The 72,089-nt window shown below is 38.3% G+C and overlaps 2 protein-coding genes across 2 annotated transcripts; both read right to left on the minus strand.

The window, feature by feature from the left end:
* Nucleotides 1-15,387: 15,387 nt before the first annotated feature.
* Nucleotides 15,388-17,452, minus strand: LOC128540397 (receptor-type tyrosine-protein phosphatase eta-like). The gene is made up of 5 exons (XM_053510718.1): nucleotides 17,434-17,452; nucleotides 17,052-17,312; nucleotides 16,576-16,839; nucleotides 16,215-16,481; nucleotides 15,388-15,738 (listed from the first exon to the last, which is right to left on the minus strand). Exons 1-5 carry the CDS (start codon nucleotides 17,450-17,452, stop codon nucleotides 15,422-15,424), a joined length of 1,128 nt encoding a protein of 375 aa, XP_053366693.1. The 3' UTR covers nucleotides 15,388-15,421.
* A 369-nt stretch (nucleotides 17,453-17,821) lies between these two features.
* On the minus strand, nucleotides 17,822-32,298 carry LOC128540413 (receptor-type tyrosine-protein phosphatase eta-like). The gene is made up of 4 exons (XM_053510719.1): nucleotides 32,087-32,298; nucleotides 29,677-29,934; nucleotides 29,115-29,375; nucleotides 17,822-17,982 (listed from the first exon to the last, which is right to left on the minus strand). Exons 1-4 carry the CDS (start codon nucleotides 32,211-32,213, stop codon nucleotides 17,822-17,824), a joined length of 807 nt encoding a protein of 268 aa, XP_053366694.1. The 5' UTR covers nucleotides 32,214-32,298.
* Nucleotides 32,299-72,089: the final 39,791 nt, after the last annotated feature.

Below are 72,089 nucleotides of genomic sequence, written 5' to 3' on the forward strand. Positions count from 1 at the left end.
ATATCGTATGGAGAAAATTTATTCGTTTTTTTCATTCTATTTGAAACTTCTGAACGTCTTGGATGGAGCAGGAGCAGCGATTTAGTTCTAAACTAGCTTCCGTGAAATTATCGCTAAAACAATATTGTGTTTGAATAAATTAGATCTACCACAGCAGAAAAAAAACTATGCTATGTCATAACCGAAGCAAACACCACGATTATGCCTCGTTTCGTTCGACAGGAACGTGGTTCACTTGGCCGCGGTGTATTATAAACCTGCGGAATGTTTCACTGTTTATGCGCACATAAGATTCATGTAATAAAAGCGAGTGAAATGTGGAAGTGATGTGTGGCCACTCAATGAGAACTAAACCAAAGATTTCGGTAACTACACTGAGTGTATAGTGACACTAAACAGCTGAACAACTTTATCGTTTACCTCTGAGAAAAAAAAGCTGTATTTTGTTTGTTTATATTTAGAATTTTTATAACAGTACAAGCAGACACACACACATACACACACCTCCCCTGAGCCCATGGTAAATATGAAGGTAAAACAGTAGCAAAACCCGAGAGCTTGCAAAATCTAATGTGAGAACTTGTAAAATTAATATTTGTATTTGTAAGTTGAAATTTATACTCACAGCTCTGATGTGAAAATAATGAATTTTCTCGAAACGTTATAAAATAAAGTAAAGCTAAATCCTCTAAATCTACTTATAAAATATCGCTGATTATCAACGCCAGAATGAATGGCGAATTGTCAATATTTCACGGATATATATATATATATATATATCTATAAACTGCATATATGGAATGAAACCTGAGACAGTTACATATACACACTGAATGACGCATAGATATTATGCGCGATTCCTAGCGCCATCTGCTGAGAGAAATGAGAATCGCAAGTTGGAAAAGGCAGGAAACGGCATGACCGGGGCGCAGCTGTCAGCGATTTTACGTAAATAAGAGCAAAATAGCTTTATATTGGCTTTTACTGGTGCGATTTTGAAAATGTAAGCATATAGGGTGATTAAGCTTACAGATCTAGGAAAAGTCATGGAAGGAGGGTCCTGGAATTTGATCGAGTGTAAAGTTTTTTTTTTTTTTTACCCCCTTGCGGTCAAATGACCGCTGCTCGGCGTTTCTACTGCTAACTGTTTAGTATAATAAATTGTGTGATTAAAGGTACTATGGTAAACAATGCATAAGTTTAACATGTGTGAAATGCCTAAAATAATAGCATTACCTTTGAGAATTTATATCCTGACTAACATTAAAAAAATAGTCAATTGAAACATAAACTTAATACTAAAGAACTATGAAAATGAAGAAACTTCTACCCACTTTCTACCAACCCATCCATGATCTGGTTATGTTATGTTATTACTCATGGCATAAATGGGCTTCAAGGTCATATTTATACACTAAACTAGTCAGAGGCGATTAAAAACAGCTAAAAACAATTTTTTTAGTCATCTTCAATAAGCATGTTATGTTTAGAGTCGTGGTGGCGCCAAAGTCTTTGCTTAGAAAAACGAGTACAGCATGGAAATACACTCAACTGTAGATGGGATGACAGTAAATTGTTGGGCATCATGCACACACATTCACAGAAGCAATTAAGTTTAGCCAGTCACCCCACACAAATGGTTTGTGAAGATTGGAAAAAACAGGGAAACCTGGATATAACCATGCAGATACACGGAGAACATGCATACAGTAGAAACTTCACAAAGACAGTAAGCTGAAGACAGCTACCTGCTGCACCATTATGCAGCCATAACAGCAAATTACTTACGATATTCAGCTTTTACTTATTAACTTATGTCTTACTTGTGTAGGCAGATGTGCAGCTGTAATTTCCTTCTGTTTTATAATCTCCAGCAACTGCAAACACTCTAAACGCGTACTGCACTCCAGGAGTCAGATCAGTTATGTTAATTATAGTGCTTACAGCAGTTGTATTAATTATTGTACTGTTTTTCTCATATTGGATTACATAATAAGAGATTTTCCCCGTTGACTGAAGCCAGGACAGTAATATAGAGGAGGTTGTAACATTAACTGCTGTAAGATTGCTAACAGTGTCAGGCTCTGTGAAGGCAAAAGAAATCCATTAACGTTAACTTTGTTCAAAAATTCCTTTTGTTATCCAGTGAGAAGACAAAACATATTCTCTGAAACATACTTGTATAAGCTGAATGATCAATCACTTCTCCTTCTGTAGTATTATCTGCAGCAACAGCAGATATGAGGAAGGTGTAACTGACTCCAGGATTGAGATCAGTAAAGTTAAAATAAGTGTTTGAGGTTATTAAATTCAAAGTGATGCTCTCATTGCTCCACTGTACTTTAAAGAAAGATCTTTTTCCTTTTGGTTCAGTCCAGTTTAGAAACACTGAGCTTGTTGTAATTTCAGTCACATTGAGGTCGCGTGCAACATCAGGCTCTGTGAGTACAGGTTAGAGACCATTACAAACAGCAAATAACAAATATCATGCATTCAGTCATCTTCAGTAAGCCCCTTATTATGTTTAGGGTCATGGTGGATCTGAAGCCTATGCTTAGAAAAACGAGTACAAAAAAAAAACACTCTAGGTGGGGTACCAGCACATTTTATGGCACTACGCATATACAATACATTAAACACACAGGTGTGTGCACACACACAGAGGCAATAAATAATAGCCAGTCAAGCTACAAGCATGACGTTGGGAGGAAGGATGAAACATAGAAACCTTGGAATAACTATGCATAGAGAACATGCATAGAGTGGAAACTCCATAAAGACAGTAAACTGAACACAGCATGTAACTGTGAACATCACATAACACTACCTGCTACACATCCATGTGTGAGGGTTCACCATTAAAGGGCAATGTTTTGTGTTTGTAGTTTTTGTTGGTAGACTCAGTTTCCCAGAAGGCACCTCGGTCAGGTGATGCGGGTGCTCACCTGAATGAGGTAGCTCATTAGTTACGGTATAAATAGCTGATTGTTCTGGGAAACTGGGTCGAGCATTAATTTCAGTTCTGGTAAGTGGGTATTTGTTTTGTCTGGTTATGTTCTGTTTTTAGTTTGTTTAGTTTTAGTTGGCATTTGGTTTCTGAAGCTCTTTAAGTTAAGTTTGCATCTGTCTTAATTTATGTCTTAAAATGTCTCTTTGTCTCTGTGTCTCCTAGCAGAATTAGCCTTTAGGAGAATTAGCCTCTTGTATATTTACCCCCATGTGTAAGTAACCTCCTTTGCATGTTTAGTTCTTAGTCTGTATGAATACTAACCAGTGCACTACTAACCTGCTTAGATCATAGTCTGTTTAGCTACTAACTTGCTTAGCCACTAACCTTTAGAGTTCTTAGTTTCATACCTAGTCTGCTGTGCCCCTTGTCTGTTTGTCTCTTGGGTTTTTGGCTACTAGCCAGTTTAGCAATTAGTCTGTTTAGCTACTATCTAGCTTAACAGCTAATGTGCAGAACTGCTAGTAGGCTTAGCCAAGTCTGTCATGTGTGTGTGTTTAGCCTCTTGCATGTATAGTCCCTTGTGTTTAGTCCCCTAGTCTGTTCAGTGTGTCTTGTCTCGTCTGGTTTGTATCCCTTGTCTGTGTATTAGTTGATTATTTGGTTTTGTTTCTAGCATGCTCCAAGGTAAAGCCAACATCCTTTGTTCATGTTTTGTTTGGTTTATTATTAAAAAGACTGTTTCACCTCATCCCCTCTGCGCCTTTCCCTCACCTTCATGCCCACAGTCCTACACCAACAGTACGTGACACCGTGCAGCTCTAATAGCCAATAGTTATTACGTTCAGCTCCCACTTCTAAAATGTCTTACTTGTGTAGGCAGATGTGCAGCTGTAATTTCCTTCAGTTTTATTATCTCCAGCAACTGCAAAGACTCTGAATGTGTACTGCACTCCAGGAGTCAGATCAGTTATGTTAATCATGGTGCTTTCAGCAGTGTTATTGATTGTTGTACTGTTATTCTCATATTGGATTACATAATGAGAGATTTCCCCCAATGACTGAGTCCAGGACAGTAATATAGAGGAGGTTGTAACATTAACTACTGTAAGATTGCTAACAGTGTCAGGCTCTGTGAAGGCAAAAGAAACCCATTAACATTAACTTTGTTCAGAAATTCCTTTTGTTATTCAGTAAGAAGACGAAACAAATTCTCTAAAACATACTTGTATAAGCTGAAAGACCAATCGCTTCTCCTTCTGTTATATTATCTGCAGCAAAAGCAGATATGAGGAAGGTGTAACTGACTCCAGGATTGAGATCAGTAATGTTAAAGGAAGTGTTTGAGGTTGTTGAATTTAAAGTGATGCTCTCATTGCTCCACTGTACTTTAAAGAAAGATCTTTTTCCTATTGGTTCAGTCCAGTCCAGAAACAATGAGTTTGTTGTGATTTCAACCACATTGAGTTCACGTGCAACATCAGGCTCTGTGAGTACAAGTTAGAGACCACAGTGTTAAGAAAATACATTAATCTACATCAAACAAAAATTATTAGTAACATAATCATAATTTGCTTAATACAGGTCTTAAAACACCAAGCTTTGTGAGTACAAGTTTGAATATATAATGATATAGTTTAAATATGATGACAGGCAAACAAAAATGTCAGCTAGAATAATACAATTTGCAAGAGTGCTTTAACTGTTTAGTATTAAAATTGTATGATTAGAGGTACTATGGTAAACAATGCATAAGTTTAACATACAGTATGTGAAATGCCTAAAATAATAGAATTACCTTTGATCATTTGTATCCTGACTTAGATTTAAAAAATGATCAATGGAAACATAAAATTAAAACTGAAAAACTATGAAAAAAAAACCTTCTACCCACTTTCTACAAACCCTTTCATGATCTGGTTATGTTATGTTATTACTCATGGCATAAACGGACTTTAAGGTCATATTTAAACGGTACACTAAACTGGTTAGAAGCCATTACAGACAGTTAAAGACTAATTTCATGCATTCAGACATCTTCAATAAGCATCTTATATTCAGCGTCGTGGTGGATCCAAAGTCTTTGGTGAGAAAAATGAGTACAAGATGGAAATACACTTTAGATGGGATGGCAGTAAATTGTTGGGCACCACGCACACACACACACACACACACACACACACACACACACACACACACACATTCAGAGGGGGAATTAAGTTTAGCCAGTCAACCCACACAATTGCCCTTTTTTTGCATTTGGAAGAAATTGGGAAACCTAAAAGTAACCATGCAGATAAACTGAGAACATGCATCCAGTAGAAACTTCACAAAGACAAAACCCTGAACACAGCATGGAACTGTGAACATCATATAACACTACCTACTACATCACCATGTAGCCATAACAGCAAATTACTTACAATTTTCAGCTTTAACATATTAACTAATGTCTTACTTGTGTAGGCAGATATGCAGTCATAAATTCCTTCTGTTTTATTATCTCCAGCAACTGCAAACCCTGTGAACATGTACTGCACTCCAGGAGTCAGATCAGTTATGTTAATCATGGTGTTTTCTGCAGTGTTATTGATTGCTGTATTGTTATTCTCATATTGGATTACATAATAAGAGATTTTCCCCATTGACTGAGTCCAGGACAGTAATATAGAGGAGGTTGTAACATTAACTGCTGTAAAATTGCCAACAGTGTCCGGCTCTGTGAAGGCAAAAGAAACCCATTAACATTAACTTTGTTCAGAAATTCCTTTTGTTATTCAGTAAGAAGACGAAACAAATTCTCTAAAACATACTTGTATAAGCTGAAAGACCAATCGCTTCTCCTTCTGTTATATTATCTGCAGCAACAGCAGATATGAGGAAGGTGTAATTGACTCCTGGATTGAGATCAGTAATGTTAAAGGAAGTGTTGGAGGTTGTTGAATTTAAAGAAATGCTGCCATCGCCCCACTGGACTTTAAAGAAAGATCTTTTTCCTATTGGTTCAGTCCAGTTCAGAAACAATGAGCTTGTTGTAATTTCAGTCACATTGAGGTCACGTGCAACATCAGGCTCTGTGAGTACAGGTTAGAGACCATTACAAACAGCTAATAACAAATTTCATGCATTCTGTCATCTTCAGTAAGCATGTAATGATGTTCAGGGTCATGGTGAATTTAAATTCTGGAACATGAACACCATGTAACACTACCTGTCGCACCACCATGCAGCAATAATGGAAAATTACTTATTATATTCTGCCAGTATTTTTAACTATGTCTTACTTGTGTAGGCAGATTTGCAGATGTAAATTCCTTCAGTTTTATTATCTCCAGCAACTGCAAACACTGTGAACGTGTACTGCACTCCAGGAGTCAGATCAGTTATGTTTATCATGGTGCTTTCAGCAGTGTTATTGATTGCTGTACTGTTATTCTCATATTGGATTACATAATAAGAGATTTCCCCCATTGACTGAGTCCAGGACAGTAATATAGAGGAGGTTGTAACATTAACTACTGTAAGATTGCTAACAGTGTCAGGCTCTGTGAAGGCAAAAGAAACCCATAAAGTTTACATAAACTTTGTTCAGAAATTTCTTTTGTCATCCAGGGAGAAGACAAAACATATTCTCTAAAACATACTTGTGTAAGATGAAAGATCAATCGCTTTTCCTTCTGTTATATTATCTGCAGCAACAGCAGATATGAGAAAGGTGTAATTGACTCCTGGATTGAGATCAGTAAGGTTAAAGGAAGTGTTGGAGGTTGTTGAATTTAAAATGATGCTGCCATCGCCCCACTGGACTTTAAAGAAAGATCTTTTTCCTATTGGTTCAGTCCAGTTCAGAAACAATGAGCTTGTTGTAATTTCAGTCACACTGAGGTCACGTGCAACAGAAGGCTCTGTAAGTACAAGTTAGAGACAATTACAAACAGCTAATAACAAATTTCATGCATTCAGGAATCTTCGGGTAATTAATGTGTAATAACTCCAGAATTTTATATGGACCCCCACTGCTGCAGGCACCCTTAATCAAACAGCATTCTATTTTAAAGTAATATGCCATATTTACAAATTGTGTGCTGTTATAAGCATTAAATTTATAAACATGACCATGCTTTCTGGTTTAATGGTTGCTCTATGCAACACCAAAACCCCGTACACAGCCGTCAAAAGGTACTAAAGGTACAAAAAGTGTTCACACACATATACTTAACAATAATAAAGTAAAAGGTTTGTGTCAAGATTGTGCCACCTTTATGCAACACTGAAACTGCCCAATCAAAGTTTCCTCAATCAAAGTTTTGAGTGAGAAAAAAAGGGTTCAATCCTGGCTTTACTAGCACAGGGATGCAGTGAGTATCAGGTTACTTCCATCCGCCAAATTTCAAACAGCAGTGCAGAAAAAAAACAAGATCAAACAGCAAACAATGGGGACAACAAAGCTACGAAAGGGCAAAAACGAATTTCTGCTGATATGGATGACCACAAACTTATTCGAATGTCACTTAACAATCATAGGGTGACATCAGTGACCTTCAAACACAGTGGCAAACTTAAGCTGAGCTGAAGTACATGGTCAGGCCGAGGCTCCTATAGTCAGAGTTAAAGTCAAGCAAAGCCAGAAAAATAGCCTTTTGTAAATGAGAAGCAGAGAAGAGCTAGGCTAAGGGTAAAAAGGAAAACACAGGAATTGAGCCATAGAGAAGTTTTGTGGTGAAGTGTAGTGAATGTTCTTTAGTAACTGTACACTACCTGTACTGTACTATCTTAATTTAAGATATTTCTTTAAAGTATATGTTTTGTTGTTTATTGTTTTGTAGTATTTAGTATTTGGTGCATTTAGGAGTGTAATTTCTTTTTTGGGAACTCGTGCAACATTTCTTAATAAACCATACAGTACACTTGAGTTGTACTAGTGTTGAAGTGAAGGTGGACCAACTGGAAGTTAAAACCTGGCAAATGAAAATGTTACCTAGAGTACTAAGATTTGTAATAAAGGGTTGCCTGTCTTGTATATATATATATATAAAATGATTAAACATACAGTATGTTTAACAATACATTAATTTAACATACTGTAATATGTTAAATTAATGTATTGTGTAATAAAAAAACAAACAATGGCCACTGAGCATCTGAATTCAGACTAAGCTTAAAAGGAACGAAGAGGTTAGTGGATACATGAACGATGACTTTAAAAGAAATTGGAGCTGAAAAAAAAAAACTTATGGAAATGTTGAAATTATAAGTTATGCTATTACTCATGGCAAACTTTGTGTACTTTTAAATGTACTGCATTTGGAAGTCAGATTAGTTTGTATTTTAATGCTCTCAGTAGTCTTTAAAAAAGTAATACCAAAAATCTGATATTGGGTTACATAATATATTTCCAGATAGGCTCTGTCTACTGCAGCAATACAATGCAGGATTTACCACTAACTGTTACGAGACTGATAACAGTGTCGAGCTCTGTGAAGGTAAAAGAAGACCATTTACATGACGACTGACATACTGACATGATAAACCTTAGAAACATACTTGTGTAAGCTGAAAGATCAATCGCTTCTCCTTCTGTTATATTATCTGCAGCAACAGCAGATATGAGGAAAGTGTAACTGACTCCAGGATTGAGATCAGTAATGTTAAAGGAAGTGTTTGAGGTTGTTGAATTTAAAGTGATGCTGCTATTGCTCCACTTTACTTTAAAAAAAGATCTTTTTCCTAGCGGTTCAGTCCAGTTCAGTAACAATGAGCTTGTTGTAATTTCAATCACACCAAGGTAACTTGCAACATCAGGTTCTGTACAGGTTAGAGAACATTACAAACAGCTAATAAACAAATTGTATGCATTCAGAAAGCATGTTACTGTATGTTCAGAGTCGTGGTTAATACAAAGTCTATACTGAGAAAAACGAGGACGAAACAAAAAATACACTCTAGATGGCATGCCAGTATACTGTATGGCACAATGCACACACACACACACACACACATACAGACAATTACGATTAAACAGTCAACCCACACAAATGACTTTCAGGAGGAAACGGGAAATTCTGGTAATAACCATGCAGATACATGGAGGACGTGCATACAGTAGAAATTCCACTTTTACAACAAACTAAACACAGCATGGAACTGTGAGCATCATGTAACACTACCTGCTGCACCCTCATGGAGCTCCAGTAGCAAATTACTTATGATATTAATTTATTACTTCTAACATGTCTTACTTGTATAGGCAGATATGCAGTTGTAATTTCCTTTTGTTTTATTATCTCCAGCAACTGCAAACACTCTGAATGTGTACTGCACTCCAGGAGTCAGATCAGTTATGTTAATCATGGTGCTTTCAGCAGTGTTATTGATTGCTGTACTGTTATTCTCATATTTGAATACATAATAAGAGATTTTCCCCATTGACTGAGTCCAGGACAGTAATATAGAGGAGGTTGTAACATTAACTACTGTAAGATTGCTAACAGTGTCAGGCTCTGTGAAGGCAAAAGAAACCCATAAAGTTTACATTAACTTTGTTCAGAAATTCCTTTTGTCATTCAGGAAGAAGACAAAACATATTCTCTAAAACATACTTGTATAAGCTGAAAGACCAATCACTTCTCCTTCTGTTATATTATCTGCAGCAACAGCAGATATGAGGAAGGTGTAACTGACTCCAGGTTTAAGATCAGTAATGTTAAAGGAAGTGTTGGAGGTTGTTGAATTTAAAGTCACACTCTCATTGCTCCACTGTACTTTAAACAAAGATTTTTTTCCTATCGGTTCAATCCATTTCAGAAACACTGAGCTTGTTGTAATTTCAGTCACACTGAGGTCACGTGCAACAGAAGGCTCTGTGAGTACAGGTTATAGACCATTACAAACAGCTTATAACAAATTTCATGCATGCAGACAACTTTATTAAGCACTTTTTCACGTTCGGGGTCGTGGTGGATCTGAAGCCTATGCTGAGGAAAACGGGTAAGCGATGGAAATACAGTGAAACCTTGAATTACGAGCATAATTCGTTCCGGATATCAAAACTCGTATCAAAATTCGTATTTGTATATCACAAAACACTCGTAAATTAAAGTGAATTTCCCCATAAGAAATAATGAAAATTATTCATTCCACAACCCAAAAGAATAAATACATAAAATTAATTAATACAGTACAAAATATAAAATAAAAATAATATAAATTAATCTGCACTTTAGTTTAAGTGTTTTAGTTAGTGTTCGTGTGTGCACAGTGCTGAGTATGTGTGTGTGATTGTGTGTGCGTTCGTCATCCCACACACACTAACGGAAAAACTGCCTGATCAGAAAAATTAACTAGAAAAATCTGACACTCGAGTACGTGCACATACTAATAGACACACTGCTGTAAAGTTAAAATAAAACAAATTAATATAAAATTGCTGTGTTAACACGTCATTGGGTGGTTTATGCTGGGTCAAAATTCTGGGTTATTTCGGGTACTTAAAACACATTGTTTTGTTGCCCATGTTGGATCATAGGATATATAGTGAGTCATTTACAAATGTACACCTGGTTGGGTTATTTTGACCCAACAACTGGTTTATTCTTTATTCTTTGGTTTCTTCAACTCTACAAGTGTAGAGTTGTTTGGGCAAGAATGTGTTTGTATACAGCTCAAAACCTCCATCGGTTATTAAAGATGGCGTCTATTTAGAAAAAATGCCACAAAGTTTCCGGAGATTTAAGCTTCAGTAAATCTCATGACGCTCTGCGCATAACACCGTGACAACGCAGTCTCATTTTTTAAGCCTCAGAATTTCTAAACGTGGGCTTATGTTGTTTACTTACTGTACAATATTTCTTAATTTAATTTAAATGAGGTTTGATCCTCCTCTTTAACTTCCTACCAGTCTAATCAGCACTCAGCCGCATGCTAAAGTAAAAAAAAATGGGGGAGAAAAACAGCAAGGAGACTGACTCTGGCAATTTTAATAATTCTTTGATAAATTAGTGATTTCTTTGTGATGAAGGTCATCTCCGCACCAATGGACACACCTATAATTCACTTTTCATACGACTTCCATAATCTAAAATTTTTTTTATTAGTTTATATAAAAGCAGCCATTTCGCTTTCTATAAGTATATATTTTTCCGTCTGTGAGGCGAGTATACACGGAGCATTTCGGTTCATTTTCAAGTTCACTGAAAACAATACAAAATAGCGCACCCGGTTTACTTTCATTACATTATTTTACAAAATCAAAACGTTTTTTTCGTCATTTTGAGAGCACTTTAATAAAAGTGGAGTCTTATAAAGGCTAGTTTTACTATATAGTTTTTGTACATTAATCTGGAAAACTTTTTCTGATGCATACCCAGAGTCTGTTTTCTGGCTATACTGGGGTCACTATTTATTAAAAAAAATTATGATGATCATAACAGCCTACTGCATTTCATTCTTATAATAACGCAAAAACACAAGCGGGGATAATTGACAATGACATCTGCGGACGCAGTAGCACACACACTCTTAATGGAAACACTGCTCTGTTGCGATTTTTTTAAAGGTAAAGTGCAGGTTAATTTGTTTTATTTATTTTTTTTACAGCAGTGATTCCGTTAGTTTGGGCTCAGTCCAGTGTCATTAGGGATGTTCCTTGTTAATTTTCCCATTAAAACATTGTTTATATAATGTGTGTTTGTGTGTGTGATATCACGTCAGGCTTGGCGTCAAAAAAAGAAGCGCATGCGTGATACTCAGTATTCGTAAACCAAGCTTGTTTTTCAAGTCAAAATTTATTTAGAATTCGAACATTTGCAAACCGCGTTACTCGCAATCCGAGGTTCCACTGTACTCTTTTCACCTCCAGAACATTCTATACAAACTCCTCTTTCGGGATAACTCCTACTCCTGTGCGTGCACAAACACTTACAGAAACACTTATCTGTCTGGAATTTTTTTACTTTTTTCAAAGGTAATGTACAGGTTAATTTGTTTTATTTTCACTTTTTATAATTATTTTTATGTATTTCTTTTTTTGGGCTGTGGAACAAATAATTAGAATTTCAATTATTTCTTATGGGGAAATTCGCTTTGATGTACGAGGGAATCCTAGGGAAGCTGTGCATTAGTTCATCTAAATCAGTCCAGAATTTTTCCTTCTTTTCTCTTCTAACTCACATCCTACCTGTGAGGCAAAACCACTAACAACATTGGACATCACACCATCAATTTCCAGCTTTAGACTCATACTGTAGGTTGATATGATACAGTGGAACCTTGGAGGTGAGAGAGTGGTGATTAGTGCAGATTTTAATGGACATGTTGGGAAAGGGAACAGAGGTGATGAAAGTGTGATGGGCAGGTTTGGTCTTCAGTAAAGGAACGTAGAAGGACAGATGGTGGTGGACTTTACAAAAAGTATAGAAATGGCAGTCGTAAATACTTTTTTTTAGAAGAGGCAAGACCATAGGGTGACATATACAGTACGAGTGGAGGCAGAAGCACTTAGGTGGACTACATCTTGTGTCGACGTTGTAATCTCAAAGGAGATCAGTGACTACAAAGTATTGGTAGGTGAAAGAGTAGCCAGACAACACAGGATGGTGGTGTGTAATATTACCCTGGTGGTGAGGAAGGTGAAGAGGACAATGGCAGAGCAGAGGACAAAGTGGTGGAATTTGAAAAAGAAAAAATGTTGTGCAGTTTCCAGGGAGGAGTTGAGACAGATTCTGGGTTGTCAGGAGGTGCTTCCAGTTGACTGGCTAAGGTGCTAAGGTGATCAGGGTGCTATCAGGGAGACGAGTAGGAGGTGTATCACCAGGAAAGGGAAAAGTGGACAGGGAGACTTGGTGGTGAAATGAGGAAGTCCAGGAGTGTATACATGGAAAGAGGCTAGCTAAGAAGAAGTGGGACACTGAGAGAACTGAGGAGAGTAGACAGGATTACAGAGAGATGCAGCATAAGGTGAAGGAGAGAGAGGTGGATATGTACAGGTTGGCTAGGCAAAGAGATAGAGATGGAAATTATGTGCAGCACGGTAAAGTGATTAAAGATAGGGACGGAAATGTACTGACAGGAACCAGAAGGGTGTTGGGAAGATGGAAGGAGTAATAAAAAGGGTACAATGAATGCAGTATTTGCTTTGAGGATGCTGGTGGAGAAGAACAGAGAAAATAATACATGTATGAGAGCTGTAAGACAGTGGTGAGATGTGCTGTAGGCGTGACAGAAGAGTTCAAGGTGGAGGTGGGTCTGCATTAAGGATTGGGTCTGAGCCCCTTCTTGTTTGCTATGATAATGGACCGGATGACAGATGAGGTTAGACAGGAGTCTCCATGGACAATGATGTTTGCAGATGACATTGTGCTTTGTAGCTCTAAAGGAGCTGCAGCTCATTAATCCTCAAAAGAAGAAACTACAACCTGAGGTGTCGGTCTAATAGTTAAAAACCCACAAATTCACATGCTGTCGCTGTGAGACACGGCAGTAAAATTATTATTACGGTTGAGTACTATCTGTATTTTGTATTAATCATTTATATAAATAGTTTTGGGTTGTGGAATGAATCATTAGAGTTTCCATGATTTCTTATAGGAAAGTTCACTTTGCTCAATCCAAGGGTTGACTTTACACTCTAGATGGGACACCAGGAAATTTTATGGCACCATTAACACATATACACACACACACACACACACACACACACACACACACACGCGCACACACACGCGCACACACACGCGCACACACACACACACGCACACATGCGATTAATTGGAGGAAACAGGAAAATTACTATGCAGACACATGGAGAACATGCATACAGTTGTAACTCTACAAAGACAACAACCAGAACACAGCTACCTGCTGCACCACCATGCAGCCATAACAGCAAATTATTTATGATATTCAGCCTTTACTTTGTAACTTATGTCTTAACTTGTGGAAACAGATTTGCAGCTGTTATTTCCTATTGTTTTTTTATCTCCAGCAACTGCAAACACTCTGAATGTGTACTGCACTCCAGGAGTCAGATCAGTTATGTTTATCATGGTGCTTACAGCAGTGTTATTGATTGTTGTACTGTAATTCTCATATTGAATTAAATAATGAGAGATTTTCCCTATTGACTGAGTCCAGGACAGTAATATAGAGGAGGTTGTAACATTAACTACTTTAAGATTGCTAACAGTGTCAGGCTCTGTGAAGGCAAATGAAACCCATAAACTTTACATTAACTTTCTTAAGAAATTGTTACCATCCAATGAAAAGACAAAACATATTTCATGAAACATACTTGTATAACTTGTATAAGCTAATCATAATTTGCTTAATACAGGTCTTAAAACACCAAGCTTTGTGAGTACAGGTTTAAATATATAATGATATAGTTTAAATATGATGACCTGCAAACGAAAATGTCAACTAGAATAATAAAATTTTAAATAGCGCGTTAACTGTTTAGTATTAAAATTGTATGATGAGAGGTACTATGGTGAACAATGCATAAGTTTAACATAAGTAAAATGCCTAAAATAATAGAATTACTTTTGAGCATTTGTATCCTGACTAAGATTTAAAAAATGATCAATGGAAACATAAAATTAAAACTGAAAAACTATGAAAATAAAGAAAAAACTTTTACCCACTTTCTACAAACCCTTTTATGATCTGGTTATGTTATGTTATTACTCATGGGCTTTAAGGTCATATTTATACTGTACACTAAACTGGTTAGAGGCCATTAGAAACAGTTAAAAGCAAATTTCATGCATTCAGACGTCTTCAATAAGCATCTTATATTCAGAGTCGTGGTGGATCCAAAGTCTTTGGTGAGAAAAATGAGTACAAAATAGAAATACACTTTAGATGGGATGGCAGTAAATTGTTGGGCACCATGCACGCACACACACACACACACACACACACATATTCACCGGGGGGAATTAAGTTTAGCCAGTCAACCCACACAAATGGCTTTGTTGCGTTTGGAAGAAACTGGGAAAGTAACCATGCAGATAAACTGAGAACATGCATCCAGTAGAAACTTCACAAAGACAACAACCTGAACACAGCATGGAACTGTGAACATCATGTAACACTACCTACTACACCACCATGTAGTCATAACAGCAAATTACTTACAATTTTCAGCTTTAACTTAATAACTAATGTCTTACTTGTGTAAGCAGATGTGCAGCTGTAATTTCCTTCTGTTTTATTATCTCCAGCAACTGCAAACCCTGTGAACATGTACTGCACTCCAGGAGTCAGATCAGTTATGTTAATCATGGTGTTTTCAGCAGTGTTATTGATTGTTGTATTGTTATTCTCATATTGGATTACATAATAAGAGATTTTCCCCATTGACTGAGTCCAGGACAGTAATATAGAGGAGGTTGTAACATTAACTACTGTAAGATTGCTAACAGTGTCAGGCTCTGTGAAGGCAAAAGAAACCCATAAAGTTTACATTAACTTTGTTCAGAAATTCCTTTTGTCATCCAGGGAGAAGACAAAACATATTCTCTGAAACATACTTGTATAAGCTGAAAAACCAATCACTTCTCCTTCTGTTATATTATCTGCAGCAACAGCAGATATGAGAAAGGTGTAATTGACTCCTGGTTTGAGATCAGTAATGTTAAAGGAAGTGTTTGAGGTTGTTGAATTTAAAGTAATGCTCTCATTGCTCCACTGTACTTTAAAGAAAGATCTTTTTCCTATTGGTTCAGTCCAGTCCAGAAACGATGAGCTTGTTGTAATTTCCGTCACATTGAGGTCACGTGCAACATCAGGCTCTGTGAGTACAGGTTAGAGACCATTACAAACAGCTAATAGCTTTCGTGCATTGATACATTTTTAATAAGCGCCTTTGTAATTTTCATAGTTATGGTGGATCCAAAGTCTATGTTGAGAAAAACAATACAAGATAGAAATGCACTCTAGATTGGAAGCCAGTGAATTGCAGTGTACCCACCCGCCCCAACACACACACACACACACACACACACACACACATATTTACACACAGAGCCATTTAAGGTAAACCAGTCATCACACAAGCATGACTTTGGGAGGTTGGAGGAAACACAGAAACCTGGAATTAACCATGCAGATACTTGGAAAAAATGGATACAGTAGAAACTACACAAAGACAGTAACCTGAACATAGCATGGAACTGTGAATATCATGTAACACTACCTACTGCACCACTATGTAGGTCAAATAGCAAATTACTTATAATATTCAGCTGTTAGTTCTAACATGTCTTACTTGTGTAGGCAGATATGCAGCTGGAATTTCCTTTTGTTTTATTATCTCCAGCAACTGCAAAGACTCTGAATGTGTACTGCACTCCAGGAGTCAGATCAGTTATGTTAATCATGGGGCTTTCACCAGTGTTATTAATTGTTTTCTCATACTGGATTTTCTCATATTGGATTACATAATAAGAGATTTTTCCCATTGACTGAGTCCAGGACAGTAATATAGAGGAGGTTGTAACATTAACTGCTGTAAGATTGCTAACAGTGTCAGGTCCTGTGAAGGCAAAGAAAATCTATTAACGTTAACCTAGTTCAGAAATTCCTTTTGTCATCCAGTGAGTAGACAAAACATATTCTCTGAAACATACTTGTATAAGCTGAAAGACCAATCACTTCTCCTTTTGTTATATTATCTGCAGCAACAGCAGATATGAGGAAGGTGTAACTGACTCCAGGATTGAGATCAGTAATGTTAAAGGAAGTGTTTGAGGTTGTTGTTAAATTTAAAGTGATGCTTTCATTGCTCCACTGTACTTTAAAGAAAGATCTTTTTCCTATTGGTTCAGTCCAGTTCAGAAACACTGAGCTCGTTGTAATTTCGGTCACATTGAGGTCACGTGCAACATCAGGCTCTGTGAGTACAAGTTAAAGACCATTACAAAAAGCTAATAACAAAATTCATGTATTTAGTCATCTTCATTAAGCACTTTATTATGATAAGAGTCGTGGTGAATCCAAAGTCTGGAACGTGAACACCATGTAACACTACATGCTGCACCATCATGCAGCCATAACAGCAAATTACTTATGATATACAGCTATTCATTTTTAACTTATGTCTTACTTGTGTAGGCAGATATGCAGCTGTAAATTCCTTCAGTTTTATTATCTCCAGCAACTGCAAACACTGTGAACGTGTACTGCACTCCAGGAGTCAGATCAGTTATGTTTATCATGGTGCTTTCAGCAGTGTTATTGATTGTGGCACTGTTATTCTCATATTGGATTACATAATAAAAGATTTTCCCCATTGACTGAGTCCAGGACAGTAATATAGAGGAGGTTGTAACATTAACTACTGTAAGATTGCTAACAGTGTCAGGCTCTGTGAAGGCAAAAGAAATCCATTAACGTTAACATTGTTCAGAAATTCCTTTCGTCATCCAATGAGAAGACAATTCTCTGAAACAATGAGATTGTCGTAATTTCAATCACATTGAGGTCACTTGCAACATCGGGCCCCATGATTACAGGTTAGAAAACATTACAAACAGCTAATTTTTCATGCATTTATACATCTTAATTAAAGTTATTCAAATTCAGGGTCGTTGTGTATCTGAATCCTACGTTGAGAAAAATAAGTATGAGATGGAAATCCAGTGAATCCTTAGATTGCGAGTAACTTGGCCTGTGGGCTTTTTGCAAGATGAACCAAATTTTTTAAAATAAATTTAAACTTGTTAAATACGAGTACTGTAGTATGTATTTCACAGTGGAGACCACAGTGTTATAAGAATACATGAAACAAACATTTATTATTTACTCACTAATTTAATACTTATAATATCTGTTATAATATCAGGCTGTGTTATCCGAACACAGCCTGATAGACAGTTATCCGAACGTGAGGAAATCCGACACTGTGTTTAAGTCAAAATGAGATATGTGATGAAATGTCTCGTGAATGAAGATGTAAAACCCGAAAGACAAGCGGTAATGAGTCTCTTGAGCCCCATTTACACTGCAGGTCTCGATGCCCAATTCTGACTTGTTGCCTACAGTGCACCCGGAAAGTATTCACAGCGCATCACTTTTTTTCCCACATTTTTTCCACATTTTGTTATGGCACAGCCTTATTCTGAAATGGATTAAATAAATTTTTTTCCTCAGAATTCTACACACAAAACCCCATAATGACAACATAAAAAAGTTGAGTTAAAAAAAAAAAATCACTGAGTTTAGATGGCCGGCCAGGTCTAGGAAGAGTCCTGGTGGTTTCGAACTTCTTCCACTTACGGATGATGGAGGCCGTCTCGGGTTACTTTGCTGTAACCCTGTTCCCTAAAAAGGGGGGAACGAGATGCTGCGTGAAAACGCTATGGGAAACATCTTGTCATGTTGCCGGTTGTGAAGTATGTGTGTATCAAACGCCAAATTTTTGGCTTTTATAACCTCGGTGGGTGACGTCATCTGATAAGACGCACCTGCAGGTTATAAATTGGAGTGAACCGGAAACATTCCTCAGATTTATTTGTGAGAAGGTCTCAGAACTATGTCTGGGTAGCTGACTCAAGGACCCGTGAGCCCGGAGTAGCATGACATCCAGACTATAAATGTAACAAATGTGTGCGGAGAGGACAACCCTCCGCTTCACACACTTGCTGCAGGGGAATACCTCTTGCTAGTGCAATAGATGAGGAGATCCCCCTGGTTGAATGAGCCCTGATTACTAGAGGCGAAGTGAGCCCACGCGCCTCATAGGAGAGGGCAATAGCATTTCTCACGCAGCTTGCGGCTTCAAAACATGTAAAAGCTGCTCTGACTTACGCCACTGGCTAATGCGGTGGACGTAAATCTGAAGAGCACGTACTGGACACAGTAAGTGAAATCTCTCCTGCTCCGAAGCTGTAAAGGTGGAGGACAGAAGGCTTCAGTGTAAGAGATGTAACACCATTTAGAAAAACCATCTTGAGCATCAGAAACCTGAGGCGCTGACTCTAGTGGTTCAACAAGTGGGCACAAGCCCGAGGACAAATTTTCCTGCAGAAACTCCAGCCATGAAACAATTTGGCAGTGGACTGGGTCGTTATGCACCAACTTTCAAATACATTCCATTTGAGGGCATAAGCTCTTCTAGGGGAGGCAGCCCTAGCACTTAGAATAGTCTTAATTACGCTGGCTCAAAGACCAGCTTGACTTGGTCCTGTTCAGGGACCGCCAAGGCGTCCAGACGCAGGGGCTGGAAGTCAGAGAGTAGTAAAGGGGACATTTGCTGATCTTGCGAGGCAAAGAGGTCCACCTCCGCTATATGAACTTTTCCCAGAATGTAAATCGCCCTGAGGGACAGGAACCCGGTGCGCCAGCTATTTAGCGGCGCGAGCACAGTCCGCCCTGGTGATTAATATATGAGACTGCCATAGTGTTGTCCACCCGCACTAGGACATGGTAGTCTCAACTGCTGGAAGAAGTGCTTTAGGGCCAGAAATAGAGCCATCATTTTGAGGCAATTGATGTGGCGCACAAGAAGATGGCCTCTCCAGCTCCCTTGGGCTGGACGGTCATCTAAGACCGCACCCCAGCCCATAAGGGGAAGCGTCTGTCGTTAGCATCTACTACGACAAGACAAACTTCGAGTGGGACCCAGAGTCAGAAACCGGGGTCTGAACCACATAGGAAGGGTACGAAGCACCTGGCAGGTAACCCTTATTGGGTATTGGCCCTAGAGTGAAATCCCCTGATTCTTAGCCACAACTTAAATGCTCTCATGTGCAGAAGGCCCAAAGGTGTCACCATAGATACAGCTGCCATGAGAGCTAAGCTCTCTGAAAGTGATGGTCACTTTCTGGTCTAACTTGATTTCCTTGAGGGGGTTAAGAATGGATTCGACACGAGCGGGAGACAGCTGTGCCCGCTTACGCTCAAATTCCATGTGACACCCAAATATGTTATCCTCTAAACAGGAAAGAGCATGCTTTCATGGCGTTGGATCTCAATTCTTAGAAACAAAGATTAGCTAGGACGACATGCTGATGTCGAAGCACTAGCTACTGAGACTGGGCCAGCCAGTCATGTAATTCAAATACGGATGCTCTGGAATCGTAAGAGCCAGAACTACATCCATGTATTTTGTGTATGTGCGGTTGAGAGAGCTAGACCAAATGGAAGGACGCGATACTGGTAAGCTTTGCCCCCAAAAGCGAACCTCAGGACCCTCCTGTGTTGTGGCAATATTTGGGGGGCGGGGATGTAAGATGTTCGGCATCCTGAAACATGGCAGGAAAAAAACGAAGAACTAACATTTTATTGCAGACTGGTGTTGCCCGAAACACCAGTGGTGGCGGAGCAAGAACACCAATCTCCTGGGGGTGCCTGGGAGAACACTTCATTCTTCAAAAGGAATTCTGCGTACCTCTCCCCATTGGAGGGCCACCCCCCACGATCTTGGGCACATGAACCTCAGGGCTTCTTTGTGAAGAAGACAATATGCCAGACTGACCTCTTTTTAGGCGGATTGCGTGACGCACCCCAATCTTACGAGGGTGTGTCTGGCTCAAAAACACTCTCCTTGTGTGTTTCACGCCTCGCAACAGTCAGACACGGTCGAGACTGGGTGGCCGACAGTCCCGACTCTTGAGCACGGCGGAGAAGGAATTTCTCAAAGGCTTTGTTATATAACTTCGCCTCATGAACCTAGTGGCGATGAGTTAACGACATTGCCAAGTAGGCCAGGAGGCGAGATGGGGCATCAAGGAGGAATACACGATCCTTCTCCTTGATGCCCCTGAGATTCAACCACAAGTGCCTCCCCGCGGAAACCATCGCAGCAATAAAATGGCCGATAGCACGAGCTGTCTGCTTTGTTGCACGAAGAGACAAGTCTGTGGCCCGGCGTAAGTCCAATACGCCCTACCTTGAAGAGCCCCGCCAGTACTCAAGTCTCTCAGCAGGTCAGCCTGGTAGGCGTGCAAAACCGCCATGGTGTGCAATGGAGCACCAACCTGGCCTACTGCCTGAAAAGCTTTTCCCTCCAGGGAAGATAAAAAAGTCTACACAGCTTGAAAAGAAGTAATAGCTTTTCAAGAAGGATGATGTCCCAGGAGAGAGATAGCCTGGAAGCGTCTCTTCTATCTGGGTGTCATCATATAACCCCGCACTTCCACCTCAACTATATTTAAATAAATAAATAAATAAATAAATAAGTTGATGGCAGGAAAACACGGGATGAATACAGCTTACTCCATGAAAGGATTAACTCATATGGAGATTGCTAAGAAAAGGGAGAGAGCGTTGTTGAGGCTCCGCCCCCCGGCCACCCGACAGAACCGGCCGTCTATTTTTTTATTCATTTTATTTTTTAAATTAATTTATTTTTTAAGTGCTTAGAGGCTGTTACCATCCCCGCGGAAGCAAGAGAGGATAACCATTCACAGGATAAGAGAGGACCATTCACAAGAAGCGCCAGGGTGCGCTTGAGAGCGGACAGAGGAATTTCCCGATGCAATGAGAACGCGAAAGAAAGGAGTTTTTAAATCCGTCTCTCACAGCTCTGCCGTCCATAATATGGATTATACACACGGAGGGACATCTCGTTTAAAACTCTGCCATTATCGGTGAGTTAAACATTTATTTTGCTGGTTAGACACAGACACAGACAAGAATCTGAGGAATGTTTCCGGTTCACTCCTATTTATAACCTGCAGGTGCGTCTTATCAGATGACGTCACCTACCGAGGTTATAAAAGCCAAAAATTTGGCGTGTTTGATACACACATGCTTCACAACCAGCAACATGACAAGATGTTTCCCATAGCGTTTTCACGCAGCATCGAGTGTAGCCTTTAAAAGGGAACACTGTGCTCATTGGGACCTTTAAAGCAGCAGAATATTTTCTGTAACCTTACCCAGATTTTTGCCTTGAGATAATCCTGTCTCGGAGGTCTACAGACAATTCCTTTAACCTCATGCTTGGGTTGTGCTCTGACATGAACTGTCAACTGTGGGACCTTATATAGCCTTTACAAATCATGTCCAATCAACTGAATTTACCACAGGTGGACTCCAGCAGAATCATCTCAAGGATGATCAGGGGAAACAGGATGCACCTGAGCTTAATTTTGCAAAGGCTGTGAATACTTATGTACATGTGCTTTCCCATTTTTTAAAATACATTTTTAAAATAAATTTGGATTTTTTAATATTTTAAAAAGTAAACTTTTTTCACGTTGTCATTATGGGATGTTGTGTGTAAAATTCTGAGGGGAAAAAATAATTTAATCCATTTTAAAATAAGGCTGTGACATAACAAAATGTGGAAAAAGTGATGCACTGTGAATACTTTCCGGATGCATTAATGTATGTCCTGGCTAAAGTAGGTTGGAGCTCACTGCAGTAATTCCCATAAATATATCAAAGCAGCCTGGTTTGATCACCAAAGGTGTTCTGTTTTGGCATGACAATGCATGACCTCATCCAGCCTACCGCACAACTTGCACATTATAGGAACTCAGCTTTTTGAGATTTGGAGAATTGTAATTAGGGTTAAATGATAGATAGTTATCAGCAGTACTGGACTTACTTGTGAATGCTGAGATTTGAGCCAGTGCTCCTGTAGTTTGATTATCTGCAGCAACTGCAGTAACACTGAATGTGTATTTCACTCCAGCAGTCAGACCAGTGACAGTGTAAGACAGGTTTGAAGTGTTACTGCTGATATTCACACTGCCATCAGTCCAGTTTACTATAAACAAATAGCCGTTGTTTCCAGGTGAATTCCAGCTTAGAGACACAGATGATGTGGTTTCACTAGAGACAGCAAGATTGGTGACAACACCCGGATCTGTGAATCACACACACACACACACACACCCACACACACACACACACACACACACACACACACACACACACACACACACACACACAAATAATTATCTCATCAAAATGTGCAAAGCCTGGAATCTCTAAAGTTACTTAGGGTTTGTAATAGTCCGGCATTTAGTGATGGTGCTTGCTTTGGCTTTATCGAAAATCACGTTATACTTTAAGTTCAACTCTGGCCTCCCAGGAACTCCTTTAATGACGTGTGGAAATCTTTGGGAGCGAGATAAGGACTGTATGCTACTTCACCAGAAATTTCATCACAAGTCAAATTTTCCTAATGATAAATCCCAAGTCTTTAGCCATGGGAAATCCACACCTTTCTTCTTTAATGAAGAGCTTTAGATGTTTATGCAAGACCTTCTTAGCATGTTGAACATTTATTTTAAAATTTGGAATAACACTGTCAGGAATAACCCCTGGAGGGTGCCTATTTGGTGTTTGCTTTGAACATACTTTGTTTGAGTTTGTTTACGCAAGATGCCATAAATTTATACAATGACAGTCAGATTTTTTCAAGGACATTAGCTATAATTACATGAAAAATATTACATCAATTATTTATTTCACCAGTTATTTATTGAGGGGTGCCTAAACTTTTGCATAAGGCTGTATATTTACATGCTCAAAAGATTTAATCAGAATATAACTTTTTCTAAATGCGCAAAGTGGACTTTTTAATTTTCTTCATATTTAAGGTAAGTATCTTTTCTGATAAATCTGCCTTCTGCTGATTGGTTATAAGAATTCAGTCTCTGATCAGTTGGATGCCTTACTACAGCATGTGTAAAATAGGGAGCCAATCAGCACCCCTTTCTCAGCCAGAGAGCCATTGGGTAAAAGTAAAGTGAGGGAGAGTTGCTCTTAATTTACCGATCAGGAAAGGAAACGAAACATATCAGGGCACCTAATTTTAACCCCATATGGGGCAAACATGCACAAAATAAACATATAAGAAATAAACATTCAGCTCAAGTGTTTCCATGCTCAATATTTTCTATTGAACAGATTATTAAAGGCTTCAAAAAGGCGCCAAATCAGGTGACACTGATTAGACTGAGGTGTTTACATGAGGCATTTTTCTTTCGATTGGGCTTTTATTCCAGGTATGTATTATATTGTAGGGGTCCCAGAGAGCAAGCACAGTGAAGGAATTTTTATTTATTAGTTGCAATGCAATTTTAAGATGTTAAGAACAAAATTGATATAGGTAAGCATCCCTGAGTGAGACACTGTATGATACTCAGAGAAAAATGCTATGTGCTATATTTGGCTTCCTAGACTCTGAATTACAGTAGAATTAAGCTCACAATCTCCCAATGATAAGGCAAATTCATTTTGGTTGCATCACTCAGGAGCACGTTGACTAAACAAATAGATTATATACAAATGTTTCATAATGTAATATGTACTGAATTTATTATAAAATAAATGAATGGGGTGATTAAGTTATGACTGTTTGTGCCATCTTCTACTAATATAGTCAGTGAGGCATTGACACATTCATCAAAACTAATTTCCATGCACGAGTGGTTGATCCCTGTTATCAAAGGGATTGAAACTTTGAACTTCCAAACAGCTGATAGGAAAATGTTGTTACAACAATTGGTTATAGAAATGTCACAATTTTGGGAATATACTGTACAATGAAAAGTCTGTTTTTGGCACAGGGGGGCATTTAGCTAATTCTGTTACATGGTAACATGTAAATCTGTGTAATGATGCATTAACTCTCATAATTCATAACCCTTCTTCTTATTACAAACTAGTTATACACAGAACTTTGTTTATATGCAATTTAATTTAATCTTAAAAAACGGCATCTTTCAAGTTTTGGAATTGCCATAAATGTTTAAGTGCTACCGTAAAGTGCCTGAAATGAAGGTGCGAGAACGTGTTTATTAAGTAGATTTCAATTGCACACGTATAAGTGCGTATTGAAAATGTACAGAGCCATCTCTTGAATTTTAAAATAAACAAATGATTTTTTTATGATATAAGCTAGGCCAAATGCACCTGAGAAAACCCTATTAAAAATCGTTCAATAGTTTTAACGTGATAAGTGTTGAAACAAACAGACAAAAATTTCCAAAAACATCTTACACAATTTACGACAAATAATTTTTCGCAATTATCTCTAATGTACAGACACGCCAACCTTACAATTAATTTAATCTTTATATGTAAAGATTAATGAATGTCGTCAGTTACACTACAATGTGATGTAGCAGGTTTTTTAAAGGATTTTAATATCAGATCCAGACCCTGTAAGTCAGGAAGTACTATTTTGTTTGTACTATGGGGTGGGGGGGTATTTATCTACGCATTAAAACATTTATTATTAGTAAAGGACTTACCTGTAAATGCTGAGATTTGAGTTGTTGCTCCTGTAGTTTGATTATCTGCAGCAACTGCGGTAACACTGAATGTGTATTTGACTCCAGCAGTCAGACCAGTGACAGTGTAAGACAGGTTTGATGTGTTACTGCTTTTATTTACACTGCCATCAGTCCAGTTTACTATAAACAAGGAGCTGTTCCCAGTTGGTGCATTCCAGGTTAGAGACACAGATGATGTGGTTATGTTAGAGACACTGAGATTAGCAACATCATCTGGATCTGTAAATCACACACAATGATAATATATCTGACATCAACATTCAACACACAACCTGTCTATTTGATTCTATAATGTTTAGAAAAGTACTGTATAAAGAATTTATGAAGCATTTAAAACTACATTTTTGTCACACCCACACATTAATACACACAAATAGTTGTGTACATTTTGTTAATATAATTGTAGAAAATACAAACATATAGTAAATGCATTTTTACAGAAACAGAATATTGTAGATGATTTTTGTCCAAGTGGCAATACAAATCTGAGCACAATTACAAAATTGAGAAACATTCTTAATTCTTTAAAATTCTTAAATTCTTCAAAAACTAAAAATAGCTGATTATTTGTGTTTAGCACAATAAGGTCTCACTCTGACATTACTCTGTGGGACTCTGCATTTCTTACCATCATATTCAGGACAACCAGCTTGCTGACTTTACCACTATTAACCAAAAATTAAATATAATTTTCTTATTGTTCATGTTTTTTGTCATGTTTTTCATTTAATGCCAAAACCTTCACTTTTTACTAGTATGTGCTAACAATAGACCAATAAACAGTTAGTTATAACAATTAAAAAATAACACCAGGAAAAAAAAAGAAAAGAAAAAAAAACAAAAAAACAAAACAAAAAAAAAATATAAGGACACCTCTGATATATATATATATATATATATATATATATATATATATATATATATATATATCAGAGGTGTCAAGTATATATATCAGAGGTGTCAAGTAAAGAAGTACAAATACTTCGTTACCTTACTGTACTTTAGTAGAAATTTTGGGTATCTATACTTTACTGGAGTAATTATTTTTCAGCCGACTTTTTACTTTTTATTTTATTTATTTATTTATTTTTTTATTAATCACTTGGATTAATCATTCATTCTGACAGCACTAATGTTTATTGTAGACAACCATACAAGAGTAATTGTTACTAAGCCTGCCCTGGGTACACTAATTTTTTTTGTATGTTGCTCTCACAGATTCCTGCAGCTAAGCTTGGATGTACACATGCCTCTGAAGTTTGACTTTTTGCACCATTTAAATACTTATAGGCAATTAGTTATCATATCTTCTTTTCCATAAAACATGGATATGTTCAGTAGTACACATATATGGTTCTGTAATGTATTTGCATTGTACTAAAATGCATTTTTTTTTATTGCCATATACAGTATCCCAAATCACTATGGCCGTTAAAAAAATACAACAAAAAAACAACAACACATTTTTCTTTTTTTTTTTTTTTGGAGGTGTTAGTGCAGTATATAGGCCCGTGGCACAGACTAAGCTTTTATCCTTAATGCTTTTTTCCCCCCTTACGTTACTTTTACTTTTATACTTTAAGTAGATTTGAAACCAGTACTTTTACACTTTTACTTGAGTAAAAAGCATGAGTTGATACTTCAACTTCTAAAGAAGTCTTTTTAAACCCTAGTATCTATACTTCTACTCAAGTAATGAATGTGAATACTTTTGACACCACTAATATAAATAAATCTACAGTATTTCCTTCTCATTCCTCATATTTGCAATAATTTTAGACATTTTCATAAAATAACCTGACTCATGTTTTTTCATTATGATCGGTTATGGGCATTGGTTATACTTAGTTTAGGTCGCTGAAATAGGGTAATGTAAATAGTGTATTATTTTAATACAATACTAAATTGTATTAAATATTTTTTATTATTTGCTACCAAGCAAAGTGGTAAACTGCTGGTACTACTCAGTAAACTAAACATATATTAATATGAAAATATAAGTATTACATGCAGTACAGGACTTACTTGTGAATGCTGATATTTGAGTTGTTGCTCCTTGAGTTTGTCCATCTGCAGCAACTGCAGTAACACTGAATGTGTAGTTCACTCCAGCAGTCAGACCAGTGACAGTGTAAGACAGGTTTGAAGTGTTACTGCTGATATTCACACTGCCACCAGTCCAGTTTAATATAAACAACAAGCTGTTCCCAGTTGGTTTATTCCAGGTTAGAGAGACAGATATTGTGGTTTTGCTAGAGACAGTGAGATTGGTGACAACATCTGGCTCTGTCAATCACACACAACACAAGTTTGTTTATTATTTATATGTATATATGTTAATATGTTACACATCGTTTAAACATGTCTTAATCCAGGTGTATAAACTTCACAAAAGTTAATTAAAACTATGATGATTATTTTTTAACCCATACAAAGGCCAATATTTACAGAGACACAGAGAAATATACAGTACTGGATTTTGAGCAGATGTTCACGGTGTGTAAAGTGGTCTTTATCAGTAGTAAAGGACTTACTTGTAAATGCTGAGATTTGACTTGTTGCTCCTGTAGTTTGATGATCTGCAGCAACTGCAGTAACACTGAATGTGTAGTTCACTCCAGCAGTCAGACCAGTGACAGTGTAAGACAGGTTTGAAGTGTTACTGCTGATATTCACACTGTCACCAGTCCAGTTTACTATAAACAACAAGCTGTTCCCAGGTGGTTTATTCCAGGTTAGAAACACAGATGATGTGGTTTTGTTAAAGGCAGTAAGACTGCTGACAACATTTGGATCTGTGTATCATACATACACACATACACACACACACACACACAACATACACACACACACACACACACACACACACACACACAGCACATCAATGTGTTAATTATTGATGTTGGTATATTTTTAAATGCCTTAAATATTGTTTCAAGAAATAAACGTAAATTTAGGTGTATGTACAGTATATATTAAAATTCTAAATTATTAAAACTCTGGTCAATAAGTCTTCTTCTTCTTTGTCTTTCGGCTGTTCCCTTTCAGGGGTCGCCACAGCGAATCATCTGCCTCCATCTAACCCTATCCTCTGCATCCTCTTCTCTCACACCAACTAACTTCATGTCCTCTCTCACTGCATCCATAAATCTCCTCTTTGGTCTTCCTCTAGACCTCCTGCCTGGCAGTTCCAACCTCAGCATCCTTCTACCAATATATTCACAATCTCTCCTCTGAACATGTCCAAACCACCTCAATCTGGCCTCTCTGACTTTATCTCCAAAACATCTAACATGGGTTGTCCCTCTGATTCATTCTTGATCCTATCCATCCTTGTCACTCCCACAGAGAACCTCAACATCTTCAGCTCTGCTACCTCCAACTCTGCCTCCTGTCTATTCTTCAGTGCCACTGTCTCTAAGCCGTAGAGCATCGCTGGTCTCACCACTGTCCTGTACACCTTTCCTTTCATTCTCGCTGATACTCTTTTATCGCACAACACACCTGACACTTTTCTCCACCCATTCCAATCTGCCTGTACCCGCCTCTTCACCTCCTTTGAACACTCTCCGTTGCTCTGGACCGTCGACCCTAAGTACTTGAAGTCCTGCACCTTCTTTACCTCTGCTCCCTGTAGCCTCACCGATCCTCTTGGGTCCCTCTCATTTACACACATGTATTCCGTCTTGCTGCGGCTAACCTTCATTCCTCTGCTTTCCAGAGCATACCTCCACCTCTCCAAATTTTCCTCCACCTGTTCCCTGCTCTCGCTACAAAGCACAATGTTATCTGCAAACATCATAGTCCATGAAGACTCCTGTCTTACCTCATCTGTTATCCTGTCCATCACCAAACAATACTGAAGGCGTCCATAATATGCAACAATCTCCTTTAAACAATACAGAACTTACTTGTGAATGTAAAGATTTGACTTGTTGCTCCTGTAGTTTGATTATCTGCAGCAACTGCGGTAACAGTAAATGTGTAATTCACTCCAGCAGTCAGACCAGTGACATTGCAAGACATGCTTGGGCTGTTACTGCTAATATTCACACTGCCACCAGTGCCATTTCCTGTAAACAAGGAGCTGTTCCCTGTTGGTGCATTCAAGGTTAAAGGCACGGATGATGTGGTTTCGCTTGAAACAGTGAGATTGGTGACAACATCTGGATCTGTGTATCACACACACAAATGTGTTAGTTACTGACACCTGTATATTTTAATGCCTTAAACATTGTTTCAAGAAATGCATTTAAATATAAATATATAGAATTCAGAATTATTAAAATTCTGAACAATAACTACTTAAACAACACTATGGGTGACATACTGTATACCGAGATATATATTTATAGCAACGTTTTGCTCCATTTGAACAGTAATGTATTTTAAGTACAGTAGGTACAGGCGTTCTTTGCAATCAGGATAGTTTATGTACACAGTCACCATCTTCTTCTTCAGTACAGGACTTACATGAAAATGTTGAGGTTTGAGTTGTTGCTCCTGTAGTTTGTCCATCTGCAGCAACTGCAGTAACACTGACTGTGTAGTTCACTCCAGCAGTCAGACCAGTGACAGTGTAAGACAGGTTTGAAGTGTTACTGCTGTTATTCACACTGCCACCAGTCCAGTTTACTATAAACAAGGAGCTGTTCCCAGGTGGTGCAGTCCAGGTTAGAGACACAGATGTGTTTTGGCTTGTAGCAGTGAGATTAAGGACAACATCTGGATCTATGAATCACAGACACACACACACACACACACACACACACACACACACACACACACACACACACACTCCACTTGTTAACTATTAGTGTCTGTCTTTTAACAATTAATTAAACACAAGAAATGTGTTTCAGAATATATACTTAATAGAGTTACAGTGAGACAAAAGATCATGAGAAACATCCCTAGTTGAATTCATTAAAAACATCACAGCAACCATTTTGTAATTAATAACAGCTTTACTGATGTTACTGCTGTTATGAACTCAGCAAAAAAAGAAACGTCCCTTTTTAAGGACTTTGTATTTCAACAATAATGTTGTAAAAATCCAAAAAACTTTACAGATCTTCGTTGTAAAGGGTTTAAACAATGTTTTCCATGCATGTTCAATTAACCATATTCAATGAATTAACATGCACCTGTGGAATGATCGTTAAGACCTAACAGCTTACAGAAAGTAGGCATTTAAGGTCACAGTTCTAAAAACGCAGGACACTAAAGAGACTTGTCTACCGACTGTGAAAAACACCCAAAGAAAGATGCCCAGGGTCCCTGCTCATCTGCGTGAACGTGCATTAGGCATGCTGCAGGGAGGCATGAGGACTGCTGATGTGGCTAGGGCAATAAATTGCCATGTCCGCACTGTGAGACGCCTAAGACAGTGCTACAGGGAGACAGGAAGAACAACTGATCATCCTCACGTGTAACAACACCTGCACAGGATCGGTACATCCGAATATCACACCTGCGTGACAGGTACAGGATGGCCACAACAACTGCCCGAGTCACACCAGGAACACACAATCCCTCCATCAGTGCTCAGACTGTCCGCAATTGGCTGAGAGAGACTGGACTGAGGGCTTGTAGGCCTGTTGTAAGGCAGGTCCTTACCAGACATTACCAGCAACAATGCCGCCTATGGGCACAAACCCACCTCCGCTGGACCAGAAAGGAGTGGCAAAAAGTGCTCTTCACTGATGAGTCACGGTTTTGTCTGACCAGGGGTGATGGACGGATTCGTGTTTATCGTCGAAGGAATGAGCATTACACCTAGGCCTGTACCCTGGAGCGGGATCGATTTGGAGGTGGGGGGTCCGTCATGGTCTGGGGCGGTATATCACATCACCATCGGACTGAGCTTGTTGTCATTGCAGGCAATCTTAATGCCTTGCAGTACAGGGAAGACATCCTCCTCCCTCATGTGGTACCCTTTATGCATGCTTATCCAGACATGATCCTCCAGCAGGATCTGTGCGTGAGTTTCTGCATGACAGCAATGCAGCAACACTGAATGTGCTCCTAGATGTCAGAAGGAAAAAAATAGCCTTATAAATTGTTTCTGCATTATAATAAATTAACACCTTCTTTGTCTTTAGGATGTTCCCCATCAGGGGTCGCCACGGCAAATTATCTGCCTCCATCTAACCATGCATCCTTTTTTCTCATACCAACTGACTTCATGTCTTATCTCACTGCATCCATAAATCTCCTCTTTGGTCTTCCTCTAGACCTCCTGCCTGGCAGTTCCAACCTCAGCATCCTTCTACCAATATTCTCACAATCTCTCCTCTGAACATGTCCAAACCACCTCAATCTGGCCTCTTTGACTTTATCTCCAAAACATCCAACATGAGTTGTCCCTCTGATGGTCTCATTCTTGATCCTATCCATCCTTGTCACTAGAAAACCTCAACATCTTCATCGTCTTTGCCTTCTGCCTTTTCTTCAGTGCCACTGTCTCTAAGCCATAGAGCATTGCTGGTCTCACTGTCCCGTACACCTTTCCTTTCATTCCCGCTGAAACTCTTTTATCACATAACACACCTGACACTTTTTCCACCCGTTCCAACCTGCCTGTACCCGCCTCTTCTCCTCCTTTCCACACTCTCCGTTGCTCTGGACCGTTTATCATAAATTATAGCGATTACTAAATAATGTTCATAGAACATGAATTTTATTCATTGACAATAAAAGCATTAAGCACAAGCAATGTGATTTTAAAACAGTTTCATATATTTAGTTCACAATCAACTTTTTAACTGCAATCTTTTTTTTAAATGATTGAAAATTAGCCTACCATTAAAAAAAAACAAAAAACTGATTATTCATCCATACTATTAAAACTATTGGATTGCAATATTATGTGCACTCTTACTTGTGAATGTAAAAATTTTAGATGTTGCTCCTGTAGTTTGTCCATCTGCAGTAACACTGAATGTGTAGTTCACTCCAGCAGTCAGACCAGTGACATTGTAAGACAGGTTTGAAGTGTTACTGCTCATATTTACACTGCCACCAGTCCAGTTTACTATAAACAAGGAGCTGTTCCCAGGTGTTGCATTCCAGGTTAGATACACAGATGATGTGGTTTTGCTTGAGGCGGTGAGATTGGTGACATCTGGATTTGTGAATCACACACAAATACCCAAATTGTGTACACATACATACAAACATAAAGAGATAAAATCTTATAAAAACACAGAACTACAGTCATACTTATTATTCTGCTGCTGCCACATGATTGACTGAGTAGATAACTACGTACATACTATAAATGTGCAGGTTTACAAGAGCTCCTATTAAGTGGACAATGAGTGTATTAACTGTGAATTGTCTTCATTTCCACATGACATGAAAGTTAATGTGCTGGTGGAATAAATAACTGATTAAATAAACAAATCAATCTGTGACAAATAAAATCTGTTTGTGGAACTGTGTTATAAAAGCAATATCACACACTTGTCATGCTCTCATGCTGCTGTGCTGGATATCAGCATGGCTGTGCTAAGCCATGCTGATATCCAGATGATACAAAAATGTGCTTATATTCAATACAAGAGCATGACCTCGAGTGTGCTTTTCCTTAATTATACATTGAAGATCCTGGTCCAATGAATAAGAGAAAATACTTACTGGTTTGTATTTTGTATTTACCCCACAAACATTCAAAACAATTACATAACCCTACACAACTGAAAGCTATAATTCATCCCTTCATTCATCATCTTTCTGTCATGTCATGTTTGTGTGATAAGACATTTTAGCTGACACAACTGATCAGACCATTCTTCTCTTAAATTTCCAAATATTTTGTTTGCTTTTTTGTTATCGCCACTATTACTAGCCATCCAATGATGTTTTGTGTAATCCTATGCCATCCTATCATTAGTGGTTTAGTCCCACTATAGTCCCAGTGCCACCTCCTGCCACTACTAAATAATTTTTTAGATCTGCCACTGTGTACGATTCAAATAAAAGAAATGCATTCTATTCTCTTCTAAAAGGCAAATGTATTACGACCTTTAAGGGGGGGGTCAAATTCTTCAAACATTTGTACTCAAAACATTTGTACTCAAAACTAATATTTTCCATCAATCAGTCACATTGTCATTATGCACACGTGAAATGCAAAACATTCTCCAGCATAAGCATGTTAGAGAACCTGTGATTGCTTTGTGACAGCAGATGGCGCTGTTGACCTTCATTTGGCTCCAGCTGACATGAAGCACAAAAAGCTGGGAAATGCTTTAAACATAATTAAGGTTTTCTCCTTAAGGTTACCTGCTTCTTTCCTTAAAAGTGCCCTCTACTTTTTTTTTTACCTTAAGGCATAACACTGAAATTAATCTGTTTAGTTAAATAACTCAGTTTAATCAGGAGTGACTTGGTTACCCCTTGATCATAGATACATCACTACATTTTTTTTTATTGTCTCTCATGATATTTTACTGACGGGCATAAGTCACACTCATTTACTGACCCACTTTAAACTGAATGATGACTGCAGCTTACTGTCTCATACTGCAGAACTGATCTGACTGGACTGATAGCCGTATTGGCTTGACTTCAATCAATTTCATCAATGCAACAAATTACTAACCTGAAATTGTATCTTGACCATCTGTAAGTATACTCTGAAAGAGAGAAGAGGCAAAACAAAAATAAAGCTTAATATAATGATCCAGAATACCAGTAAGAGTATGTAATAAGCTTTATTGAACAATTAGACTGAACTTAAAATTTCAATATTTAAATAAGCATATATATGGTAAAGTGAATACAATAATAATACAGTGGAACCTCGGATTACAAGTAACGTGGTTTGCGAGTGTTCCGCAAGACAAGCAAAGATTTTTAATAAATTTTTAAAGCATCGTCTTGGTTTACGATACTTGAGTATCATGTATCACGCATGTGCTTCTTGTTTTGACGCCGAGTGTCATGTGATCACAACTGAGCCAATGGTTTTTATCTCTTTTGCACTGTGGAATTGTAGGTAATCGTGACCCCTGCTCAGTCTCTCACTGGTATAATCAACTTCCGTGCATGCATGTACTGTTTACTATAACACTGTGATCAGGTGTGTGTAAAACATATTTTATTTTGTGTTTGTAAGCGTGTACAGCGCGCGTGTATTGTTTATTATTACACACGTGTGTACGCGTGTATAAAGCAAAAGCAAGTCTCATTAGGGGGTAAAGATCCATTTTCTCCCCCTCTCTGTATCAGCCTCTCGCCTCTACAAACACCCTCCCACCCCCTCCTCCTCTCGGCTTCCCACACATATACAGACGCACACTCTCTGCCTTACACAGAAACTCTGCTCTGTCGTGATTCTTTTCAAAGGTAAAGTGCCGGTTCATTTTATAAATTATTATTTTTTTTACTTTACTGCAGTGATTCTGTTAGTATGCGCTCATGTGATTGTGATTAGCGATGTTCCTTGCTAATTGCTTTAATAAAACAGTCTTTCCATTAATGTCTGTGTGTGTGTGTGTGCACGCACATTACACACACACACACACACACACACACACAGCGCTTGCGCGCATAAACGGAAACACTTATCTGTCAGGATTTATTTTTATTTTTTTTAAAGGTTAAGTGCAGGTTACTTTTTTTTTTACTTTATATTTTGTATTAATTATTTTATGTATTTATTTTTTGGGGCTGTAGAACGAATAATCAATTATTTCTTTTGGGAAAATAAAATTTGGTGTACAAGTGTTTTGGAATACGAAGCCCACTTCCGGAACGAATTATGCTCGTAATCCAAGGTTACACTGTAATAATGAAAATGAAAAAAAAAAAAACAGGCTGAAAATGTGTTACACATTACATCACTTTTATGATTGTGATACATGTTTAAAGTAACAGTATTTAATAATTTTTGTACTTTCTTAGGATTCTTGATACGGAGCAACATAAATAGATAAAACTAGTTAGTTTTGACTAAATACATTTTTTATGAGTTTAATCATATGAGCAACTACAGTCTACTAAAAAAAATAAAAGCGTGCAGCATGACACAGTAGTCAAGTGTTCTTGTATTAAAACAGAATTATGAAATAATTTAAACATTTCATATTATAAAACCGTTAGTTTCAACTGAGTAATCTGGTTCTGACCAAGTAATCTGGACTATTGTATAAAAGAATAAGCACACCTAAAGTCATTGTGCTAGATATCATTACGGCTATGATGTCTTTCACACTCATTCTGCACCCTTGTGCCTACAACTGCATCCCAGCCATGCTGATAACCAGCACAACAGCACTCCATTAGTGTGATATTGCCTATTTAAATTTTAGTTTAAGAAATAACCAGCTAGCAGACATTATGTACAACAGTTGAGTCTTCAGAATTGTTTGTCTCTATTTTGACATCATAGTGGTAGTTCATCATCACCAAAACTTCAGTTACAAATATCAAGCTAAAGTGCCCATTGAAAACACCCATCTATTTGCAAACTAAAAAAAATACAATATTATTCATGATACTACAGTACATGTTGTGCAGTCTAGTCCTACAGGATACAAGCTAGACATAATACTTTGTTTTTTTTAAAGATGATAAATAATGCAGTCTCATTTTGTGGTGTCAAGAACAGAACTGCATATTTGCTAATAATATCTGATCACATTATGGGCAAATATATATTTACTGATTGGAAAGATAAGATTATCTTTAAAGTTCTATATCTCCTAATATATTCTTCTTTTCTGACATTACAATAAAAAGCCTTATATTTCTTCACTGCAACGTGGTCATTTCCTATATTAATTTCATTTTTTTAAAATATAGTTTTAACTTGCTGGTTCATTCTTTCTTTTACTATTTCAACTTTGCTGGAGCACCTTATGTACAGTTTAGTTCCTGCCTGTATATACAATCAAAAAGCAGCATATTATGTAAAATACCACAAAAAATAAAAAAAAAAGACTTCTGGGTTTTGCATGCATGACATAAGAAGCCGTTGAGGCAAAGGCCTCAGTATGAATGTGGATTATTCTGGAGAATGTAAAAAAAAAAAAAAAAAGAGAAAACAGCTAAGCAGCTAATTTCTTTATAAAACTGCTTTAATTGTACCTGAGACTACATTTTTGCACAGTACTGTACTGTATATATTCATTTGAGTTTTAAACTCAAGCTATTCTTAACTAAAGCTTTTCTCTCATTGCACCTACTTTACCACATCACATTTATTTCCAACCACAAACATATCAACAGAGTAAAAAAAAACAAAAACTTGATTTGCTCCCAGTCCAAAAAGCAAACTTTACAGAGAGTTGGTTGAAAGCGACAAGTTGTTGTTGTTTTTTTTTGCAACAATAGAATCCAGAGTCCCTTTTACAGTTGTAACTGTTTTTTTTTTATTATGACAGGACTAATAAAAAAAAAAAAACCTTTGTGATCACAACAAAGTTTACATAAAGATTTCTCTGTCATCTGTACCAAGCAAATCTAGTTAAACCAGTTGTTTAATCCACACCCATGGATGCTTTGAAAGGTATAAAAATGTAGTTGATATATTTTACATTACATCATTAGTGCAGACAAAATTGAAAAGGAAATTATAATCAGATAAAATAACCAGCACAACACAGTAATCGATCTGATGATTTTTTTAAATGTCTTGTTTAAGAAAATAGGTCCATATTAGTTGCTATGAGACACTGTTCAGGTTAACAAAAAATGTTTAGGACATAATATTAAAAATTACTGTATGATGAATTTTAATGCTGATATACAGTATAACAGCTTTATTGTCATACAGATGTCGCCATTAAAAACGCACGTTTCAAGAAAAGGGATCCCGTGACTTGCCGCGGCTGCACGCAGCAAGCTGTGAAAATGCCCTTCATTACCTGTAGGGGGCAGTCGTGTTTTAGTCTGAAGTATTGTGTGTCTACTGAAGCCGAAAATGTGTTATCTCTCTTAGGCGGCCATTGACAGCAAGCGACAGAGCTCATCAACGTGTCAAGCTTAAACTGTAAATACTGATATGTATTTGTTTTTCATTTTCTTCTCTCCTTAAATGATGATACTTATTTAACTGTGCTTTCTCCATTCAGTATCCTTATTATTATTAGTAGTAGTGCTCCGAATTTATTAGTGATATCATTAAGTGTGCCGGCGCACACTTATTACTCTTCTCTCCTAGAAATCATTGCGCAATCCATTTATTATATATAAAGAGTTATCCGGGAATTTGCACACCAGCCTCTGCTTCAAACTCGAAAAAAGCCATAGCCAACTACAGGGGACACGGGAATCAACTCTGGAATCACTTTTAATTCTTGTGTCTGACAGCTTTGCAGGTTACACAATTGTTCAAAATAGATTTGACTAAGTGAGGGAGAGGGAGCAAGGTCGATAACCTTAAATAAAAACCAGAAAAAGAGGTACATCACTATTCGTGATAAATAACAGTTAAATTACTACTTCTAAAACACACCAGTTAAATAAAATTTTAACGAATACACCAACAAAATTATTTAACTAAGCTTCGAACACAACTAACACATACTAATCTATTAATCCTTTAAAGGACATGTAATACACAACATCATATAAAAATTTTTGTGAATACATTTGTACGTGCATGTTATTCACAAGTTCTGACGCGTGTCTTTTTGTTACACAGTGTCACTCACGACTTCAGATGTTTCATTGATTTCTTTGTCTCTTGTTTTATTTTCAACATCAAAGTACAACGGTTGTTACAGTTTCTTGCATAAATCCACTGTAGTCACGAAGAGTTGTTTGCTGTGTAGCTTCGATAGATTACAGTTACAACAACTCATTATACTGTATCCATTTAGCTTACAGTCTCACGGTCAAAAGCTTGTGTTCTCCATACCTTTCTGTATCCTTCCGTGTCTTAACAACAACTGCACTACTAACGTGCGTGATAGACATGCAGGTACATAACTGTGGGATGATGTCACAGAACAACTCATGAAATGATGTCACAATACAAATTACGAGTATGATACTTAATGCTTAATGCTTAACTAATTAAACCGAAATGAAATAAACACAACAACATATTACAAGAATGAAATATGGCCCTAACATTTCCAGCCCCTAATTGACAGGCAGGGAGACTGACAATTACACACATTTTTTTTTTTTACAATAGGGCCAAAAAAAAATTTACTATTAGATTAAAATTTGAAGTAACTTTCTTAACACTTTAAACATTCGTTTACGGTTTAACATAAGGTGTTCATATCGCTGCGTACCAACTGAAAGGAACATAACTACTTTATAAGGTAATTAACAGTCCATTTCACATATGAGGCACAGCTTATCGATGGGTCTTTCCAGGGTACTGGTTTTAGTGTTGACCAGCACACGTCTCACAAGTCCTTTTTTTATCAGGGAACACTTTCGTAATCCGTCCGACGACCCATGATTTTCTTGGAAAAGACTCATCAATTATTAGAACTACAGTGGTTACCTAATCGGAATGTAGGTTCTACCGTTGCGGCGCTCGGCGGTACCGTTTGGCTTTGTGCGTTTACTGGCTTTTACCGCTGAGTGGCGCTATATAACTTCAGACTGACGCCTCATGCCTTAGTTCATTCTCTGCTGGATTAATGAAACACGGAGTTTTAGAACTGCACGTAGTAGCGGATAAAATCAAGTAAAACATTGTAGTTAAACAAATTCATAATCACAGAACTAAAATGACAGTACAAATGTAGAATTCAAATTAAATTAAATCTTATTAGGATCAAATTTAAAGATTTTATCACGTGTAATTAGAAAAGACGCGTGTAGGGTTTTGTGTAGTCTTATATCTTGTGTTCTTTAAATTTATAGTAGATTTATTAACTAAAATAAATGAGCATAAAATTATAACATTGTCAAGATGTTCTACTGCGTCAGCTGATGTCGGTCATTCAGCCCCGCTTGTGTTTTTGCGTTATTATAAGAATGAAATGCAGTAGACTGTTATGACCTGTAACGGGTTCGACCCATGTTGCACGGGCGGCACCATAAAGCACGGACACGAGGCGAGGTCTTACGGGAAAAATTTAATTTATTTAGGTAAAATGAGGAAGGAAAGTGTTGAAGGAGGGAGAATGGAAAGAAAGCGCGGAGATCAAAGGGCGGAATTCTAGTGTCCTTGTTTAAAGTTCCTGGGGCGCGTCACATCGCCCCACTGACATGCTTCTTTCATATTCTCCATCACATCATGACTTCCCAGACATCGGACAAAACTCCGCACCTTGCTTTTATAATGCAGAGCAAGCCCGAGATCATATTAACGTTAATTATCGCCAGCCGGCACGAATAGGCGTCTCCGTCCCTTTGCCGCATATTCAGGGAGCCTACGGAGTGAGCGAGTAGCGATAGTAGTTTTGGGCGCACACCCATCACAGGCACACGCAGATCATCATAATTGTCCTAAACTTGTATTTCATAAGGTTTTCCCAGCGGAGGTACAGCGCAACGGGGGTCATTATTTACTATTAAACATTAAACGAATTTATTAAACTTTTTTTTATACTTTCTACGTAGGAAAGTAAAGAAGAGGATTATGATGCTCAACATTCCGGAGACCAAACCCCATTTAAATTAAATTAACAAATATTGCAAGTAAATAACAAAAAACACACTTTTCTTTAGATTATAAAAAATAATCCTGCATCTGTTTTAGGTGTTCCAGCTGCCACTGTTCGAGAATTCAAATTAAATCAAATCTTATTAGGATCAAATTTAAGCACAATAAATGTCAACACAGTAAGCCTTTAGATTTTATCACTTGTAATTAGAAAAGAAGCGTGTATGGATTTGTGTTATCTTATTTCTTGTGTTCATTAAATTTATAGTAGATTTATTAACTGAAATAAATGACCATAAAATTAAAACATTGTCAGGACGTTCTACTGCGTCAGCAGATGTTGGTCATTCAGCCCCGCTTGTGTTTTTGCGTTATTATAAGAATGAAATGCATTAGGCTGTTATGATCTGTAACGGATTCGACCCATGTTACCCAAATGACTCAGTTCAGATGTAAGTAAATGTATAGAAAGTAAATGTCTGTGCTGTTTGTGGGAGGGACGTGCTAATGATTTGGTCGGCTCTGTGTGTGTGAGAGAGAGAGGGGTGTCGCGGTCGTTTTCAGTGAAACAAAAGGCTCAGCAGAAAAAGGTTAGGCACATCAGTCACTTAACCGCCAATAAAAGGTATTTGAGTGTTATGATAGTTGTAATATAACAGATGTGCACTGAATACTAAACCTAAACCAGGCACGGAGATTAATATACCAAGATAGCCCCCATACCCAAAAACAAAAACAAAGAATATTATTGTGTATAGACTGATTAAAAACAATGCAATTTACGCTATCATAAGGAAAATCTCAAGTTCTTCCATTCCAAGGATTAAAAAAGGTAACAATGTCAACTTTAGAATCTAGAATCCAGAAGATTAAAATTACACAAATTTAAATCACTAAAAGTCTCCAAAAGAGCCTCAGATTCAAGAGGTTTTTAAAGTGGGGAGAAGTGCATTTCAGTTTCTCTGAATGTATAGGTTAGAACAGCCGATTCACACCTGGGGAGGGTGAATAATTTGTATTTGAATGTTGTCTGGCATTGTAAAGCACTATAGTGACACTAAAAGAACAACCCAGGATTAATAGGAATTATTATATTGCATAAATATTATTTAGCAAATAATTAAAAAAACTATGCGTGCGATTGAGCGCTAATTAGACTATAGGAAATTAGAGCAGAGGTTTTTTTTATTTAGACTATAAACAAATTAACCTGCATCTATTTTTATGCGTGGGTTACAGTGGATTTTACTACGCGGTGTGAGTGCAATGGCACGGACCGGCCCTCCCACCTCTCGCTCCTTTGAAGTCCCTGGGGCGCGTTCCATTTCCCCTGCTTGCCTGCCGCACTTCCGCGTTGTTGCACGCGCGTTGCATACACAGCCCAACAAACCCAGAGTATTTTATAGCGCGAGGTGCAAGCCCGGGATCATTAGCAACGACCAGTCATGTGTAATTCTGCGGCCCTGCTGCTTCGCATGTCTGAAGGGGAGGACGGCTAACTAGTGAGCGAGGAGCGATATTGATTCAGGCGCACGCCGTGACAGGCTGAAAAAACTGTTTTCCCGACACGTTCATAATCATTAGTCTACTTCTGCTGGTGCGCTCTGGAAAACTTTATGCATGCGGCTGAGCGCTGATTAAAACTATGGAGTAAATTAAAGTGAAGGATTACGATGCCAAATCGAAGTTCTGAGCCCAAACCTCATTTAAATTAAATTAACAACTATTATAAGTAAAAAACAATAGCCCACGTTTAGAAACCGTTTATAAATTCTTTCCGACATGAGTTGGCCCAGTGTTATGCGCAGAGTGCCGGAAGATTTTCTGAAGCTCCGAAATCGCTGGGCATTTTTTTTTTAAAAGATGCTATCTTTAATAACTGATGGAGGTTTGGAGCTGTATACACACGCATTCCTGCCTAAACAACTCTCAAAACTACACCTGTGACACAATAACAGTAATATTTCGAACATTCTGCAGGCTGATATTTGGAGAAACGAAAGAATAATGAATAAACCAGTTGTTAGGTCAAAATAACCCAACCAGGTGTTCATTTGTAAAAATCTCATATGAGCCAACATGAGCAACCCAACAATGTGTTTAAAGTACCTAAAATAATCCAGAACTTAAATAACAATAAACAGATACAGACATACGCTATATAACAGTCACTATTTTATTTACTGCAACGAGCAAAAATGTCACTTTGCGCCACCTGGCGCCCATTTTACGAATGACTTTGAAATGCAACTGATTTATTTTGCCTGCTGACGCTTTTACACGGTGGTGAGCGCAACGGTAATAACTATTCCAATTGATTAACTACTGTACGTCTCCGATCGTGAGGTTTTTTCTCACTTGAGACCATTTTTGGCGCTCCTGAAGCAAGGGCAAGTATTCACGCACCCATCGCTTCCAGAATAAGTCGGCAAGGTATTGAATTTGCTTCCACTTGCGACATGCGTAAATGTCCTCTTTTTTGAAAAGTCCAGGAGGCAAGTTTGGCTGTTTTTTCATCAGCAGCAGGTGGTTAGGTGTCAGGGGCTCCAGGTCTGTGGGATCGTCCGTAGCAGTGGTAAGGGGACGGTCATTAATTATAGCTTTCACCTCACACAGGAATGTATGCAAGCTCTCATCGTTTAGTGTTTGTTCTTTTAGTACGGACCTCAAGATTTTTTTAACTGATTTTATCTGCCTTTCCCATATTCCACTGAAATGAGACCCAGCAGGAGGATTAAGTATCCGTTGTATCCCCTTTTGCATGAGGACGCCTTCAATTTTTGACTGATTCCACTGTTGGATAGCTTTATGCAATTTAATCTCAGCATCTATAAAGTTTGTTCCATTATTACTTCTCATAACTGACACCTGGCCTCTTCTGCACATGAAACGTCGAATAGCATTTAAGCAGGAGTCTGTATCTAATGACTGCGCAACTTCAATGTGCACGGCTCTTGTTGTCAGACAAGTAAACAATACGCCATATCTTTTAACATTATTTCTACCGCGTTTGACCTCGAAGGGTCCAAAATAGTCTACCCCTACGTTAGTGAACGGTGGGTGATCTGGTGTTATTCTATCACGTGGCAGTTCTGACATTTTTTGTTCACTAGTCTTTGCTCTGATCTTTTTACATGTCACAACTGAACAGAAACTTTCTCACAAGGGAATTTGCAGTCGGAATCCGCAATTTTGAAAGCACATGATTCCTTCCACAATGTCCGACCTGTTTGTGAATGTCTCTTAAGATTAAGGTTGTAATATGTAAGTCTTTGGGTATAATGACTGGGTGTTCAGGCATTGCAGACCTACCAAGAAGTCCTCCGACTCTTAGCACTCCGTCCTGCAGTACTGGGTCTAGTTTCGAGAGACAACTGTTTCTTTTTACGGATGCATTACCCTTTTGTAACATGGAAATTTCGTCTTTAAATTTTTGGTTTTGAACGAACTTAATAACTTCGTTTTCTGCCCTTGTTAGGTCCTTAATTGTTAGAGACTTAGGGTTTTTTGCTATTGGGTTATTTACCTGTCCCTTAATCTTTTTTGTTCCCTGTTTAAGCATGTCCTTAATGAAAGAATCCAGGCAACGGATCTTTTCAACTTGGACCAGTCAGAGTGATAGTTAATCAATTTACTCTTTACGAGATTCGCTGAGGCTAAATGTTTAATCTCAATGTCAACCTCTTTCATTGACAGATCATGAGTGTTCTCAGGCCATTTACTCTCCGGATCTTTGAGAAAGGAGGGACCATGGATTCAATTGTTGTTTTTTATGAATTTTTCGCAGGAAACTCCCCTGGATGCGGCGTCGGCTGGGTTTTTTGAAGTGTTGACATACCTTCACTGCTGTGGCTTGGTTGACTCTTGTATGATGGAAATTCTGTTAGCGACGAAGGTTTTAAAGCGAAGTTTTTCATTGACAATGTATCTCAAGACAGTTGTACTGTTGGTCCAAAACACAGAGTCTAGCAGTTCTAATTCCAGTTGACCTTTCAACATTTTGTCATTGTTTACGGCAACCACTGCCGCTGTCAGTTCCATTCGGGAGATAGTAGTTTGTTTCAAGGGCGCTACGCGAGAATTCCCCATCATGAATGCACAGTGTGTGAGTCCATCAGCATTTACTAACTTAATGTATGAGACAACTCCATATCCCATTTCACTTGCATCTGAAAAGTGGTGAAGTTGTGGTGTAGTTGTAACTCCAAAGTCAACTGGTTTTAAGCATCTTGCTACACTAAACTCAGACAATTGATGCAACTCTTGTAGCCAGGCATTCCATCTTTTTGTAAGTTGTTCAGGAATGTCATCATCCCAAGCGAGTTTTTCTTTACATAGCTGCTGCATTAAGATCTTAGCTGGCAGTATGACTGGTGCGAGGAATCCTAAGGGGTCATAAATTGAACTAGTGACTGACAAGATTGACACTCTTCTAGTCACAGGCTGCTCTTTTAAACTAATCTTGAACTTGAGCGTGTCTGAATTGATACACCACAACACCCCTAGAGCTCTCTCGACAGGTAGTGCGTCTTCACTCAAATCTAAGTCCCTCATGTCTTTGATTCTTTCACTCTCAGGAATGGAAGTTAGTAATTTACGACTATTACTTGCCCACTTAGTGGGGTGAAACCCTCCACTTGTGCAAAGTTTGGTGAGATTGCTATATAGCGCAACTGCTTGATTATGACTAGAAACAGACTTCAAGCAGTCGTCTACATAAAAGCTTTTGAGTACTGTATTGACTGCCTCGGCAGATGCATTGCTGCGGTTTTCTTCTGCTGTTTTCCTAAGGGCGAAGTTGGCTACACTTGGAGATGATTTTGCACTAAACAAATGAACGACCATTTTATACTCGACCAAGTCCTGACTCACATCTCCATTCGGCCACCATAGGAAACGCAACAAATCTGTGTCCTTTTCCGGAACTCTAACCTGATAGTACATGGCTTCCACATCTGCCATCATGGCAACTTCCTCTTGTCTAAAGCGTGTAAGCACTCCAATGAGTAAGTTTGTCAGGTCGGGTCCTTGCAGGAGCTCGCTATTTAATGATACTCCCTGATAGCTGGTAGCACAGTCGAAGACTACCCTTAGCTTTTTCTTTTGAGGATGGTATACACCATGGTGTGGTATATACCATACTTGCCCGTCTTGTTGACTTAGGTGAGGTGTAGGGACCTTGACTCCATGACCCTTTTCAAACATGTCGTTCATGAAGCTTGAATACTCTTCATGAAAGGAGCAGTTATTCTTAAACTTCCTTTTGAGTCCTCTTGTGACAACTTAGCTTTGTCATCACAATTCCGTTCAGTAAAATCGTGGTTGTACTGTTGTATCAGCATTTGTTCTACACTTTCGATGGAAATTTTGTTGACTGCAACGCTCGCTTGCTCATTGTCACACGTGCCTTCCTCGACCGACTCTCGAAGAGGTCCATTTATGGTCTATCCAAGAGCGGTCTTTACTGCATATGGCCCATTGGGCCTGCTGTTAATTACTTGCTCCTTGTTACCTATGAGAATTTTAACTCTAGCATTAATCTGAGGCAATTTTACTTCGCTGAGGTATGGCCACTTATCAATGTCGTGCTGTTATGGAATGTTTTCCACTGAGACTGGGATACTATTTTGTGTGAACACTTTGGGGAGTTCGACAAAAGTGTTTTCTTTCAGACCACAAACCTCTAAGTCAGTAAGCACGTAACTTTTTACTTGCTTCCTCGCGTTCATGGTGCTTAACATAATGTCAATTTTTTTACCTTGTACATTTGATCGCCTTGCTAACGACTCGGTACAAAAAGTAGCAGAACTACCTGGGTCCATAAAGGCGTACACTTCTACTGTCTTATTACCTTTCTTGGACTTTATTTTAACAGGTACAGATCTGGCCATTAAGACTGCGCACGTTTTCCCGCGAGACGCCGCAATTTAGCGCGCGGCGTGCCGCGACTTGCCGTGAGTAACATTCGGGAATTTAAATAAATGTGTTGTGCTTCACTGAATATCCGCCAGATGGCGCATGGAAGGACTTTATCTAAAAGCCGGACCAAGTATAATGAAGAATTGGGTATAATTACTTAGTCTAAAACATTATTGTTTCCAATGCTGAAGCAGACATTAATTTTATTTTGCTTTACAACAGATCTTTCATGATGAATGTGTGTATATGTGCTTCATATTATTTTCATAATAATGAAATGAGCTGCCCAAATTCATGCTTTAAAATTCTTAATAAGTTTCTTATATATTTTTTGTAATGTTTTAACAGGGACAAAAGAGGGAAAGACATGGCAATGTCTCAGTTTAAATGGTGTTGAAATTAATTAAATTTCCTGATAGTAGGCAATCTGATAGTCTTAACTATGCGAATGTCCTGATTCGTGAATATGCCAACATATCTTATTTAAAACGTAAAAATGTGTCGACATCATCAGAAAACATGAATGAACTATATATATTATACTATTAAGTAAATATTATTTTATGAACACAAACTTCTTCGGGCTTTTTATAATAATCATCATATTTGCTGTTTGTGTCCAGCATTTAATAATTATTTAATCCATTAGTTAACCACGGCTGGAAATAATAGCTGGAATGCGATGTGATGGTGAATTCATGACTGAAATAAAGCTGTTCGTTTTTTGTAAAGCACTTTCACTTTACAAAAGGCCGCGTTTTTATCAAAAGGTTGATAAACGCGTGTTGTACAGTATATACACCGCGACAGCGCACGCAGTTACTCACTGCTCACCTTTCATGTAGGTCTGCTCGGACTAATTCGTTTTAAACCCCTCAAAAATGTGTGTGTATACAGCTCAAAACCTCCATCAGTTATTAAAGATAGCATCTATTTAGAAAAATTGCCCCAGTGATTTCGGAGCTTCAGGAAATCTCCTGGCGCTCTGCGCATAACACCGGGCCAACTCATATCGGAAAGAATTTATAAACGGTTTCTAAACGTGGGCTATTGTTTTTTTACTTATAATATTTGTTAATTTAATTTAAATGAGGTTTGGGCTCAGGACTTCGATTCGGCATCGTGATTCTCCTCTTTAATTTACTACATAGTTTTAATCAGCGCTCAGCCGCATGCATGAAGTCTTCCAGAGCGCACCGGCAGAAGTAGACTAATGATTATGAACGCGTCGGGAAAACAGCAAGCAGACTGACTCTGACCATTTAAAAAAACGTTTGCGTTCATTTTCTGACGCACTCAAGTTCACCAAAAACAATACAGAACAGCGCACCTTATTTGCTTTTAAACATTTATAAAATCACAACGTTTTTTCGTTATTGTGAGTGCGCTTAAATAAAAGTTGAGTCTTATAAAGGCATGTAGTCTTATATAGTTTTAATATATAGTTTTTGCACATTAATCAGAGTCCTCATCTGTTACATTTTTAAGGAAAATAGTTTTTTTTCAGCCTGTCACGGCGTGCGCCCAAATCAATATCGCTCCTCGCTCACTAGTTAGGCGGCCTCTCCTTCAGATATGCGAAGAAGCAGGGCTGCGGAATTAGGCACGAATGCTGAAGAAGAGCTCTCCTTGCTAATATTCCCGGGCTTCCAATCCGCGCTATAAAATACTCGGGGTTTGTTGGTTTACAGTGGATTTTACTACGCGGTGTGAGTGAGACGCACGCACACAACGCGGAAGTGCAGCATGCAAGCGAGGCAAATGGAACGCGCCCCAGAGACTTCAAAGAAGAGCCAGCGCAAGCGGACGGAGGCAGGAGCTGCTGTCCGCGGATGGCCGTCGTACTCGTATTTTATAGCGCGGGGTGCAAACAGCATGCTCAACAGCATGTCGTGTGGGCATTATAAGATTTGTATTGAAAATTTCTAACTAAAAATTGGCAGCTGGCACGCCTAAAAATAGACGCAGGTTAATTTTTTATAGTCTAAATTAAAATCCTCCTCTTTAGTGCCTCCTATTCCTATTAATCCTATTGTTCTTTTAGTGTCACTGCGTGTGCTTACAATGCCAGACAACATTCAAATGCAAATTATTCACTCTCCCCAAATGTGAATCAGCTGTTCTCACCTATACATATTAACCTATACGTTCTCACCTAAAGTGTTTAGGTGAAATTCCACCTATACAAGTGTAACAAATATGAAAATGAAAAAAAATAGGAAGGGGCAAATATTTTTTCATGGCACTTCACATGAAGTCAGATTGTTCCACTGGCTGAAACTGTGGCAGGTGGAGTTATAGCACTTTTCAAATCACACTAACTATACATTGATATGAATAACTTTGAATGATGAATGCTACGTTAATATGATCTCGGGCTTGCTCCACATTATAAAAGCAAGGCGCGGAGTTTAGTCCGAGATCAGGGAAGTACGTGATGTGGTGGAAAATAGGCAGTGACGGTTCTACACTGAATTGCTCCCCGGGCGAGACTGCCTCCCGCCCCCCGTCAGTGCCACTTTTAACCAACCAAACCCCCTCTCTGACGTCTGCTCGGACTTGTTAATTTGTTTAAAACCCCCAATTCTGCGAATTCCCTCAGCAGCGAAACCGGTTTGATGACTTCACACCTGTCGTAAAGGTGAGATGGGGGATTACAGTAACTGTGGGTGCGCTTCACCTCGTCGCGTTGTATTCAATGAATAGACTAAAACTATGTTTGCTTCAGCATTGGAAGCAATATTGTATTAGGCTAACTTTATTAAAGATTATACACTTTTGTATTCTTTGTCCACACACGTTGGTATCTTAAACTTTTTAGATATTGATTCTTTCTCGATGCAGCGAATTGTCTGAGCGAAATAATAATAAATGCTGTGAAATGCTTCAAATGAACAGATTCTGCCTATAACAGGTCAGGGACAGTGTGGCTGGATCCAGCAGCGCACCACATCCCACATTATAATACATGCTGATGATGACCAACACGTCTCCCCTGATCTACCAGAGCCAAGTAAAAAGAATGGCAATCAAACAGAATAACATTAGTAGCAGCAGTAACTCGTGCTAGTAATTATTATGGTGATCAATATTAATTGAAATAATGTTTCTCAGCATTATTTTGTATTAATATTGACTATCATATTAGATAAATAAGTAACTAGTTTACTAGCGTGAGCTACTGCTGCTACTGATTTTATTTCAGCTTACCTGTTCAGTTGTATTGCCATTCCTTTTAAAATATTGTCTTTATAGGTTTATATGTTGTTTGTCTTGATGTTCTTTTCTTCGTTTTTTTGTTTTACTAATATGACCCAATATATGTTCAGTGATACTTCAAATAACATGTTTAAATAGCATGGATTTCTGGATTGTGTTATATTTTTATACTAGTAACTGGTGTTAAAAATGTATCTCCACATTAATGAGCCAATGTATTATGGTGTGGGCTGCTGTGGGCCAGGAAGTCCAGGGCAGTCGTGAATAGCTGACACTCAGTAACAGCCAATGAAATTAAAGCATTTTTGCCGCTTTCCACATGGTGTGGCGTTGCTTAAATAATAGTATAAACTCGTCCAGACCCTGGTTCGAATCCCGCTCTGGGTGAAAATGTAATAAATGTGAATCCTTTGTTTTACACTTTTTGCTTATGATTATCATTCAATTATAGCAACTGTGAGGTGAGTGCTAATGTGTTTCATAGCTTAAGCAAAAAAAATTCTCAATTGCAAACATGCATATAGTACTTGATAATGTAATGGCAATATCGTGGCATTTTTGCGCATAACACCAGCACTTTGAGCACTGGCTGGGAATCAAACCCGGGCCTCCCGCATGACAGGCGAATCACCTACCACTGAGCCACCAGTACACTTATATATTCCGAGTGCATAAAAACAATAAAACAATACTGTTATAGGCTAATAAATTCGGAGAACTACTACTAATTATAATAATAATTCTGAATGAAAATGAAGAATAAATACATATCAGTTTGAGCTTGACACGTTTATGAGCTCTGTCGCTTGCTGTCAATGGGCGCCTAAGAGACAACATTTTTCGGCTTCAGTAGACACACAATACTTTAGACTGAAACACGACTGCCCCCTACAGGTATTGAAGGGCATTTTCACAGCTTGCCGCGTGGAGCTGCGGCAAGTCGTGGGATCCCTTTTCCGAAAACGTGCGTTTTTACAGGCCAGATCTGTACTATGGAGAAAATACAGTCATCTCCAGCCCCAGTACACGCGCTTGTTTTATGACTCACTGTAACAGGCAGTGTTTTACCTGGTTCAGTTTCGTCAGCTTTTACGATCGCTTGAGCTGTGTCTTATGCTGCAATGTGTAGCATGCGAGGATGTCTCTTTGAGCACAACTGACATGTAATTTTTTTTGTGCAGTCTTTGCTTAAGTGTCCTTTTACAAAACATCTAAAGCAGAATCCATTCCTTTTGTCCTTATATGTCTTATCGTTAAACTGGTAGCATTCATCTAGGGTATGGTCTTTCACACAGAATGCACAAATTTTAGTGAAGGCACTGATAACTGATGCACCACTACTCTTTACTGTAATCGAGTCATTATGATTTTTAGCAACCTGTTTTACGGCGGTTGCAAAGCTGCTACCCCTTTTTCTTTCCATTTTTTGCTTGAGCCCTGGAGGAGATTTGTTGCAGTTTTTTATCACTAGTTGAAGCATTCAGGTTGCCGAAAAGTGGGTTGGACATTACCGTTGCTTCTTGCTCTACAAATTCCATCAGCTGCACAAACTTGGCTTTATTTGTCTCATGGCTTCTGCATAACCGTGATGTTCTGGCATAAGCTGGCAGCTTCTCACAAGGTCATTAGGCTGTCCTAATGTGTACTGCTCAAGATAGTACAGCCTATCCGCATTGCTACCAGTTTTGGTTTCAATGACATGTTTAAAGGGTCTTACAAAAGACGTGAACTTAAGAGGGTCACCATCGAACGAAGAAACGTTGCGCGGAGGTAAGGAAAATTGCCTTTGACTCTTCGCAAACATTTCTATAATATCTGCCTGAAGTGGCATCCTACCTTGAGACTCTACTGTATCAGTATTGTAAAGTGAGTGTTCGTTACCTTGGGTAGGCCGTTCCATTAAGGTGCTTGACATTATGGGTTTGGCACGTACCGGCACGCTTAAGTGTGTTACCTGAAGGCGTGATAGCAGTCTGAGATAGTCCGTTGACGTGCTGTGGTCGTGGTGTTCATTGTGTTCCTGTTCGAGAACGCATGCACCACTCGTTTCGATAGTCACGTCCTGTCTTGCAGGACCTTGTCGTTCTTCACAACCCTGATACACTTTTATTTTTGCATTAACCTTTGCAAGCTTTGCTTTAAATTCCAGCCTTTCCTTTTTAACCTTTAATCGTGCTTGGAATTGTGCCTCCTCTATTTCTAACGCCTGCCGTTGCTCTAAGATTGCTGCTTCAGCCAGCAAGGATGCTCTGTCAGCTTCTGCCTGTTTTAGCCGAGCTAAGGATGCTGTAGATGTTGAGGACCTTTTGGATGCTGCCGTCACCACGCTTCCGTGCTTGTTAGGCACGAGCGTCCTTGATTCCACCATTGACACACATTGTCTTCTGGTAAAACTCCGTCGTCAAATGTTTGAGGCGGCTTAGAGCGGTTCTGAGTTTCTGTAATCCACGTCTCTACCCTTTTCCTGAATTCTGTGGCGCACAGCAATTTAGACATATACCAGTTTTGCCAATCATGTTCGCGTTTGTCTTCGGTTAAGTGCAGTCGCACATCCCTATTGCTTTCAACAAAGTCCTCTAGTAGCGCCTTGCATTTCGTATGGTATTTGGTTTCAACGTCATACAGATTGTAGGCATCGTACATAAGCAACTCTAATTCACCGGTTAATGCAGTGAATAGAATCCACTTGCCTTCTCTGGCGTTCTTCAGTTCGTGAAGCTTGTCTGCGGCTTTTTTGTCGTACCGGGATGGTTGTTGAGTGGAAGTTTGGTGCCACTAAGTGGCTGACATACCAAACTGGTCCCTTCCACTTCTCAATGACTTCCTTGGTGAGTTTCATCGCTGCTCCTCTTTTGACCATATTATGGACCTGGGCAGCGTAAATACCTGGCCATTCTGATACTCTCTTGAGTTGTCTTTCTGTTCTTAGTAAAGCACTTTCCACCCCACTTCTGTTGTATGGAAGGGTGGATGGGTCCTGACCCCATGGATACTTTGTATCTCAGTGTGGAGACTTGCTGTGGGAATCTTTTTCAACATAGGTGAGACCCTCACTTATGATCTCAAGTTCTTTCTTTTCTGCAAGAGTCATTTCTTTTCCTCCAGGCTGACAGTTACCACAACGGCACCCGCCACGCTTTGTTTTACAGGCCGCTCCGATACTGTCCCACTTCCACCACTCAAGGAAATCCAGGTTACTTGCCAGTGAGCTTTTTGTTTCAGCTACATGATCAGCTACATGACTTTTCTCTCTTGGGATTATCTTGGGAACATTTGAAGCTTCAGCATTTTCAAAGATTGCCTCATCCTTGACTGCAGCCGCCATCATGGACTGAGCAAAATGCGTCTCAGACCCATGTGCTGTCATATCCACATTCTCAAACAGATCTGGGTGTGCTCCAGCAATGGTTTTCCCCAATGGACTATCCCATAGAACGAGATCTCCCACGACTTTCATTCTTTGTGGTGCGAGTCTCACCTCTCGGTGGCTGATAAGGAGTTCAATCTTCTTCGGTCTTTTCAGTTCTTTAAGGTCTGTGTCTGGAAAGAATTTTTTCAATTGCTCAGGAGTACTTTGGCAATCTCCTCTAACCCATAACAGATTAACAGATCAGCTGATGAGCCTTCACCGTCCCCTCGTGAGTTTTGACTCTAATCCTGAGCAGGTACCTTTTCGTGCTCACTCTAATGGCCATCTTGCCAACCCCTTGAATCACCAAGGTAACTTTTTCTCCTTTTAACTTGAGTCTATCAGCAGCTTTGTGCGTAATATAATTTGTATCTGAGGCCAGATCTATCAGAGTGCCAATTTTTTGTCCTGCATTAGCGGTTACTTCCATCAACATCATAATAACAGGGAGTTCTTTTAATCCACTCCCGACTAAAAATGCCATTTTGTCTCTCTCAGAGCAGTCTACCATCTTAGCTTTGTTGGTAAATGCTCTTTTGAACTTTTCTGCTAGTTCTGGTGAGAGTTCTGCCAAAAGCTCCTCTTGCTCATCTGTAAATCTACTTCCTTTCTTGGGGTCTCTGGTGGTGACTCTTTCCCCACCCATATTCTTGAGTTCCCCTTTTGAACAAAGAAGGTAATGGTGGTCTGACGGGGCTCCCCTTTTACAGTCTTTGTTTCTGCAAAGATAGTTGTCGTTGCACCTGTCACCATCCTTGTGACATCCCAAGCACTTTTTACACGCACCCAGTTCCGTTACAATTGACTTCTTCTCTGCTAGTTTTAGTACTTTGAACTTTTTGCAGAAGATTTTGTCTCTATGTTTCTCTTCTCCACACACGACGCATCCACTTTTTGTTGAAACTTTCTTTGTAGTTCTGGTGAAGGTATACTTCTCAGACTTCTTTTCTGGCCTTTCTGCCTTTTCTGAGATTTTGAGCTGCTCGAGCCTTTCAAGAATTTCTTCTTCTTTCTTTAGGAACTCTAGTAGTGCATCAAAGTGTTTCTCTGGTGTGATGCTCTTTGGCAATCTTGTTGTCGATGCTGTCCACCAGTTGAATCTTTTTAACCTCAGCCGACCCTGTGGGTTCTCCTTTTCTCTGAAAGTTTTTCCAGTCCCTCTTCCAGCAGTAGAAGTCCCTCTATTACTGCTGAACGTAGGTAAGCTTGTAGGTTTGATATTTACTACTGGCATAATCTGAGCTGCAGACGCTATTACATCCACCTTATGTTACACATCGGTTTCTGATGCTTGTGCATTCTCTGTAATCTTTTGAGTACATGCAAATTGAATTTTCCTTGCCTCACACTCATTACTAAGCTCTTTCAGCTTGCATACGCGACCCTCTAACTCTGCTCTTACAGTTGTCTGGGTCCACCTTTTCTCTGTTGAGAAAGTTAGCTTGCTTGGTGAAGCTACTTTTTGCAGAAGTTCTCTCCCTTTTCAGTTGCTCAACTGTTTTTCCAAAGGTTTCTTATGCCATTTTGATAGGATATTATCCTCTTAAACCTGTGTCAGCAGTGCTTTGTCTCCAGACTTTACTGATCTGTTGATCTCTGTCCACACTGCTACACTTGGTTATCGACTGTACATATGGTTATCAACTGTCGAGTTATCTGGGAATTTGCACACCATTCTCTGCTTCATATTTGAAAAAAGCCATAGCCAACTACAGGGGACACGGAAATCAACTCTGGAATCACTTTTAATTCTTGTGTCTGACAGCTTTGCAGGTTACACAACAATTGTTTAAAATAGATTTGACTAAGTGGGGGAGAGGGAGCAAGGTCGATAACCTTAAATGAAAAAGGGGTACATCACTATTCCTGATAAATAACAGTTAAATAACTACTTCTAAAACACACCAGTTAAATAAAATTTAAATGAATACACCAACAAAATGATTTAACTAAGCTTCTAACAACAAACACATACTATTCTATTAATCCTTTAAAGGACATGTAATACACAACATCATATTACATTTTTTGTGAATACATTTAAAACTTAAACAACAATGACAGCATACCATAAATTACTCTTTTTTTTTGTAATGAGCACTATAGTGAATTAATTAAATATCAAGTAACTCAATCAAGATTCAAGTGATCAGTCCTTCGTATAAGTAAAGAGTGGTATTATCATACCATCAGTGTCCCTGAGATGACCAGCAGCCAATGCGCTTCCCTGTCTCACATGTTACTTACTGCAGTCTCTTACACACAAGTTTTTATACACAGACCCTACACTGTAACATCATAGTTACATCATAGTAGATGACTGATTCTCTGTCACAGATGGTGCTTGTATGTTGAGTCTTTCACTTATTTAACATTACACAGTGCGAGATATACCACTCGTGAGATTTCTCTTTTCCAGAAATACAACAAACACAAATTTATACATGTTAAATAAGTGCTGTCTATGCGGCGCTGTGCGAAACGCACGCCGATGTGAGCCGCTTTATTTCAGTCATAATATACTAACATATTTTTGCTGTGTAGTGGACCGCGCGCACAACCTCTATGCTGCACTGGCAGAAGTAGATTAATAATTATAAATGCGTCAGGAAAAACAGCAAGTAAACTGACTGGCCAAACAAGCACAAACAACAGCTCAAGGGCTTGTAATTTTTTTTATTATTATTTAGACTAGCTAATTAGGTTCACTAGCTATCGATTTTATTTGTACAAAGAATGAACTGTTATATAGCTTCTCTTTGTATCGGTTTATTGTTATTATAAAATAAATTACATTTAAAGACATTTAAATATAGAAATAACTGGAAAAATTTAGAATAGAACATTAAAATACCCCCCAAAAATACACTTCTATCTTTGGTATAATATGGTTATAGTATAATATATTGCGGCTGTGTGACGCACCCTGTACTCTGCATTCCAGACTGTTTGGTGGAAGTTGTTTATTGTTTATTTTATTTGTTTAGTTTTGTCTTTGATGTTAACTCCACAAAGCAGTGTCTTCCCACCTTAATTTCCTACATACTCTAGTCAGCGCTCAACCGCACGCATAAAGTTTTCGAGAGTGCGGAGGAATTTTGTTGTACTAAATAACATTTATGCAGTATAATCAGGACCTCTTATTTTTATTTACTTTAGGTAGTGGTTCTTGCAGTGTTACTGTGTGTGCTAATTTTAGACACATTAAAATGCAAATAATACACCCTCCCCAGGTGTGAATCAGCTGTTCTCACCTTTACGGTGAAACATGTAAAAATTTACCTCTCCCCACTGTGCATAGTTTCAGCAAACTGGGGAGGATCTTGGATCTTGCTTCAGGCCTCTTCTTAAATTCATGTAAATTTAAAATCTTCTGGATTCTACATTCAAAAATTGACATTGTTACCGTTTTTAATCCCTAGAATGCGATTTTTCTTTTCATACATGCATTGTATTGTTATTAATCACTCTACACTGTTTTTAATTACTCTACAATGTTTTAACTTTAGATTTTATTTTAAAATAAATAAATAAACCAAATTAAATTATTTCATTTGTATTTACCCTTGTAAAATAGCATTAGAAATGATGGGTTGTGTATCGAGCAATTAAAAACAATACAAGGCATGTTATGATAAGGAAACCTTTTATTTCTTCCATTCCAGTGATTAAAAAACGGTAAAAATGTCAATTTTGGAATCCACAGACGCTTAGTGGTCCAAGCACAACGTAATAATCTTTGTATGATAAAATGACTCGTGGCATGAACCTACACAAAGCACTTCAGTTTCAAATAATCTTTCAACGCTGAACTCAAACAACAAAATAACATGATAATAATAATCAAAAAAATAATATTGTTCTTTTTGCTGTTTATGTCCACCGTTTAATAATTAATTAATTATTAATAATTAAAGCTGCTCACATCGCGCTCACAAAAAAAAACTACTTAATTACACATGGTAAAATCTAAAGTCTCACTGTGTTAACCTTACTGTACTGTGATTATGAATTCGTTTAACTACTAAGATAGGAACTAAGATCAAAAGGCTGATAAAAGCGTGCGCAGATATGAGCAGATTTATCAATAAAATTACAGACATGAAATGCAACAAACAAAAAAATATTTGCTACTTGCTGAATACAACGCGACAGCACGCAGAATCTCCGGGCTTTGCCTGTTCTTTCTCTATTCATTAGTACTGTACTAGTACACTAAAAAATTTTACTTCAGCGTAGTAAAAGTACCCTAGCATGAGTTAACAGTTATATACACTACTGTTCAAAAGTTTTAGAACACCACTCCATGATGGTTCCTGATTTTTATTTCTTTCTACATTGTAAAGGAATGCTGAAGGCGTCTAAAAATTTTCTCCTTTGAACAGTTGATATTGAGATGTTTTTGCTACTTATGCTCTCTAAAGACTTCATAATGCCTCTAATCTATGGTGCTGTCAATTGGTCATTTTTCAGGCTGATAACTCTAAATGAACTTCTCGTCTGCGGCAGAGGTAGGTTTTGGTCTCGCCCTCCTGGGATGGCCTTCATGAGAACCAGTTTCATTATGGTGCTTGACGGATTTTGCAAATGCACTTGAGAATACTGTTCGTGCAAGAACTATTACAGAAAGGCTGACCTCTGTGTCTTAAAATAACAACTAACTGTTGTTTTTCTTGTTGTTATGTAATTACCTAATTATGTGTTATTTTATGTGTTATTTATATAATGTGTTATTTTATAGTTTTGAAATCCCCAGTATTGTTGTAGAATGAAAAAAAAAATTACTAAACAAAAATTTTTTTTTTTACAAGTGTTCTAAAACTTTTGAACAGTAGTGTATATAAATTTATATTTTTATACACTACCGTGTATACCGTAGTATTTATATACAACATATATAAATTTATATAGATTGAAAATATGTGTAAAGAAAATATAATTTATATATTCGTGTTTAATTAAATTCTTAACATTTTAATGGTTAGTGATTGTTGCAGACATCTACACTATTTTTGGGGGAAGGGATTGGCTTGTACAGGCTACTATACACTGATCAGGAGTCGGCACCCTGCTGTAACCAGCAGATCAAAGGAGCAGTTATCGGCTATGACATGTAGCTTTCTGAGTTTGGAGGCCCAAGTTGGTTGGTTCGAAACACATTTGAAGGAGAAGATAATGTCACAAACACACACACAAACTCTCCGTGCACACACACACAATCTCTCCGTGCAGAACTGAACAACAGGTCTTTACTTCGTAATTCACCTGGCCATAAATAAAAATTAATATTTGGGCCTAAAAAGATGCTTTAAATTCATCTAAATTCATGTGTGTGTGTTTTTCTTTCTCTTCGGAGAAAGCGCTGCAGAGTGTGTGTGTGTGTGTTATGTGTGTGCGCATAATTTGACACCGCGCCTGTTCAAACACAAACACACACACGCTCTTTTTCTCTCTCGCCTTTACCGTGTCAAATTACGCTCGCGAACACACATAACACACACTCAGCAGTGCAGGAGGTAGAAAAACACACACACACACAGTGCCTAGGCGCATAAATGGAAACACTTATTGGTCGGGATTTATTTTTACTTTTTTTTAAGGTAACATGCAGGTTAATTTGTTTTATTTTTACTTTATATTTTGTGTTAATTATTTTTATGTATTTATTTTTTTGGGCTGTGGAACGAATAATTTTAATTTCCATCATTTCTTATGGGAAAATGTGCTTTGATTTTGGGATACGAGCCCGCTTCCGGAACGAATTATGCTCGTAATCCGAGGTTCCACTGTACTTATAAACATATAAATGTCTAAAGTCTGATATCATTTTATTTAGCACAAACTGGGCAACAATAATATATGAGCAGCATGTATGTACAAGTTTGTATATTGGAGAAAAAAACAGTTATGCGTCATTTTTGAAAACAACAAAAAAATAAGTCACTGAAATTAGACCACAGAACACATTCATCCCAGATAGCACAGGTACGTCACAGAGACGTTTGCTAAAGAGCGTATCATCTGGTAAACATTGCATTCTTTTTTTAAGTCGTATTTTGATCGTCTGTAGATCGCCTGGTTGAGCTGTTCAATGATACATTGTCTTTACATCTATACGACGTCTATACGATGTATCTTTATCATCTGAAATGTGCTGGTATGTGGACGGGAAATATATAAATAAATAATCTGGAAATAAAGTGGAGAAACACCAAAGAAAAATCAACCAAAAGGTGGCGGTAGTGCCACACTTACTGATGCAAGCCGCCGTTAAACTCAGAAGAAGAAGAAGAAGAAAAAGAACAGTTTGTTGAGAAGAAAAACTATGATTAATACTTATTTGTGGTGTTTAATGTTTTGTACATCTTTTCACTTTGAGACCTCATTTGTAAGTTGCTGCTAATGTAAAACAGGGTTTTTGTTAAATATAAAATAAAAATCTCTGTTTTATCCCGTTTGTCTTATGCTTCCTTCCTTCACAAAATTCTGTTGACCATGGTTAATTATAATTAACCAGCTATGACTTGAATGATTTAAGGGGATATGTGAATTTATTTATTTATTTTAATTTAGTGGTGAAAACAGGCTTTCATAGGTTTATTCAGAACTACATGAAGAAAAAATAGCTGACGTTAATTAAGTGTAATTGGAAAAAGACTGGTTTATATGTATTAAATTATTGTAATTGTTTCTTTTAACTTTCAGCTTCAGCTACGGTATAAGGAATCCAATCCTTCAGTCTCCGACAGAATCGGATGCTAAAAAAATTCATCAAAGATTTCCTTCGCTTGGCCCCAGTGGGGATGTAATTTTTTGTTATTTGTTATGCATGTACACACTAAAAAGTGCTGGGTTGTTTTTTCTACCCAAATGCTGGGTTGCCTCTGTTGGGTCATTTTTCTGGGTTATTTACAGAGAGTAAGGTAGTTTTCGTGTAACCCAGCTGCTGGGTTAAAGTTCGCTTGGCCTGTCCCCCAAAGTTCACCGGTGTATTGAGACAGGGGTAGCTGCAGATCGGAGTAATGGGCGTGTCGAAAGGTTGGGCCGTGCCGAAAGGTAGGGGGCGCGCCGAAAGGTCTTTATGATTGGTTGCGCAAGTTGCCTGTTTAAAAGCTAATATTAAAATCTATTCTTCTTTCTAATGCATTTAAGTAATTCAGCCAACATAATCCTCTATATTAAAATTCCATTCTTTTCTGTATATCGATATTCCTTTCTAACCATTCTACTGCGTTGCCACGGGTTACTGACGTTATCCCTGCGCGTTTGAGTCATGGTCATAGCTAAAAGGGATATATAGCTCCATATCCGACCAGAAACTAACAATGAAATGAATTGTTATACCTATTGGATCATTTTTCATGTCTAAAACTAATCCTTTCTGTAATACAAAAAGTTTTATTGTTATATAGTAAGAGAAAAAAAAAAACATTAGATTGATGTGCGCATGCCCAAGAGAGCTCGAGCTGTATTCCTTCTAGCCTTAAACCCATAATCAAAATCAAATTACAATTATTTAAAAAAAAAAAGTACCACAAGCAAGAACAGTTTAGTAACCTTTGAAGTGGCACTTATTCAGTAAACAGACACAATTTTAGCCAATAAAACATTTCATTTAGAGGCAGAGCTGCTCTGTTTAAGAGTGTACTCCACCCACCCAATCTGCTCATTCATTTATTTATGCTGTAGTAGCAGTCCATGGAACAGAATCCTTCAAACTTTCGTCAGAATAAAATGACGAGGCCGAAAAAATTTCACGAGGCCTAAAAACATCTGTAGCGCAAAAAAACACCGATACAAACTGCCAACCCTTACTTCGAGTATATGTGTCTGCCGACAACAATTAAAAAAAACAATTAAATGATGAAAATAAAGAAAAAAATATTTATATTGACTAACCACACCAAGCCTTTCTGCCTGCATGTTCTTCCACACTAAAATAAAATAAAGGTACTTACATATAAATAGGATTACCGCTGATTGGTCAACGCAGAAGCTCCATTCACCAATGAGGAACCTTTCGGCACGCCCCTACCTTTCGACACGCCCCCTACCTTTCGACACGCTGATTGGCCAACGCAAAAGCTCCATTTACCCACCAGTTACGTTCGACATGCCCTCTACCGACCTTTCGGCACGCCTATTGCTTCAGTCTGCAGTTATTCCTACTTGGGTGTATTCATCGGCTTAGTCAGCTTTGTGTCTTCTCTTCTGAGCTTCCACACCGCTGATGACGGTTCATCCTCCTCGGGCATTTAAGGGAAAATTACGTTAAATACAAGGTCTGTATACACATGTTCACTCACCTAAGTCACATATGACTGAAAAAGTATTAATATATGTAACATTTATTCCTGTTACCGTGTTAAGGATACAACTTTCAGGCTGGTCTGAGGTAAGATAATTTAGCTGAGAATAGCCGCTATAGTTAGCCAAAGAACCCCACCTGTGTATGAAAGAAACGGCTAAGAAGTCTGAGCTTTTTAGCTTTCTTTGTAAAATGTTTGCAGGGTGTACAAAGATGGTGAAATGATGAATGAACGCTAAACTGTTAACTGTAGTGCTAGCATGACGCAGAAATTTAGTTAGGTTGCTAGCATCTTTAGTTTGACCTTAAAATGATATGAGTATTAGTTAGTGTGTTTCTAGTTCTCTTGTTTTCAGGTGCTCCTGTTTAGGTTCTTTCCATTTTCTCCCCTATCTCTAGTGGTTCTTTGTCTTTAGTGGTTCTTTGTCTCTAGTGGTTCTTTGTCTCTGGTGTCTCTCCCCTCTCTCTGGTGTCTCTCCCCTGTCTTTATTCTAGGCTCTAAAGTCAAAGTATGTGTGTCGCTCGTGGGAGCACAAGTATGTGCGCGTCGCTCGTAGGAGGGCAAGTGTGTATGGTACGCCGCTTGTAGGAGCGCAAGTATTTGTGTGTCGCTCGAACGAGTGCAAGTGTGTATGGTACGCCACTTGTAGGAGCGCAAGTATGTGTGTGTCGCTCAGAGGAGCGCAAGTGTAACTTTTGGCCATATAGGGGTGGTCTCCCGGACCAAGATTAAATTAAGACAGGAGTAGAATCTAGAATAATTAATCATGTTTTAAAAAATGGCTTTCTGAAACACAGATTAAGTACAGATTACTAACACCTGGACTATGGAGTCCTCAACAAAAATACACTCGATTAGTGCAAATCAGGATTAGCTGGATTAAGGTTGCCTATAAAACATGCAATGAACCATAAAAGAAAAGATTAAAATTGTATGCAACTGAGAAGCAAATGGCAATGGAAGTTGAAAAGACAGTACGATCAAAGAACTTTTCTGAACATGAGAAAAGTCTTTTAAAGCAAATAGTTTCGAGACAACTAAACTGCACACATCAGCTGTTGAATCAAATAAAAGGAATGCCTGGACATCTATTTGTAATGAATTTAATGCAAATGAACACACATCTACAAGAAGAATACAACTTCAGGTAAGAATTTTTTTTTTATTATGGCTTTTTAAAATCACTGTTGTATTTATAATAGTTATTAAATCAGTTGTTGTGGGAAAAATACCAAAATAAACCTAAAAAAAACTGTTGCTGAAGCTCAAAGAGAGAGGTTTAAGACTGGCGGAGGACCTGCAAATAAAGACTGTGATGTGTTGGATGAGTTACTGACAGGAATACTGGAGAATCAGCAACCTTTGGAGAACATACCAGATGATGACCACCTGGACAGTTCAGATGATGGATCACATGCACCTATATTAAGTATTTGAATTTGATTTTGGCTTTTGTTTCTCTCCTCTCAAACTTCTATTTGCTTCTGTCATATGATGTGAAACATTTTTCCACTTAATCTGTATTTATTTGACCATATATGAACTGGTTATGTTTCAAGGAGAAGTTTAAAACAGAACTGAAGAATTGGAAAGCATCTTACCCTTCACATCCTCAGAAGCAAAGGTGGCAATGTCTACCAGTACTGGTAACCAGAAGAAAAGACTCACTGTTCATGAAAAGTTGGCTAATAATTTTCATGAACATAAATTGAAGTATCTTAAGGAGGAGCATGAAATGAAGATGAAGATAAAGATGAAGGAGAGAGAGATGCAACAGGTTCAAATGTCACATCAGTACATGAATCTGTGAAATAAATATTGTTTTATTAAGAAAAGATGAATGTTGTGGTGGTTTCAGTAACATACCAGACCAAAAAGTTGTACACTTTTAACAAATATTTGGTTTTATTATTACATGTTTCAGATCTGAACTGAGGATTGAAAGTTAAATAATGTTAACAGATCTATTTAAAGTGGCACAGTGCAAAAGCATCCTTGTATGCAAGTCCTTCTCTGTGGTTTGTTGTAAATGGTGGCACATCTGGATTGGCACACCTCTTCGATTAGGGGATCTGGGCATCCCTGCTTTTTTAGGTAGTTGTGATGAACAGCTGTTGCAATGATGACAGTGCAGCATCTACTTGGTTTGAATCGGAGTGTTTTCCTAAGGCACTGAAAATGACTCTTCCAAACATTTAACATGCGCTCGACTAAACCCCTTGTGCGCATATGAGCCTAGTTGTAGCGCAGTTGTTCAGCTGTTGTTGGGTGCAAGTATGGCGTAAACAAGAAATCTTCCTGAGCATACCCACTGTCACCAAGCAAAATTCCATTATGATCTCTTTTTTCAAACTGAGTATACAGAGATGAGTTGAGGAAAATTCGGGAATCATGAGTTGCACCTTTCTATCTTGCAACAATGTTTAAAATCTCTAACTGGGGAGTGCATACACCTTGGACATTTATGGAAAACCAGTTCTTTCAGTTCCTGTATTCCTCAGCATCTGAAGTAGAGGGACGCTTAATGGGAATATGGGTTCCATCTATGAACCTATGACTACTGGGAAATTTCCATATTTATAGAATAATATCTTGTAGTTAGCCTGGGTTCTAGCATCAGAGAAGTTTATGTAATGTGCGTTTTAATTCACAAATGGCCCTGCACACTCTGTGAATGACTTATACTGTTGGTTCACTGGCACCACATAAATTCCCAGTTTCTCGATGAAAGGTGCCACATGCCAGAACCTTAAAGTTAAGAGCACCTGGAAACAAACTGGAATAGGCTGTCTTCTTTGGGTCACAGATGAAAGCCTGGGTTGTCGAAAACTTATTTCATCAAAACGTTGCAATGGGTCACTTCTGTCTGCAAGAACTTCACGAGGTGGTGAGAGTGGCCCCTTTAAATTGCATTCTCACTCTCACCACCTCGCGAAGTCTTGTTTTGCTGCTGCTGACATTTCTAAGCGTTTATCCCTGCTTTCATCTCTTGTTGCCAACTGGATTGTTTTTGTACTCTGTCTGCCTGCCGCCTGCCTTTTGACCCACGCTTCTGTTTATTGGATTTGCTCTATTGGACCACCGCCTGCCACGACCCTCTTGCCTGGACTTTGATTCTGATTCTGGTTTGTCTACACTGTTCTTATTGCCCCGGTTTGACCCTGATTTGTTTGTTTACGTGTTTGCTTTCAATAAAGTTGCATATGGATCCCATTCACGTCGACTCTGCGTCACAGTTACCTTACTTAAGTAGAAATTTTGGGTGTCTATACTTTACTGGAGTAATTATTTTTCAGCCGACTTTTTACTTCTTACATTTTCACGAAATTATCTGTACTTTCTACTCCTTACATTAAAAAAAACCTTGTTACTCCTATTTTATTTCAGCTTGTCATTCAAAAAACAAACAAACAAAAAACATCCGGATGCAGCGAATTTGATTGTGGTTGGATGAGAAGTATAAACTTACCATTCCGACACCCTATTGGTTGGAACGCGATCCATCGCACCTGCACATGACGTCACGTCACACACTCCAGCAAGCACGTTTGAATAAAATAGTATTTTCGGTTGATAAGGTTGTGATAAGTAGACAAAGATATCCGTGATAGAGAGTCAATATTCGAGCGAAATGTCACAACCAAGCACCAGCGAGGAAGGTAACAGCACCAGGAAGGTAACAGGAATGATATATATAATAATTATAATTTTTTTATTAATCACTTGGATTAATCATTCATTCTGACAGCACTAATATTTATTGTAGACAACCATACAAGGGTAATTGTTACTAAGCCTGCCCTGGGTTATCAATGACATTCAATTCAATTTTATTTATATAGCGCTTTTAACAATGGTCATGTCTCAAAGCAGCTTCACAAAAATGAAAGAAATTCATTAAAATAATAATAATAATAATCATAATAATAATAATAATAAATTGTGTATGTTTGAGAAAAATGTGTCTAGATAATAATGAGATGAATGAATGAAATTTATCTGATGAGCAAGCCAAGGGTGACGGCAACAGTAGCAAGAAAAAACTCCCTGAGATAGCAATAGGAAGAAGCCTTGAGAGGAACCAGACTCAACAGGGAACCCATCCTCATTTGGGTGATAACAGATAGAGATGATATAACATCATGTGTGTTATGCAGCTGAAAGTACAATATAACAGAAATTCTTTAAATTAACATGAAGTCCAGTTCATCATAGGGATGAGTCAGTAGGTGCAAAGGGCAGATGGGGTCTGGATCACTGGGAGCACAGGAGCAGGATGTGTAGCTCCAACCATAATAAGGCAGAATTCAGCTGGAGCTGGTCCTTCTCTGGATGCCTCAGGATCCTCGCAGGGGACATGCCTCTGAAGTTTTACTTTTTGCACTATTAAAAAACTTATTAGCAACTAGTTATCATATCTTCTTCTCCATAAAATATTGTAGCATTTTTCACCGCTAAGAAGGCACTTGGAGAGACAAGTGAGCTTCCTTGCTGCCCAATGCAAATGGCTGGGAGTACTTTATTCAGCACCGGCACGAAACAGCATAAACCACACATTCAACAGTCGATAAACCACTCATTCAACAGGACACACACACACACACACACACACACACAACCTGGCCGAAGCCACCAACCCAAACACCTTTCCCCAATAGGATGAACACATAACAACCCCTCCCGCAAAGCATGATGGTTTCTAATCGAGACCCCCCCCAAGCCACAATATGTTAATGCTCAGTAGTACACATATATGGTTCTTTAATGTATTTGCATTGTATTAAAATGCATTCTTTTTCAATTGCCATATACAGTATCCCAAATCACTATAGCGATAATAGTAAATATACAACAAAAAACAACAACACGTTTTCCTTTTTTTATGTGTTAGTGCAGTATATAGGCCCGTGGCACAGCCTAAGCTTTTATTCTTAATGCTTTTTTTCCCCTTACATTACTTTTACTTTTATACTTTAAGTAGTTTTGAAACCAGTATTGAGTAAAAAGCTTGAGTTGCTACTTCAACTTCTAAAGAAGTCTTTTTAAACCCTACAGTAGTATCTATACTTCTACTCAAGTAATGAATGTGAATACTTTTGACACCACTGGGAATGAGTCATCCATTTCAACCAGCTACCTGAAGTGTGTTGACATTGATGTAAACACAGCAGTCTAAATGAGCAAAACTGAATTCCTGAAAGCAGACACTAAATAAATAAATAACAACAAAAATGATCAGTGATAAGAGATCTTGATAAGAAGGGGTAAGAACTCCTTCCTTCCTGTGACGTAGCTTCCTGTTTTTCGTATTGTTCCCGCAAAAGTTCCTCGTTTGTTTGTATCAGGGTTTAAATTACATTACCTTTTCTTGTTTATTCTAAATAACAACATTCACTTATTTTCAGGCTTTAATACTACTGGATTTTTGCCTTTTTCTGTTTTTTTTTTTTGCGCTTTTTGGAAAACGCGTATCATCTGAGAACAACAAGCGGAATCCAGCACCAAATAACTACTCAGGTACGATATCATGTCTAATATTCAGCTCCTTCAGTGTGTAGAGTGCAGGATGTTTAGACATTCTTTCTCTGTCGTTAGTGGTAATTTTATTTGTGATAGGTGTGTGTCAGTGAGCACTTTGACGGAGAAGATATCAGCGTTAGAGGAGCGCAGACTTTAGAGAGGGTTAGAGAGTGTGAGAGCAGCGTTATTCCTGTAGCGGACAGTCTGGGTGACACAGGCGGAGATAACCAGCCCCCGACTCCGGCATTAGAGCCCTCACAGTGGGGCGAGTGGGTGACGACTCTGCGGCATACTCGTTCAGCCAAAGCTAACGCTAAGGCTAGCCCACCGGAGCACACCTCTTCTGCGCTTCACATGTCCAACAGGTTTGCTCTCCTCAGTGATGCACCCACTGAGAAACCTGAAAGAGCTCTGGTTATAGGAGACTCGATACTGAGACATGTGAAATTAGCCAGGCCTTTAGGTAATCTTAGGGCTTTAGGACAGCATAGGTTCTCTAAGATAGTGGTACATGCTGGAGCTAACGATATACGCCTTCGTCAGTCAGAGGTTAGTAAGAATAACTTTATAGAGGTGTTTAAATTAGCGAAGGCGATGTCCGATGACGTAATATGCTCTGGTCCCATCCCAATGAGACGTGGCGACATAACTTACAGCAGGTTATGGTCGCTGAACCGCTGGATGTCCAGGTGGTGCTCCGAAAACAACGTGGTCTTCATTGATAATTGGAAGACCTTTGAGGGCAAAGCTGGCCTGTTAGGGCAGGACGGTGTCCATCTCACTCGGGAAGGTGCTGCTCTCATTTCCTGTAGTATAGCTCATAATCTCAGAAGAGGCCTAGTTAATCGGTGACAATCCAGAGCCCAGGCCAGGGAGCAGACAGACAGGCTAAACCAACCGTCTGCTAGCTGCATAGAGTGGTCACTCAGGGTTAATCATATTGAGACTGTCTCTGTTCCCAAAGCTAAAAGCAAAATTAAAAAGACTCAGAAAGTCTGTTTAATAATTTAAATAACATAGATATTACAAACTCAGATCACACTGAATGCGCAGCCGGCACCTCTGATCTGAAGCTAGGACTGTTAAATATCAGATCTATCGCATCTAAAGCAGTTATTGTTAACAAAACTATCACAGACCAGGAATTTGATATATTATGTTTAACTGAAATCTGGATTAAACAGGACAAGTATGTAGCTCTAAATAAAGCTAGTCCTCCTGGATACAGCTACATACACCAGCCTCGGTTAACTAGTAGAGGAGGAGGCGTCACAGTTATTTACAACGATAATCTGGCTATTGTACAAAAACACAGATTTAAATTTAATGCATTTAAAATTCTCTATAGTAACATAAAGTCAGCTCAGACGATTCCGCTAATCATTATTTACAGACCCCCAGGGCCGTACTCTGAATTTCTCTGTGAATTTGCAGATTTCCTTTCAAACCTTGTAATTTCCATAGACAAAGCGTTAATTGCTGGAGATTTTAATATTTATTTTGAGAATCCAGAAGACCCTCTGAGAACAGCATTTATGTTCATACTGGACTCAGTAGGAGTAAATCAGTGTGTAGTAGGACCCACTCATAAAGCAGGTCACACTTTGGACTTAATATTATCCTTCGGATTAAGTATAAAAAACATAATTACAATTTCACAGTCTGAAGTTATATAAGATCACTGTCTTGTCTTATTTAAAGTGTTTCATAGTAATAATGTACGCACAGCACCGCGCTACCGCCTTAAACGTACATTCACATCAAATACCACACAGAGCTTTATCGATAATCTTCCAGAGTTATCAACTTTGATTGGATCGCCATTTGATTCCACAGAACTCGATCAAGCGACTGAATATCTAAAGTCAACACTTCGTTATAGCTTAGATAATGTAGCTCCAGTTAAAAGAAAAATGATTAGAGATAAGAAACTCGCTCTTTGGTATAAAGATCACACACGCACTCTAAAACAAACCGCTCGGAAATTAGAACGCAAATGGCGTCAAACTAAATTGTTAGTTTTCCAAATAGCATGGAAGGAGAGCATCCTGAACTATAGAAGAGCTCTCAGTGCTGCTAGGTCAATTTATCTCTCCACTCTTATAAAAAAATAACAAAAATAATCCTAGATTTTTATTTAATACCATAGCAAAATTAACTAAAAACAAGAACACTGCAGAAATCTCCACAACAACAACATACAGTAGTGAGGATTTCATGACCTTTTTTAATAACAAAATCATAAATATTAGGCAAAAAATTCAGGCTTTAAAACCAGACAATTTAAGTGATGCAGATGATAAATTAATCACATCACATCAGAACTTAGAATACTTTACTCCCCTTAAAGCGAGAGAACTAATTTCACTCATCTCCTCTTCAAAATCGTCAACCTGTGAATTAGATCCTATACCGACACATTTTCTTAAGTTAAAAGTAATTAACTGTTCACTCAGCAGTGGGATGTTCCTAAATCCCTTAAATTAGCAGTTATTAAACCACTAATCAAAAAACCTGACCTTGACCCCTGTCAGCTTTCCAATTACAGGCCGATATCAAACCTCCCCTTTATCTCTAAAATTCTGGAAAAGGTAGTATCACAGCAGCTATGTTCATATCTACATAGGAATAGCATACATGAACTGTATCAGTCAGGATTTAGGCCTCATCACAGCACAAAGACAGCACTTGTTAAAGTAGTAAATGACCTCCTAGTGGCCTCTGATCAGGGTTGTGTCACTATACTTGTGTTACTCGACCTCAGTGCAGCTTTTGACACTTTTGATCATAGTATTCTCCTTCACAGATTAGAAAATGTACTAGTAATTAAGGGAATGGCCCTTTTATGGCTCAGATCCTATTTGACTAAACGTTATCAGTTTGTAGATTTAGATGGTGACCATTCCTCATGTGCTCAAGTTAAGTTTGGTGTTCCACAGGGTTCTGTTTTAGGCCACTGCTTTTTTCCCTTTACATGCTTCCTCTAGGCAACATAATTCGTAAACATGGTATTAGTTTTCATTGTTATGCTGATGACACAAAAGTATACGTTTCAGCAAAACCAGATGAAAAAAAAAAAACAGTTCACTAAAGTTGAGCAATGTGTGCAGGACATAAGAGGTTGGATGGTAATTAATTTCCTTCTGCGTAATCCTGATAAGACAGAAGTTCTAGTCATAGGACCACAAGCAGCTAGAAGTAAGCTTTCTGATCACACTGTGATTTTAAATGGCCTTTCTGTTCCATCAAGTACAACAGTAAAAGACCTCGGTGTGATTATAGATTCAAGCCTTTCATTTAAAGCACATGTGGATAATATTACCAGGATAACATTCTTTCACCTCAGAAATATTGCCAAGATAAGAAATATATTATCACCAAATGATGCAGAAAAACTAGTTCATGCTTTTATCACGTCTAGGTTGGATTATTGTAACGCCTTACTGTCTGGTTGTTCAACAAGGTGCTTAAACAAGCTTCAATTAGTACAGAATGCAACAGCGAGAGTCCTCACTCGAACCAGAAGATATGAGCACATCACCCCTATCTTATCCACATTGCATTGGCTTCCTGTGAAATTTCGCATCGATTTTAAAATACTACTCTTGATGTATAAAGCATTAAATTGTCTCGCGCCGCAGTATCTGAGTAAACTGCTAGTGTCTTACAATCCGCCACGCCTACTTCGATCAAAGGATGCAGGCTGCTTGTCAGTACCGCGTATTATTAAAACTACAGCAGGGGGCAGAGCTTTTTCCTACAAAGCCCCAAAGTTATGGAATAGTCTTCCAAATAGTGTTCGGGGCTCAGACACAGTCTCAGTGTTTAAGTCCAGGCTAAAAACCTATTTATTTAGCCAAGCATTTTTATAAATAGATTTGCCTTAGGTAAAGGAGCAGATCTGGGGGATTCATAGACGTAGAGTATTAGGTGAACTGGTATGTTTAGATACTGTCTTTCCCACTCTCATTGATCACTCAGGTTTGTTGACGGTGAGGTGATTGGTTGCTTTACATCTTTGGAAGCCCTCATGTCTGTGTTTCCTTCTGGCTCTCCCTTTTTAGTTATGCTGTCATAGTTAGTCCTGCCAGAGTCTCTGCTTGCACTCTGCACTAAATATACATTCACCTTATACGTTGTTCGACCGTGACTATACCTAACTGTTATTTCTCCATCTCTTTTGCTCTCTCCTTTTCTGCTCTATCCTCTCTCTCTCTCCGTCTCTCCTTTTTCCTCTTTCTTTCTCTCTGTCAAGCTATACATCCAGCCAGTGATCCAGACCCCCCTGTCCGCTGGACCTGTCTAACTCATCCTGGAGTCCTGCTTCTGGTTGGAGATCTCATCACATAGATGCCCCGTGTGGTCTGCCTGGAGTGCGTGTGGTGACTGGGGTTGGTTCCACTTTTCCATGAAGGTGGTCCTGTCCTCGACTGATGCAGACAGCTGTTCTTTGAGGACCAGTGACTTCAGTCGCTCAATAGTTCAGGATTGGAATTTCTCACAGTCTACCTGATTCTCCAGGAACAAACTGGACTTTAATCTTACACTCCTCTTATACTGAACTTCCAGTCTCGCATATTATTATGCACATCAATCCCTGCTATCTGTTTTCACCCAGATGAGGATGGGTTCCCTGTTGAGTCTGGTTCCTCTCAAGGTTTTTTCCTACAGTATTACCATCTCAGGGAGTTTTTTCTTGCCACTGTCGCCGTCGTCCTAGGCTTGCTCATCAGGGACAATCATATAATTTTGATTCATACACATTCACATTGCATACAAACCTAATTCTTTTGATTGTGTTAAGCTGCTTTGTGATGATGTAAATCGTTAAAAGCGCTATACAAATAAAATTAAATTGAATTGAATAAGTGTTTAGAGCTCAACACTACACATTATCATCAGTTTTTAACCACATCAGTTGTTCTACCATTGGGAAAATATTTATGCTACAAAGGAAATTATCATGCAAATGAGTCTAGCACATTAAAGCATAGTTTGAACCTAATAAATCATTCCAACTTAAGTTTAAAGCATGTTATATATTTGCTAATGATCTTTTGACATTTGTTGCTTACTTGCTTTTTTGGCTTTGTACACTCATGTCTATAGTTAGCCTTGCCTGTTTTTTTTTTCGCCTCTCTTTTTAGGCTCCATGTAAGGAGGCATATGCATTGTTGGCATATGCAAATTTGTAATGCTGAGCTCTACTATTGAGTATTTCCTTGTACTTTCCTGATCACGCCATATCCCTATTTGAAGCTTGATTATGGATATACATTTGATACAGTACATTTGTCTGCTGGTTAATTGACCGCAGCATTAAACTTTAACAATGGTTCAGTGAAAATTAATAATACAAATGCTCTTCTTCTTGATACTCTCTGAAAATGCATGTAAAATGAGCATGCTTTTTTATATTAATGATGTTAGATTCCATGTGAAACAAGTGTTAACCGGGTTTTATGCAAAGCAGTGCAGCATTCTGTTGGACTTCAAATGCCCACATTATGGGTTACTTAGTATGCAGTATGTCTCTAGTAAGTAAAAAAAAAAAAAATAAAAGTAAAAAAAAAAATAATATAAATATATATATATATATATATATATATATACACACACTGTATATATAACCCAACCTTTAGCCATTTGCTTCCTCATTGTTTGGAGTCTTAGAAATGTTTTCTTTTTTTTTCTTTGAAAAGATGTGAAAGTCTCCCTTTTCATGTGACAAGATGTGAAAAGATGTGACAAGACCGCCTTGACTTTAACTATCAGAAACATATCAAACTATGTGTCAGGAATAAATAACTGAAATTAGGCCTAGACTGAAGATACTTTCTCCCAACCACATCATCTAAGTAACCTTACATGATCCACAAATAGATTTTATCACACACCCTATTAACCTCAAATCATCTGTTCAAAG

Source organism: Clarias gariepinus, chromosome 2 (assembly GCF_024256425.1).
Source record: "Clarias gariepinus isolate MV-2021 ecotype Netherlands chromosome 2, CGAR_prim_01v2, whole genome shotgun sequence".
Lineage (NCBI taxonomy): Eukaryota > Metazoa > Chordata > Actinopteri > Siluriformes > Clariidae > Clarias > Clarias gariepinus.

Bases quoted from the DNA above. Each gene is read 5' to 3' on its own strand.
- LOC128540413 (XM_053510719.1), bottom strand. From the start codon at position 32,213: ATGAGCAGTAACACTTCAAACCTGTCTTACAATGTCACTGGTCTGACT. The intron at 29,376-29,676 runs GTAAGTCCTGTA...TGTGATACACAG, and splicing joins TCAAACCTCAACATTTTCAT to ATCCAGATGTTGTCACCAAT. The intron at 17,983-29,114 runs GTAAGTTCTGTA...GGTGCACTGTAG, and splicing joins TCAAATCTTTACATTCACAA to GCAACAAGTCAGAATTGGGC.
- LOC128540397 (XM_053510718.1), bottom strand. The intron at 16,482-16,575 runs GTATGTTTCAGA...TTGCCTTCACAG, and splicing joins TGGTCTTTCAGCTTATACAA to GACCTGACACTGTTAGCAAT. The intron at 15,739-16,214 runs GTAAGACATGTT...CTGTACTCACAG, and splicing joins CTGCATATCTGCCTACACAA to AGCCTGATGTTGCACGTGAC.